Raw genomic sequence first — 72,089 nt, 5'->3', positions numbered from 1 at the left:
CCCAGAGACCAGGTAAGGCCTCACAGCATCGGCGGGAATCTCGAGCGGCAGAGCGGGGCTATAAAAGGCCCCAGAGACCAGGTAAGGCCTCACAGCATCGGCGGGAATCTCGAGCGGCAGAGCGGGGCTATAAAAGGCTCCAGAGACCAGGTAAGGCCTCACAGCATCGGCGGGAATCTCAAGCGGCAGAGCGGGGCTATAAAAGGCTCCAGAGACCAGGTAAGGCCTCACAGCATCGGCGGGAATCTCGAGCGGCAGAGCGGGGCTATAAAAGGCCCCAGAGACCAGGTAAGGTTTACCAGTCTCCGAACTCGGAACTCGGAGTGAAGGAAAGAGGTAAAAATGAATCCAAGTGTGACGTCACCAGAAAGCGGGTAAGTGATTGGTTGGTAAGTATTTCTCTCTTTTTTAAGCTTAAACTCTGTGGTTTATAGTTTCTAAGGTGCGATATTCATCATCTAGAATCGGGGCAGAGGGTATTTAAAAATAATTTTAATAAATTGAATTAATTACATAGAATGGGAGATCAGATGTTGTGTTACTGCTGCAATATGTGGGAGCTGGTGAACACCATTGATGCTCACGGTGATCACATTTGCAGTAAGTGTTGGCTGCTCGAGGAATTCCGGCTCCGTGTTGAAGAGCTGGAGTCCGAGCTTCAAACACTGAGACACATCAGGGAGGGGGAGAGTTACCTGGACTCTGTGTATCAGGAGGTAGTCACACCAATTAGATTAATTAATTCAGATGTAGTCCGTGGCCAGGGTCAGGATGGTGTGACTAGAAGTGAGGCAGGTACGGGGATCCAGGAGGTAGTGTTGGAGGAGCCGCAGCCCTTGCTCTTGTCCAACAGGTTTGAGGCTCTTACTCCCTGTGGGGATGGGAACAGGGACTGCGGGGAGGATGAGCAACCTGGCCACAGCACCGTGGAGCGGGGGGCCATTCAAATGGGGGGAGTTAAAAGAAATGTTGTAGTGGTAGGGGATAGTATCGTTAGGGGGATAGATAGAGTTCTTTGCAGCTGAGAGCGAGAGTCCCGATGGCTGTGTTGCCTGCCCGGTGCCAGGGTTAAGGACATCTCCTCTGGGCTGGAGAGAAACTTGGAGTGGGAGGGGGAGGATCCAGTTGTCGTGGTCCATGTTGGTACCAACGACATAGATAGGACAAGGAAGGAGGTTCTGCTGAGGGAGTTTGAGCAGCTTGGGGCCAAATTAAAAAGCAGAACCACAAGGGTAATAATCTCTGGATTACTACCTGAGCCACGTGCAAATTTGGCTAGGGTAAATAAAATTAGAGAGTTAAATGAGTGGCTCAAAGACTGGTGTGGGAGAAATGGGTTTTGCTTCCTGGGACACTGGCATCAGTACTGGGACAGGAGAGAGCTGTTCCGTTGGGACGGACTTCACTTGGCCAGTGCTGGGACTAGAATCCTGGCGAATCGAATAACTAGGGCTGTAGAGAGGGCTTTAAACTAATTAGTGGGGGGGAGGTTTTAAGAGAGCGAAAAATAAAAATGACAGTGGAGAAGGCAATAGGGCAAGGTAGCAGTGGAGGAATTAAAAACCAGAGCGTGTCAGGAAGGGACAGAATGAATAATGATAAAGGTAAAGTAGTAAAAGGGGTAAAAGCAGGAATAAATTGTCAGAAACATATTTGAAAGTTCTTTATCTGAATGCACGCAGCATTTGTAACAAAATTGACGAGTTGACGGTGCAAATAACTACACATGGGTATGATCTGGTGGGCATTACGGAAACATGGCTGCAAGATAATCATGACTGGGAACTAAACATACAAGGGTATTTGACAATTAGGAAGGACAGACAGGAAGGAAAGGGAGGTGGGGTTGCTATGTTAATCAAGGATGGAATCACTGCAATAGTCAGAAATGATATTGGGTCAAAGGATCAGGATAGTGAAACAGTTTGGGTGGAGATAAGGAATAATAAGGGGAAAAAGTCACTTGTGGGCGTAGTCTATAGGCCTCCTAACAGTTGCAACTCTGTTGGTCGGAGGATAAATCAGGAAATAGTTGGGGCTTGTAATAAGGGAACAGCTATAATCATGGGGGATTTTAACTTTCATATTGACTGGACTAATCAAATTGGGCAGGGCAGCATTGAGGAAGAGTTCCTAGAGTGTATTAGGGACGGGTTCCCTGAGCAGTATGTAACTGAACCAACCAGGGGGCAGGCAATCTTAGATGTGGTCCTGTGTAATGAGACAGGATTAATAAAAAATGTCCTAGTAAAGGATCCCCTTGGAATGAGTGACCATAATATGGTTGAATTCCAAATTCTGTTTGAGGGTGAGAGAGTTGGATCTCAAACCAGCGTACTAAGCTTAAATAAAGGAGACTATGAAGGTATGAGAGTAGAATTGACTAAAGTGGACTGGGAAAACAGATTCAACTGTAAGACGGTACAAGAGCAGTGGTCTACATTTAAGGAGACATTTCACATCTTTCAAGATAAATATATTCCACTGAGGAAAAAGGGGAGTAAAAGAAAAGACAGCCATCCGTGGCTTAGTAAAGTAATAAAGGATAGTATCCGACTGAAAACAAGGGCATATAAATTAGCCAAATCTAGTGGGAGGATAGAAGATTGGGAAACATTTAAAAGCCAGCAAACAATAACTAAAAGATTAATTAAGAAAGGGAAGATAGATTATGAAAGTAAACCAGCAAAAAATATAAAAACAGATAGCAAGAGTTTCTACAGCTATATAAAAAGAAAAAGGGTGGCTAAAGTGAACGTTGGTCCCTTCGAGGATGGGACCGGGAAAGTAGTGGTGGGTAACATGGAGATGGCAAAGATGCTGAACAAATATTTTGTATCAGTCTTTACAGTAGAGGACACTAAAAATATCCCAACACTGGACAAACAGGGGACAATGGGGGGGGGGGGGGGGGGGCGGAGGAGCTAAACACGATTAAAATCACTAAGGAGATGGTACTCAGTAAAATAATGGGACTTAAGGCGGATAAATCCCCCGGACCTGATGGCCTACATCCTAGGGTCTTGAGATAAGTGGCGGTAGGGATTGTGGATGCATTGGTGATTATTTTCCAGAACTCCCTGGACTCAGGAAAGGTCCCGGCAGATTGGAAAACTTCTAATGTAACACCCTTATTTAAGAAGGGAAGTAGACAAAAAGCTGGAAACTATAGACCAGTTAGCCTAACATCTGTGGTTGGCAAAATGTTGGAGTCCATTATTAAGGAAACAGTATCAGAGCATTTGAATAAACATAATTTAATAGGACAGAGTGAGCATGGTTTTATGAAGGGGAAGTCATGTTTGACAAATTTGCTCGAATTCTTTGAGGATGTAGTATACAGGGTGGATAAAGGGGAACCAGTGGATGTAGTGTATTTGGACTTCCAAAAAGGCATTTGACAAGGTTCCACACAAAAAATTACTGATCAAGATAAAAAATCACGGGATTGGGGGTAATATACTGGCATGGGTGGAAGATTGGCTATCTAACAGAAAACAGAGAGTTGGGATAAATGGTTCGTTCTCGGGCTGGCAATCAGTAACTAGTGGTGTTCCGCAGGGGTCAGTGCTGGGACCCCAACTCTTTACAATCTATATTAACGATTTGGAGGAAGGGACCGAGTGCAACATATCCACGTTTGCCAACGATACAAAGATGGGAGGGAAAGCAGTGAGTGAGGAGGACATAAAAAACCTGCAAAAGGACATAGACAGGCTAAGTGAGTGGGCAGAGATTTGGCAGATGGAATATAATGTTGGAAAGTGTGAGGTTATGCACTTTGGCAGGAAAAATCAAAGAGCAAGTTATTATCTAAATGGAGAGAAACTGCAAAGTGCTACAGTACAAAGGGATCTGGGGGTCCTGGTACATGAAACACAAAAAGTTAGTATGCCGATGCAGCAGGTGATCAGGAAGGCCAAATGGAATCTTGGCTTTTATTGCAAGGGGGATGGAGTATAAAAACAGGGAAGTCTTGCTGCAGTTATACAGGGTATTGGTGAGGCCACACCTGGAATACTGCATGCAGTTTTGGTTTCCATATTTAAGAAAAGATATACTTGCTCTCGAGGTGGTTCAGAGAAGGTTCACTCGGTTGATTCCAGAGATGAGGGGGTTGACGTATGAGGAAAGGTTGAGTAGGTTGGGACTCTGCTCATTGGAGTTCAGAAGAATGAGAGGCGATCTTATCGAAACATATAAGATTGTGAGGGGGCTTGATCGGGTGGATACGGTGAGGATGTTTCCACTGATGGGTGAGACTAGAACTAGGGGGCATAATCTTAGAATAAGGGGCTGCCCTTTCAAAACTGAGATGAGGAGAAACTTCTTCACTCAGAGGGTAGTAAATCTATGGAATTTGCTACCCCAGAGAGCTGTGGAAGCTGCAACATTAAATAAATTTAAAATGGAGATAGACATTTTCCTAGCAGATAAGGGAATTAGGGGTTACGGGGAGAGGGCAGGGAAGTGGACGTGAGTCTAGATTCAGATCAGCCATGATCCTATTGAATGGCGGAGCAGGCCCGAGGGGCCGTATGGCCTACTCCTGCTCCTATTTCTTATGTCCTTATGTTCTTATGTTTACGGGATGGTTTCCTGGACCAATATGTCGAGGAACCAACCAGAGATCAGGCCATCTTAGACTGGGTATTATGTAACGAGAAAGGATTAATTAGCAATCTTGTTGTACGAGGCCCCTTGGGTCGGAGTGATCATAATATGATCAAATTCTTAATTAAGATGGAGAATGAAATTGTTGACTCACAGACTAGGGTCCTAAATTTAAATAAAGGAAACTACAATGGTCTGAGGAACGAGTTGGGTAGCATTGATTGGGGAATGTCACTCAAAGGGTTGACGGTGGATAGGCAATGGCAAACATTCAAAGACCGCATGGATGAACTACAGAATTTGTTCATCCCAGTTTGGCATAAAAATAAAACAAAAAAGGTGACTCAACCGTGGCTAACAAGGGAAATTAGGGATAGCATAAGATCCAAGGAGAGGACATATAAATTGGCCAGAAAAAGCAGTAAACCTGAGGATTGGGAGCAGCTTAGGATTCAACAAAGGAGTACAAAGGGATTAATTAAGAAGGGGAAAATAGAATATGAGAGTAAGCTTGCAGGGAACATAAAAACTGACTGTAAAAGCTTTTATTGATATGTGAAGAGAAAAAGAACATAAGAACATAAGAAGTAGGAGCAGAAGTAGACCATACGGCCCCTCGGGCCTGCTCCGCCATTCAATAGGATTGTGGCTGATCCGAACCTTAGCCCTGCCGAGGACGCCTGGCCGGCGAACTGGCAAGATTTGGAGGCCAAAGTCACCACTCGCTTAGGACGCTGGACAGGACTGCTCCGAGTGTTGTCCTACAGGGGTCGAGCGCTGGTCATAAACCAGCTGGTGGCCGCCATGTTGTGGTACCGGTTGGTCACTTTGATCCCTCCCCCTGCGTTTGTCACCAAGATGCAGAAGAAGCTCATCGACTTCTTCTGGGACAAAAGGAAGCACTGGGTCTCTGCCGCGGTTCTGAGTCTCCCGCTTAGGGAGGGCGGACAGGCACTGGTGTGCCTTCGCACCCAGGCTGCGACTTTCCATCTTCAGACGCTGCAGAGATACCTGTACGTCGAGAATCCTCCGAGATGGTGTGCGCTGGCGACGTCTTTTTTCCGCCAGCTGCACGGCCTCAATTACGACAGGCAGCTCCTGTTTGTGAAAGTGGGCGGCACGCGTGCCAGCCTGCAGGAGCTGCCTGTCTTTTACCAGGAACTGCTATGGGTTTGGAACTATGTCGCTTCCAGGCGGAGCTCTCCCCCGTCAGGAATGGCGGCTGTCCTTCGGGAGCCGCTGCTCAGGAATCCGCACCTCCACGACCGCGGGTTCAGGCGGCTGGCGGAGGGCAGGGCTGTGCCTGGCAAGGTGACCAGAGTCGGGGACCTGCTCGATGGTGGAGGAGCGGGCTTGATGGCGCCGGAGGAGTTGGCGCGGCGCATGTCTTGGGCCAACGTCCAGCTCGCGGTCAAAGCCATCGAGTCGATGAAAGCGACACTGCGCCCCGGCGCCACAAGGTGTATCGAGGCGGCTCAAACACGTGGGGCAATCCCGTCCGAGCTTTCCCCCGTTCGGACGGAATTCCTCATCGGCGCCCGGCCCCGAAACTCCCCTCGGGAACCGGCGCCTCACAACTTGAGCCGTCTCGAGGAAATACCCTCCGTGCCTTTTCATTCCACACGGAGGTGTTTCCTGTACGGGCTGCTCCTGCACACTCTCCACTTTGCCATCTTCGTCTGCCGTCCGGACACACCTTGGCGTGCCATCTTGCCTTCCGGCGGAGGCGGAGGTCCCCAATGGAGGGCTCTCTATGCGGGAGTCCTCCCTTGTTCTATTGGGGACTTGGCCTGGAGGGTGTTGCATGGAGCAGTCCCGTGCAATATATTTTTTAATAGGTTCACGGACTCCCAGGCCGCCTGTTTTTTCTGCGGCCTGGAGGAGTCCGTTTTTCATATATATATGGAGTGTGAGAGGTTGCAGCCCCTCTTCCATTACTTGAAGGGGCTGCTCCTTGATTTTTGGTTGCACTTCAGTCCCACGCTCTTGATCTACGGTCACCCGGTGCGGAGGGGAGCGGGCAGGTTGGAGGACCTCCTCGTGGGTCTGCTCCTGGGCCTGGTTAAAAAAGCCATCAATTGGTCCAGGCAGCGGGCGGTCGAGGGGGTCGTCCAGCCGGATTGCCTGCCTCTCTTCCGCGGCCATGTTCGTGCCCGGGTGGCCCTGGAGATGGAGCACGCGGTGTCCGCCGGCACGCTCGAGTATTTCTGCGACCGGTGGGCGCCGCGGGGACTGGAGTGCATAATTGATTTGGCCAACCAAATTTTAATTTGATTTGTTAAGGTTTATTTAAAGTTTTATTAGTTACAGTCTATTTGTTTATGTTTGGTTCAACCAAAAGAGTGCCCCTCTGGATCCTTTGGATTGGTGGGAGTCTTACTTATAAGAGCTGGGTTTTACTCATAAGGACTGGGTCGGTGATGAATGATGGTTGCCCTGTGTTAATATTATGTTCTGTTCTTACTTAATAAAAGTCTTGAGTTTTAAGCCTTAACCTCTTGGATTCAGACCATTGTTCGGCACTTCAATTTTATTAAGTAACAACTTTTGGAAGATGGATCGATTATTGAAACCAGAGCGTTTGGATATCGATCCCCATTCGGCAGATGCGTCGAAGAAATTTACGCATTGGCTTCGATGTTTTGAACACTTCATCGCATCATTCACTGATCCGACGGTTAACAAGTTGAGTCTTTTAACCAACTTGGTAAGTCATCAAACTTACTTCATAATTGAAGATATTACTACTTATGAAGAGGCCCTGGCAGCCCTTAAAGCCCAGTACCTTAAGTCGGTCAACGAAGTATACGCCAGGTATCTTTTGTCTACTCGCAGGCAATTACCCAAGGAATCTCTGGACGATTTCCTGCAGGACCTTAAGGCTTTGGCAAAGGATTGCAACTACAAGGCTGTCTCTGCCATAGTGTATCAGGAAGAAGCCATCCGTGATTTTTTCATATCTGGTCTCCGATCTAATTATATTAGACAGAGACTTCTCGAGAATGACTCGTTAGTTTTAAAAACGGTCATCGCTACTGCTCGATCATTCGAGGTAGCCCAGAAGAATTTAGAAGTGTATGCATCAGCCCATGCGTCTCTTTCAGCCTCGTGTGCTCCGAGTATGGAGGCATCCATAACACCAAAGGAGCCTCCACTTAATCCTATTGTTGCGGCTGTACCCCATGGGTCTAAGTGTTATTTTTGTGGCCAATCTAAACATCCCAGGCAAAGATGCCCAGCCAAAGAGGCTACCTGTTTTAAATGTAAGAAACAGGGACATTTTAGTAAAGTGTGTAAGGGTAATCCTGTACCCGATGTTTTCTCTGCTGTTGCCTCGGTTACGGTTGACCAGCCCATACCGAGTTCCTTGTTGAAATCTATGATGGACATCAAGATTAATGGTCGTCCTACTGGGTGTTTGATAGACTGTGGCAGTACTGAAAGTTTTATACACCCCAACCTTGTTAACTCCTGTTCATTGAAGGTGTATCCTACGCGAAGTGAAATCGTGATGGCGTCTAAGTCCCTTACTTCGGAGGTAACTGGATATTGTAAAGTCACATTGACCGTTAAGGATACGGAGTATAAGGTCTTTAAACTCCTCATATTACCTCAGTTGTGTGTGAACTTAATTTTAGGCTTGGACTTCCAGTGTCAGCATGAGAGCATCACCCTTAAGTATGGTGGATCCCAGCCTCCGCTCACAGTCTGCGGCCTTTCTACTTTAAAAATAAGTCCGCCTTCTTTGTTCATGAACCTTGCTCCTAATTGTAGACCTATAGCGACTAAGAGTCAACGGTATAGTTCAGAAGATAAAAAATTTATAAAAGAGGAAGTGGAAAGGCTTCAACGGGAGGGAATCATCGAACACAGTAATAGCCCGTGGCATGCCCAGGTGGTGGTGGTGGTTAAAACTAATGAAAAGAAAAGACTTGTGGTCGATTATAGCCAGACTATAAACTTGTATACCCAATTAGACGCCTATCCTTTGCCTCGTATTTCTGAGATGGTGAACCAGATAGCTCAGTACCGCGTGTTCTCCACCATTGATTTAAAGTCTGCCTACCATCAACTCCCCATTAAAATAGAAGACCGACCTTATACGGCCTTTGAAGCTAATGGGCACCTGTACCAATTCCTTAGGGTGCCCTTTGGAGTGACAAATGGGGTATCCATCTTCCAACGGGAGATGGATCATATGGTGGATGAATACGCGTTGGAAGCAACATTCCCGTACCTGGACAATGTTACTATCTGTGGCCGCGACCAACGGGAGCATGATCAAAATCTCACGAAGTTCCTAGAGACTGCAAAGAGGTTAAACCTGACCTACAACGAAAACAAGTGTACCTTCAATACTACACGTTTGTGTATTCTTGGTTGCGTTGTGGAGAATGGGGTAATTGGGCCGGATCCTGAAAGATTACACTGTAGGAGTCTACGTACTCCTAGCAAAAAACACTGAACTCGGAGAGGTTCAACAGAAAAGGTTTAATTGTTGAGGTTGCATGTTGAACACAAAAATGGCGTCAGAGACTACACCAAGTCCGACTGTCTTTCATCAGTCCACAGCTTTGACTGCTCCTCCCCCGCTCTGGGCTTAACTATGTTGCAGATCGAGTTTCTTAAAGGTGTGATCCTTCTTAAAGGCATGACGCCTGATTTATAGTCTACGGACCAAAAAGCAGATTGTGTCCTTTCTGTGATCGGTACACCACACAGCTCCCCCTAGAATCCGCTTGTAGGGAGTGTACGAACCGGCATGGCGGCTTGATGGCACGGCTGGAACGGCTCTTGGCGGTTGGTGTCGGGAGCGGGGCGGTCGGACGCGTCGGGCTCTTAGGCAGTCTGCCCCGCGGTGGGGGTTGGCCCACTTGAACGGGTTCGTCGGGCTCCAGGTGCGCCAGCTTGAGCCGGTCGACCGACACCTTGTCAGTTCTGCCGCCCACTTTGAGGAGGAAGAACTTGTTCCCCGTCTGGAGTACCTTGTAGGGTCCGTCGTATGGGGGCCGTAGAGGTCCTCGGTGGGCGTCATGGCGCATGAAAACAAATTTGGCCATGTGCAGGCTAGGTGGTACGTGGGTTGCTGGTTCGTCGTGCCGGCCGGTGGGTACTGGAGCAAACTGTTGTGCTCGGTTGGCGAAAGCGCGGCGTTGCTGGTCAGCCGACCAGGGGGTCGTGGCGGTGGGCAGGAACTCTCCGGGTACGCGCAGCGGCTGGCCGTACACGAGTTCCGCCGCCGAGGCTTGCAGGTCTTCCTTGACCGCGGAGCATAGGCCAAGTAGCACCCACGGGAGGCGGTCGATCCAAGCCTCGTCCTCGAGGCTGGCGCGGAGGGACGCCTTCATGGACCTGTGGAATCGCTCACACAGTCCGTTGGCTTGGGGGTGGTAAGCCGTGGTGCGGTGAACGGCCACCCCGAGGTTTCGGGTGATGGCGGCCCACAGATCAGAGGTGAACTGCGGGCCTCTATCCGACGTCATGTCGGAGGGGACGCCGAACCGAGCGACCCAGGTACCGATGAACGCCCTCGCGATGTCGGCGGTGGTGGTGGACGTCAGTGGAATGGCCTCGGGCCAGCGGGTGGTACAGTCCACGATTGTCAGCCGGTGCGTGTGACCTTGTGATGGCGGCAGGGGGCCGACGAGGTCGATGTGGACGTGGTCAAACCTTCTTTCTGGCACGGTGAACTCCTCGAGTGGGGCTTTGACGTGCTGGTGGATTTTGGCACGCTGGCAAGCTATGCAGGATCTGGACCAGACGCGCACATCTTTGCGCAGGCCGCGCCAGACAAATCAGTTGGCCACCAGCCTAATGGAAGCGCGGGTGCCGGGGTGTGAGAGGCCGTGGACGATGTCGAACACCCGTTTTCGCCAGGACACCGGGACTATGGGGCGGGGTTGCGCCAAGGAGGTGTCGCATTTGACTGTGATGGCGGACGGGCCGCAGGCGACGTCGGTCAGTCGCAGCCCTCGTCGGTCAGTCGCAGCCCTGGGAGGGTTGTGGGCGCGGAGAGCAGATCGGGGTCGGTGCGTTGCTCCACTGCCAGTTGAGCATAGTCCACTGCCAGGTGGGTGCCGTGGACGGCGGGGCAGGATAGGCTGTCGGCCACCATGTTGTCTCGACCGGAGACGTGCCGGATGTCCGTGGTGAATTCGGACACCGCGGCGAGCTGGCGTTGTTGCCTGGCTGACCACGGGTCCGCAGATTTTGCCATCGCGAATGTCAGGGGTTTGTGGGCAACAAACGCGGTGAAGGGGCGGCCCTCCAGAAGAAATCTAAAATGGCGGACTGCCAGGTACAGTGCGAGGAGCTCGCGGTCAAAGGCGCTGTATTTGGCCTCCGGGGGGCGCAGTTGGCGGCTGAAAAAGGCCAGCGGTTGCCAGGCCCCGTCGACCCACTGTTCGTACACGGCGCCGACTGCGTGGTCGGAGGCGTCCGTGGTGAGGGCCACCCTGGCGTTGGGCTGTGGGTGAGCAAGCATGGTGGCGTCGGCGAGCGCCTTTTTGGTCGAGTCGAAAGCAGTCAACATGTCCGCCGACCACTTGATCGCTATTCTGTCTTTCTTACCCCGGAGGGCTTCGTATAGGGGCCGCATGAGGGAGGCCGCTCCGGGAATGAAGCGGTTGTAAAAGTTGATCATCCCCAAGAACTCCTGTAGGCCTTTGATGGTGGTGGGCCGGGGGAACTGCTGGACGGCTTGCACCTTGGCGGGCAGGGGAATGGCTCTGTCCTGCGTGATGTGGTGGCCGAGGAATTCGATCCTGCTGAGGCCGAATTGGCACTTGGCTGGGCTGATGATGAGCCCGTGCTCACTGACCGCTGGAACAGGGTGCGGAGCTGCTCGATGTGTTCCTGCTTGGAGGAACTAGCTACCAGGATGTCATCCAGGTAGACAAAGAGGAACTTCAGGTCCCGGAGGACCGAGTCCATGAGCCGCTGGAAGGCCTGGGCCGCGTTTTTGAGGCCGAAGGGCATTCGGAGGAACTCTAATAACCCAAAGGGGTGATTATGGCCGTCTTGGGAACGTCCGTGGGGTGGACTTGCACCTGATGGTAACCGCGCACCAGGTCGACTTTGGAGAAGACTGAGCGGCCGGCCAGTCTAGCCAAGAAGTCTTGAATGTGCGGTATGGGGTACCGATCCGGCGTGGTGGCGTAGTTTAGGCGCTGGTAGTCCCCGCAGGGGCGCCATCCCCCATCGGGTTTGGTGACTATGTGGAGTGGGGAGGCCCAGGGGCTGTTGGAGCGGCGGATGATGCCGAGCGGTTCCATTGTGGCGAACTCGGCCCGCGCGATCTCCAGCTTGGCCGGGTCCAGCCTGCGGGCGTGGGCATACACCGGTGGGCCTGTGGTGGGGATGAAGTGTTCTACCCCATGCTTAGCAACTTTCGCGGAGAAGGTCGGGTTGGTGAGGGCTGGGAACTCAGCCAGGAGTGCTGAGTAGTCGTCCGTTGAGCGGGCGCGGCACTGCCACGCCATTTCGGCGGGTTGGGAGGGGGCCATGGCGCCCGGTATAGGTGACATGGTGTTCATGTCCACGAAGCGGCGCCGAGGCATGTCGACCAACAGGCCGTGGGCGCACAGGAAATCCGCACTGAGGAGCGGGGAGAGCACCTTGGCGGTGATAAACTCCCAGTGGTAGCGGCGGCCTGCGAGGTCGATGGTGACAGTGCGGGTGCCGTACGTCTGGATGTCGGTGCCGTTGGCGGCAGCCAGCGCAGGGCCGTGGCCGCCTCGCTGGATCTCGAGGGCGGACGCGGGGATGATGCTGCGCTGCGTTCCCGTGTCGCATAGGAAACGGCGTCCGGAGGCGCTGTCCGTAACGTACAGCAGCACGCCTGCTTGCCCCACGGCCATCGTGTAGGCTGGTGTGGGGGTGGTTGGAAACGTGCAGGGATGGCTGCAGCGGCGTGCCCGTGCGCCGAACCGGGTATGGAAGTAGCAGTAGCCCTGGGTCGGAGGACGTGGGGGCCTCGTGGCCGAGCTGTGTGGCCGCGCGATAGAGAGTGGAGCGCGCGCCGACACTGCGGAGGCCAGGTCGGGGGTGACGGCGTGGTTGGAACCGGCGGACAGGAGCTTATCGACTTCGTCGGCCAGGGCCTCGAGGTCCGTGAGGCTGGATGCCACAATCGCCGGGCGGATGCTGGGAGGTAGTTGGCGGATAAAGAGCGTGTGGAAGAGGGAGCCGGGCGGTTTCTCGTCGGTCAGAGCAAGCATGTGTGAGAGCAAGTCTGACGGCGTGGAGTCACCGAGGCCCGGGAGGCCGAGGAGGTGGCAGTTGCGCAAAAATTGGGAGGCTGTGAATTTTTTAAGGAGCGCGGCCTTGAGATGTGCGTACTTGCCTTCCTCCGAAGGGTTTTGTAGTGTTGTCCAGACTTTCGTGATTGTGGAGCTGCCCAGGGAGGTGAGGAGGTAGTCGTACATCATTGCATCGGCGGTGATGCTGCGGAGTCGGAATTGCGATTCGGCTTGAAGGAACCAGGTGGTGGCTAGGTTCTCCCAGAACTCCGGCAGCTTCACAGAAACTGCGTTTGTGTCAGCCATGGTTACGCTTAGGAGTCGTCCTGAGCATCGGGGTCACCAATGTAGGAGTCTACGTACTCCTAGCAAAAAATACTGAACTCGGAGAGGTTCAACAGAAAAGGTTTAATTGTTGAGATTGCATGTTGAACACAAAAATGGCGTCAGAGACTACACCAAGTCCGACTGCCTTTCATCAGTCCACAGCTTCGACTGCTCCTCCCCCGCTCTGGGCTTAACTATGTTGCAGATCGAGTTTCTTAAAGGTGTGATCCTTCTTGAAGGCATGACGCCTGATTTATAGTCTACGGACCGAAAAGCGGATTGTGTCCTTTCTGTGATCGGTACGCCACAACGCCCACTTAAGGAATTACCTTTACCTCACACTGTAAAAGCTTTAAGAAGGTGTCTGGGATTCTTCTCGTACTATGCCCAGTGGGTGGCTAACTACTCAGATAAAGTCCGACCTCTTATTAAGTCGACGTCTTTTCCGCTGTCGGCGGAAGCTCAGGAGGCTTTTTTTAATATCAAACGGGACATTGAGAAGGCAGTGGTATGTGCCGTGGATGAGAAGATCCCTTTTCAAGTGGAAAGTGATGCATCTGATTTTGCGTTGGCAGCAACTCTTAACCAAGCTGGTAGACCAGTAGCTTTCTTCTCTCGTACATTGCAAGGACCAGAAGTTCGACATTCTTCAGTATAAAAGGAGGCACAGGCAATTATTGAAGCAGTCAGGTATTGGAGGCATTATCTCGCTGGCCGACGTTTTACGCTCATTACTGGCCAGCGATCTGTGGCCTTTATGTTCAATACTAAGCAGAGAGGCAAGATCAAAAATGATAAGATTTTAAGATGGCGAATAGAACTGTCAACATATGACTATGATATTCAGTACAGGCCTGGAGTATTCAATGAGCCATCGGATGCTTTGTCACGAGGAGTATGTGCTAGTCTGGGTATAGATAAGCTTCAAAGTCTCCACGACGCACTCTGCCACCCTGGGGTTACCAGAATGAACCACTTCATTAAGTCTCACAATCTACACTACTCTATTGAGGAGGTCCGGACAATGACCAGAACCTGTCGTGTTTGTGCTGAATGCAAACCCCGCTTCTATAAGCTGTCCGAGCCAGCTCATCTTATTAAAGCAACTCGACCATTTGAGCGTTTGAGTCTCGATTTTAAAGGTCCCCTTCCATCGAGCGACCGTAATGTCTATTTTCTTAATATTATAGACGAGTACTCTCGGTTCCCTTTTGTTATCCCCTGTCCGGATGTGACCAGTGCTGTTGTAATTAAATGCCTCTGCCAACTGTTTTCTTTGTTTGGCATGCCTAACTATATATATAGTGATAGGGGTTCTGCCTTTATGAGCGAAGAATTGCGACAGTTTTTGCTATCGAAAGGGATTGCAACGAGTAGAACTACCAGCTATAACCCTCGTGGTAATGGGCAGGTCGAGAAAGAAAATGCGACAGTGTGGAAGGCTATCGTACTGTCTCTGAAGTCGCGAGGCCTGCCGACCTCTCGCTGGCAGGATGTCCTGCCAGACGTGCTGCATTCCATAAGGTCTCTTTTGTGTACAGCGACGAATGCCACCCCTCATGAAAGGATGTTTAGCTTTCCAAGAAAAGCTACCAATGGAGTATCGTTACCCACATGGTTGACGACCACGGGCCCTGTGCTGTTGCGCAGACATGTGAGAGGCCACAAGACTGATCCACTGGTGGAGGAAGTACAACTCCTCCATGCTAATCCCCAGTATGCGTACATTCAATATCTGGATGGGCGAGAGGATACGGTCTCTATTAAAGATCTTGCACCTGCTGGAGCTCAAAAAGAGTTTGACTCTGAGAGTAGTTTTTAATCATGGTATTGGACCTTTAGAGACACAAACTCTCAGTGTGGAAAACACTGATCATTCTGGGACTTTGAATGAACCGGAGTTAGTACCCTGGGAGGAGCCTCAGCAAGAGTTACGTCATTCCCAGAGGACTATTAGACCTCCTGACAGACTGAATCTATAGCAGGGGGTGAATGTGATGAAATAACTGTGTTCTGGCATTTGTATTGGCTGTTGTGTTGTACTTGTTAATGTCTGGAATGTTTTACAGGTGTAATCACTAATGCTCTTCCCTAGCCCGGCCCCTCTGGATTGGTGTGAGTCTTACTCATAAGGGCTGGGTCGGTGATGAATGATGGTTGCCCTGTGTTAATATTATGTTATGTCCTTACTTAATAAAAGCCTTAACCTCTTGGATTCAGACCGTTGTTTGGCACTTCAGTAAGGGTAAACCGGGAGAGCTTCTTCTCCCCTCTGATATAAAGGGTTGACGTCCGCCTTATTCCCTATCAATCACTCAGAGTCCTGCGAGGCCTCCCGCCTGATCCATTACACCAAACGCCAGACCATCTCCTCCCGGGAGATCCAGACCGCCGTCCGCCTCCTGCTGCCCGGGGGAACTGGCCAAGCACGCCGTCTCGGAGGGGATGAAAGCAGTCACCAAATACACCAGCTGCAAATAAAGCCTCTCGTTCCTCCCACCTTAAAAACTCAACCCAAAGGCTCTTTTCAGAGCCACTCACGAGATCCAGAAGGGACTATTTATTTTCATTTGACTAATGACATTTGAAATATGGACAGCATAAAGAATGAAACTCTTTTAAAAAATGTTTTATCATCCTTTCTTTATTTAACCCTCACTTTCATTTTTTTGTCGTATGTTCAGATTTTGCTGGTGTGTTTTCGTAATACAGTATATCGTTAATTTAAAATAGATTGAAATTTAACAAATATATAACAAAATGATGCATTGTCACTGCCCTGTTTTGTACAAAGCACTCATTTATAAGCGGGTCGCTGAAAAGCTCAAATGAAATTAAATCTGTCAATTCAGGAACCAGTAATTTTAAAGGATCAATTTGCCATAATTCAAATTTAATAATGAATTATTCAGTCTCACAGATGCCATTTTAATGATTATTCAGTCCCACAGACGCTATAATTTTAATTAAAATGATTATTCAATCCCACAGATGACAATCTTTAGCAGTAATGATTATTATTTAGTCTCACAAATGCCATAGTTTTAATTATTCAGTCCCAGATACCATAATTTTAACGATTATTATTCAATCCCACAGATGCAATAATTTAAACAATAATGATTATTATTCAATCCACATGCAATAATTTAAACAATAATGATTATTATTCAATCCCACAGATGCAATGATTTTAATAACTGGCTAATATTCAGTCCCACAGATGCAATAATTTTAACAATAATGATTATTATTCAGTCCCACAGATGCAATGATTTTAATAACTGGTTAATATTCAGTCCCACAGATGCAATAATTTAAACAATAATGATTATTATTCAGTCCCACAGATGCAATGTTTTTAATAACTGGTTAATATCCAGTCCCACAGATGCAATAATTTTAACAATAATGATTATTATTCAGTCCTACAGATGCAATGATTGTAATAACTGGTTAATATTCAGTCCCACAGAGGGCCATCACTTTAACAATAACCAGTCTGATTAACAGACGAGCTCTTATTCTATAAGCCGCCTTTTTCGTTGGTGTCCGAGGTTGGAGCGGATTGAAAAACGCGCCAATCAGAGGCGGAGATTTGCCGTGTTTTCAGCCAATCAGAAGGCGCGGCTGGGCGGGGCCGGCGGCTGCTATAAAAGCCGCAGCCCGGAGCGGGGAGGAGCAGTTGGAGAACAGAGTAAGAGAGGAGTCCGCCCCCCGGGAGAAGGACAGCCCGGAGTGGGGAGGAGTAGTTGGAGACCAGAGTTAGAGAGGAGTCCGCCCGCCCGGGGAGAAGGACAGCCCGGAGTGGGGAGGAGTAGTTGGAGACCAGAGTTAGAGAGGAGTCCGCCCGCCCGGGGAGAAGGGACAGCAGTCGGCCGGCACCTTGGGCAACAAGGGCTCGCGGGTGGGCGGGGCTATGACCTCACCCGCGCGCTGAGGCGGTTGAAAGGCCGATCAGGAGCCACGTGACCCCGGAGCTGGCGGCGGCCTTTTAACAGTGGGTGGGGCCCCGAGTCGTTTCGGGCTGCGATTGGTGAGCGCAGCTGTCAATCTACGAGTCGCAGCCAATAGAAGAGATGGACTCCGTGAGGGACTTTAAGCGCGGGCTGCGTGCCCGCAGTGCGCATGCTCGGTGCTGCTCGCAGTCCCCGGATGAGGCTCCGGTTTGTGGAAGGAGATAAAATGGCGGCGGGACTGAGGAGCGGCGGATGGTGCGGTGAGTGTAGATCAGAGAATCTCCGGCATTTACAGCAGCGCCGGCCTCTCTCGGGTAATCTCTGGGGGGGAGGAGGATCAATTTTTGGTCACTCTTATGCTGGTTTCTGAAACTCTCTCAATCCTCAGGCTTACTATTATTCTTTGCAACATTATAAGCTTCTGTCAATCTAATGCTATCCTTACCTTCTTTAGTTAGCCATGGTTGGATCACTTCCCGTGGAGTTTTTGTTTCTCAATGGAATGTATTTTAGTTGAGAATTATGAAATATTTCTTTACATGCTAGCCACTGCTTATCTACCGCCATACCTTTTAATCTATTTTTCCAATCTACCTCAGCCAACTCGCCCCTCACACCTATGTAATTGGCTTTATTTAAGTTTAAGACACTAGTTTCGGACTTAGGCAAGTCACTCTCTCAAAATTAATGTGAAGTTCTAACATATTATGATCACTCTGCCCCACTGGATCCTTTACTATGAGCTTGCTAATTAACCCTGTCTTATTACACAATACAAGTTCTAACATTGTTGGTTCCATGACATTTTGTTCCAGGAAAATGTCCCGAATGGATTCCATGAACTGGTCCTGCAGACTCTTGCTCCACAGCCCTGTAGGTTACGGCTCATCAAGTGTACACCCAAGTACTTTTTTAATGTGCTGAGGGTCTCTGCCTCTACCACCCTTTCAGGCAGTGAGTTCCAGACCCCTATCACCTTCTGGGTGAAAAAAATTACATCTGCTCTGCACCCTCTAGTGGATGGACTGGGGAGAAAGGTCTTTACTAGCCGAGGCATAGAATATAAGAGCTGGGAGGTAATGCGTGAACTGTATAAAACACTAGTTAGGCCTCTGCTAGAATACTGCGTGCAGTTCTGGTCAACACATTACAGGAAGGGTGTGATTGCACCAGAGGGTGCAGAGGAGATTTACGGGGATTTTGCCTGGGCTGGGGAATTTTTGCTATGTGGAACGATTGGATAGGCTGGGGTTGTTTTCTTTGGAACAGAGAAGGCCAAGGGGAGACTCGATTGAGGTGTATCAAATTATTAGGGGCCTAGATTGAGTGGATAGGAAGGACCTATTTCCCTTAGTGGAGAGGTCAATAGCCAGGGGGCATAGATTTAAAGCAGATGGTCCAAGGATTAGAGGGGTTTTGAGGTGAGTTTTTTACACCGAGGGTGGTGGAGGTCTGGAACTCACTGCCTGAAAGGGTGGTAGAGACAGAGACACTCATCACGTTTAAAAACTGCTTGGATATGCACTTGAAGTGCCGTAAGCTACCAGGCTATGGACCAAGTGCTGGAAAGTGGGATTAGAGGGGATAGATCTTTGTCAGCCGACTCGGACAAGATGGGCCGAATGGCGGCCTTCTGTGCAGTAAGTTTCTATGATTGTGTAACCCGGGGAGGATGGGCCCAGTGAGATCAGGCAGTGTGTAACCCGGGGAGGATGGGCCCAGTGAGATCAGACAGTGTGTAACCCGGGGAGGATGGGCCCAGTGAGATCAGACAGTGTGTAACCCGGGGAGGATGGGCCCAGTGAGATCAGACAGTGTGTAACCTGGGGAGGATGGGCCCAGTGAGATCAGACAGTGTGTAACCCGGGGAGGATGGGCCCAGTGAGACCAGGCAGTGTGTAACCCGGGGAGGATGGGCCCAGTGAGATCAGTCAGTGTGTTACCTGGGAAAGATTGCCCCAGCTTCGGTTTGCCTAAAGCACAGGGAAATTGTACATTTCTATCCAGAACCTTGGTGATTTGCTGGAAGCCCAGGCGGGCATGGCGGGGATCTGAGAAAAGGGACAACATCAGACCGAAGTACTTGGACCCAAACTTTTATTTTTATGAAGCAGAAGAAATGTCTATTATATTACTTCACACTGTTGATATTGTTATTTTCTGTCCTGCCATAATTAGATTTCCTGGTGAAAGACTGAGTGATTGAGAGGTTCACAGCTGAGAGTAAACTGGGATTGTAGACTGAGGAACGACAGCAGGTGAACCAACACAGGATTGTGAGCACCAACCGGAGAGAACTCTTCCGATTCAGAGATCGATTGGGGAAAAAGGTCAGAGAGAGTCCCATTGACTCAGATACACACTGGTCCTGGAGATGGACTGGGGAGAAAGGTCAGAGAGAGTCCCATTGACTCAGATATTGAAATAAAAAGTAGATTTGCCTTTCTAAATCTAGGCTTTATTAACTTTAAAAATCCAGTAGCAGATCTTTCAACACCCAGTCCCAACCAAGGCTGTAGAGAACTGAATTTAAGATGGCCACCACAAATCACATGACATCAACTACCAATGAGTTTACAGCATATATCTCAAGGCAGGAAACAAACAACCAATTACAATACTTCTTACTAAACATGAAGAATAATCACCACATTCACCCCTCCTTTTAAAATATACTCCAACCTAAATAACCTTTACAATTTACAATTAATTATTTACAACTAAAACAATACAAATATAATATTTCAACAATTTTAAAACATTACTATCAATTTAAAAGTCCATTTTCAGTCGGTCGACCGGATATCTTGTTCGTGTCGACCTTCTTAACCCTGGTGAAATTCCTTGCCCTCCCACACCAGGAGACACAGAAGTATCTTCTGCAGGAAGGCTATCCATATCCCGATTATCAACGGTTTCCGGATTGGAAATCCCATCAGGAGGTAAACGGGGACGGTCATGAACATCCATCGAAGGCTGACTAATAGAAGTATAATTATCTGCAATAGGATTGGAAATATTTGTAGTATCTGTAACGACATCCACATTATCTGAATCATGACTATTGTTAATATCCTCGGAAGAGGGCTGGCCACCACAAGGAGCCAAGTCTTTAATTGAAACAGTACTTTCTTTCCCATCTTGGAATCGAATATGAGCATATTGGGAATTTGCCTCCAACAGCTCCACCTCCTCCACTAAAGGATCATATTTTGGCAATCTAACATGGCGTCGAAGCAGCACAGGTCCCTGCATAGTAAGCCATGAAGGTACCGAATATCCCGTAGTAGATCTCCGCGGATAGTTGAAGAGCCTTTCATGGGGGGTCACATTAGTAGCTGTTGAAAGCAATGATCTAATGGAATGCAGGGCATCAGGCAGTACCATTTCCCACTGTGTATTCTTGAGGTTCTGGGATGTCAAAGCCAACATAACTGCCTTCCAGATCACCCCATTGTATCGTTCGCACTGTCCATTACCCTGGGGATTATACGGGGTAGTTCTACTGGTAGAGATTCCCCGACTCTGAAGGTATTCCTTCAACTGGGAAGACATAAAAGAACTTCCCTGATCCGAATGGATATACGCAGGCATCCCAAAGATGACAAAAAGTTGAGTCAGACATTTGATAACTGTAGCAGCTGATACATCTGCGCAAGGAAAAGCAAAAGGGAACCTTGAAAACTCATCCACAACAGTAAATATATATCGATTTTGAGTCGTTGAAGGAAGAGGCCCCTTAAAATCGACGCTCAAACGTTCAAAAGGAGAAGTAGCCTTTATAAGATGAGCTCGTTGAGGCTTAAAGAAATTCGGTTTACACCGAGCACAGATAGAACATGATGAAGTCATCTGCTTGACGTCTTCAACTGAAAAGGGCAAATTCTTACTGCGTACGAAGTGTATCATCCGCGTAACCCCAGGATGGCATAAGGCATTGTGAAGATTAATAAGCGTATCTCCGTGAATCACAGAACAATAAGCCCTCGACAGCGCATCAGCAGCAACATTATCCTTCCCCGGACGATAAACTGTATCAAAATGGTAACATGCCAACTCAATCCTCCACCTCATTATTTTATCATTCTTAATCTTTCCAAAATGTTTGACATCAAACATAAAGGACACAGACTTTTGATCAGTTCCCAACGTAAAATGTCGCCCCGATAAATAATGCCTCCATTTACGCAGTGCTTCTACTATTGCATACGCCTCTTTATTGAGGAATGCCTTTTTTCGCTATTGTTCAAGGTACGTGAGAAAAAGGCCACAGGTCTTCCATTTTGGTTCAGCGTAGCCCCAATTGCAAAATCAGAAGCATCCGTCTCAATCACAAAAGGAACCTGCTCCTCAATAGAATGCACAACTGCTCCAAGGATATCCTTTTTAAAATTATCAAAACACGTCCTGGCCTCCCATGATAGAGGATATGTCGTAACCCGAATAAGAGGCCGGATCTTCTGTGAAAAATTTGCAATCCAATTAGAATAGTAAGAAAACAGTCCAACAACTCGTTGCAAAGCCTTAGAATTAGTAGGACAAGGTAAATCAATCAATGGTCGCAGATGTTCTGGGTCTGGTTTAATCTTGTTTCCCGAGATAATGTACCCCAGTAGATTTACCTCAGTGGTCGAAAAGGTACACTTCTCTTTATTGAAAGTTAAACCAACTTTTTCCGCAGCTTGAAGGAATCTTTCTAAATTAGAATCATGCTCCACCCTTGATTTGCCACACACCGTGATGTCATCTAAGTATGAAAAGGTGTCAGAGAGAGAGAGAGAGAGAGTTATCACTTAGAAAAGCATCCATTGCCCGTTGAAAACAAGCAACACCATTAGTAACACCAAATGGTATTCGGCAAAACTGATACAGCTTTCCGCCAGCCTCAACGGCCGTATATGGTTGATCCCTCTTAACAATAGGAATCTGATGAGCACTCTTTAAATCAATAGTGCTAAAAACCTTATACTGAGATACTTTGTTGATAAGCTCATCAATCTTAGGCAAAGGGTACGTATCTAATTGAGTATACCTATTAATGGTTTGGGAGTAGTCTATCACCATTCGTTTCTTATGTCTCTCGTTAGTGGTGACAACTACCTGTGCCCGCCAAGACGAACAACTAGGTTCAATGATTCCTTCCAATAAAAGACGTTGAACTTCAGAATTAATCAATTCTCTATCCTGACTGCTATACCTTCTTGACTTGGTAGCAATTGGCTTACAATCTGGCATCAAATTGGAAAAAAGTGATAATGGAGAAATGGAAGGTGTTAATCCACAAATAGATAAAGGTGGCTTAGTCCCTCCAAACGAAAGACTGAGAGACTCGTGTAATTGAAGCACATCATGACCAATCAAAATATCCGCACAGAGATTAGGCAGAACAGATAGGCGTATATCAGTATACATATGACCTAGAAGAATCAATTTCACAAGGCAACAACCAGCTACTTGTGAAGTGAGAGTCGTCTGAGCCATACACACCTGATAAGTAACAGGCGAAATTTTCAAACGCTTCTCCTTCGCAAACTGAAGACTTATAGATACGGGCAGTACCGAGAGTTTTATAAGGGCCTTCACTTCTAACCCATTAACTTGGGCCGTAACTATAGCTTTGTTTAGGCCATGAGCAAATGCAGCAGAAATTGATGCAATAAACGCCCTATCTAAAGGCTGAATAGTCGCAGAGGAGGTAATTGAACCTGATGATTTACAAACACGTGCATAATGACCTCTCTTGCCGCATTTACTACACACAGCCTCCCGAGCAGGACACTTCAGACGAGGGTGCCGGACGTTCCCACAAAAATAACACTTCTAAATCCAAGAGGCAACAGCCACCGAAGTAGAAACTGTTTCAGAATCTAGTAAACCACTCCTATTAAGTCCACATAATTCCTTTTCATTTGGAACTGCCGAAACCACAGTTGCAGGCCGATTAAAAAGAGCATAAGAATCCGAACTTCTCTGAGCCACATCCAATGTAGAGGCTTGCTCGAAAGCACTCTTACGATCCAAAGTCTTATTTTCTAACAACCGCTGACTAATTGATCTAGACAGTAATCCATTAAAAGCATCCCGTACCGATTCTTCCTTATATTCTTCTGCTGTCACGGCCTTATAATTACAGTTAGCACTAAGGCGCCGAAGTGCTTGTAAATAAGTATCCAAAGATTCTCCCACCTGCTGCCTACGGGCAGATAGAAGGTGACGTGCAAATACCTCATTCTTTGGTTTAACAAAAATCTTTTCCAATGTAGAAATAGCCAATGCGTAAGTTTCACAGTCCAAAATATACTTATACACATCCGGAGCAATGTAGTTGATCAGCATATTCAGCTTATTTAGAGACTCTTGATCCAACGCACCCAAAAAGTTTTTTAATGTACGATACCAGTGTTTCCATTTATCATCCACTCCTGCAGAATTAGGGTCAGCATTGAATCGTTCCGGTTGAAGATATCGCTCCATTCTAACTTAAAGTTAATAAATTGAAATAAAGAGTAGATTTGCCTTTCTAAATCTAGGCTTTATTAACTTTAAAAATCCAGTAGCAGATCTTTCAACACCCAGTCCCAACCAAGGCTGTAGAGAACTGAATTTAAGATGGCCACCACAAATCACATGACATCAACTACCAATGAGTTTACAGCATATATCTCAAGGCAGGAAACAAACAACCAATTACAATACTTCTTACTAAACATAAAGAATAATCACCACAGATACACACTGGTCCTGGAGATGGACTGGGGAGAAAGTTCAGAGAGAGCCCCATTGACTCAGATACTCACTGGTCCTGGAGATGGACTGGGGAGAAAGGTCAGAGAGTCCCATTGACTCAGATACACACTGGTCCTGGAGATGGACTGGGGAGAAAGGTCAGAGAGAGTCCCATTGACTCAGATACACACTGGTCCTGGAGATGGACTGGGGAGAAAGTTCAGAGAGAGTCCCATTGACTCAGATGATGTCCCCACACTATTACTGCAGATTTGGTTTCCCCAATCTATACATAGCTTAAAATCCCCCATGACTACTATATTACCCTTGCTACATGCACCTCTAGTTCCCTGAATTATACGCCGCCCTACATTACAACTACAGTTTGGGGCCTATAAACACCTCCAACCAATGTTTTCTGCCCCTTGCTGTTTCTTGGCTCCACCCAAACTGATTTTTTAACTTTATTTTCGGAGCTAAGATCATTTCTCTCTCATGTCTTTATCCCATCCTTTATCGACATGAGACCAAAACTGTGCGCGGTACTCCGGGTGTTGTCTCACCAAAGCCCTGTCCAATTGTAGCAAGACTTCCTCACTGTTGTATCCCAACCCCTTGTAATAAAGGCCAACATGCCATCCGCCTGCCCAATTGCTCGCGGTACCTGCATGCTAACTTTGTTTCCTGTACGAGAACACCTAAATCTCTCTGAACACCAACATTTAATAATTTTTCACCATTTAAAAAAGGTTCTGTTTTTCTGTTCTTCCTACTAAAGTGAATACGCACACATTTCCCCACATTATATTCCATCTGTCACCTTACTGCCCGCACACTTAGACTGCCCATATCCCTTTGCAGGCTCTGTGTCCCCATAGCTTACTGTCCCACCTAGCTTTGTATCAGCAGCAAACTTGGATCCATTGCACTCGGTCCCTTCATCTAAGTCAGTAATATAGATTGTAAATAGCAGAGGCCCCAGCACTGATCCTTGTGGCACCCCACTAGCCTGCCAAGCTGAAAATGTCCTGTTTATCCCTACTCTCTGTTTTCTGTCAGTTAACCAATCCTCTATCAATGCTAATAGTCATAATGGCACAGAAGGAGGCCATTCGGCCCATCGAGTCCGTGCCGGCTCTCTGTGGAGCAATCCAGTCAGTCCCATTCCCCCGCTCTATCCCCGTAGCCCTGCAAGTTTATTTCCCTCAAGTGCCTATCCAGTCTCCCCTTGAAAACATCGAGTGTCTCCGCTTCCACCACTTCCATCGGCAGCGAGTTCCCGGTCCTCACCACTCGCTGCGTAAAAAGGTTTTTATTCTCATCCCCCCTGTATCTCTTGTCCAAAACCTTAAATCTGTGTCCCCTAGTCCTCGTACCATCCATTAGTGGGAACAGCCTTTCCCTGTAGTCTATCCAAACCCGTCATAATCTTGTTCACCTCGATCAAATCACCCCTCAACCTCCTTTGCTCTAATGAAAACAAATCCAGCTTCTCCAACCTGTCCTTGTAGCTAATATATTCCCCTCAACCCCATGAGTCCTTATCTTGCACAGCAACCTTTTATGTGGCACCTTATCAAATGCCTTTTGGCAATCCAAATATTTGACATCCACCAGTTCCCCATTATCTATCCAGCTAGTTGCATCCTCAAAAAACACTAATAGCATGATTTCTCTTTCATAAAACCATGTTGACTCCGCCTGATCATATGATTTTCTAAGTGCCCTCTTACCCCTCCCTTAATAATGGATTCCAGCATTTTCCTGACGCCAGGCTCACTGGCCTGTAGTTCCCTGCTTTCTCTCTTCCCCCTTTCTAGAATAGCGGGGTTACTTTTTCTACCTTCTAATCCGCTGGGACTGTTCCAGAATCTAGGGAATTTTGGAAGATCACAACCAATGCATCCACTCTCTCTTCAGCCACCTCTTGTAGAGCCCTAGGATGTCGGCCGTCAGGTCCTGGGGATTTGTCGGTTTTTAGTCCCATTAGTTTCTCAAGTACTTTTTTTCTCGAAGGAACTTAAAGTAATTGATGTCAGTCCTTTCATTAGTCCCTTGGTTCCCTGCTATTTTTGGTACGCTATTTGTGTTTTCTACTGTGAAGACAGATACAAAATATTTGTTTAAAGTCTCTGCCATTTCCTCATTTCCCATTATAATTTCTCCTGTCTCAGCCTCTAAGGGACCAATGCTTACTTTTTGCTACTCTTCATGTTTACTTACTTTCAGAAGCTCCTACAATTTTTAAATGTTTCTTGCTGGTGTACTCAGTCGATTTTTCTCCCTTTTTTATCAATTTTTGGTCATCGTTTGCTGGTTAACAGAATTAAACTTCCCAATGCAATTTCACATGCTAAAGGTCTGCTTCTGTAAATAGCATTCAGGTACATTTATCATTTATTACTCGCTCAGGAACAAAGTTCGAGGTTGATACTATAGAAACTTGGGACCAGGCAGCACAGAATGAGGCCATTGGGCACAACGTGCCTGTACCGGCTCTTTGAAAGAGCAGACCAATGTGTCCCACTCCCCTGCTCTGTGCCCAGAGCACTGCTAATGTTCTCCCCTTCGTGTGTTTCACTAATTCAGGTTTAAAAGTTACTATTGTCTCTGCTCCCATCACTCATTCAGACATTGCATTCCAGATCATAACACGATGCCTAAAAACAATCTTATCTTACCTCCCCTCTGGCATTTTGTCAATTACGTTAAATCCGTCTCCTCTGTTTACCGACCCTTCTGTCAGTGGGTACAGTTGCTCCTTATTTACTCTATGGAAACACCTTCATGATTTTGAACACCTCTATTAAATCTCCCAATTAACATTTTTCTGCTCTAAGGAGAACCTGCGAGGAGTTGGCAGCAGCAGCGAGGAGGCATAAATACAGCGGGAGGCCGAGGACAGCGCGGACCTGCGAGGAGTCGGCAGCAGCAGCGAGGAGGCATAAATACAGCGGGAGGCCGAGGACAGCGCGGACCTGCGAGGAGTCGGCAGCAGCAGCGAGGAGGCATAAATACAGCCGGAGGCCGAGGACAGCGCGGACCTGCGAGGAGTCGGCAGCAGCAGCGAGGAGGCATAAATACAGCGGGAGGCCGAGGACAGCGCGGACCTTCAAGGAGTCGGCAGCAGTGAGGAGACAGCTACAAGTCCAGCGAATTCCAAAAGTACAGCAAAATCGAGGAGAGACGTCACAGGACTGCAGGAAAGAGTGAGAGCGGGAGCAGTCAAACTGCAAAACCGCTAAAGTGACGTCGCAACCAGGGAAGGAGCTGATTGGGAAGTAGGACCTGGTGAGTATTTCTACAGTCCAGTCGTTAAAGTGAAAGTAAGGTCTCTAGTTTAGCATAAGTAGTGTTTAAAGGGAAGTAAGGTCCCGAGTGTATTTAATATTCTTTAAAGGGAGTAAATTAAGGGTAGGACATGGCAGGGCAGCTCGGCAGTGTGGAGTGCTCCTCCTGTGCTATGTGGGAAGTCGGGGACACTTTCGGTGTCCAGGGCGAACATGTGTGCAGGAAGTGTCTCCAGCTGCAGCAACTCGAAATCCACGTTTCTGAGCTGGAGCTGCGGCTGGAGTCACTGTGGAGCATCCGCGAAGCTGAGATCTTCATAGCTTGTCTAACGAGGTGGTCAGACGGAATGGGTGACCGCCAGACAGAGTAAAAGAACTAGGAAGGTAGTGCAGGGTCCATCTCCCTCGCCAACAGATTTTCCGTTTTGGATACTGCTGGGGGAGATGCTTTCTGAGGGGAATGCAGCAAGAGCCAAGTCCGTGGCACTACGAGTGGCTCAGCTGCACAGGAGGGGAGGAAAAAGAGTGGGAGAGCAATAGTGATGGGGGATTCTATCGTAAGGGGAACAGATAGACATTTCTGTGGCTGCAGATGTGACTCCAGGATGGTATGTTGCCTCCCTGGTGCCAGGGTCAGGGATGTCACTGAACGGCTGCAGGGCATTCTGAAGGGGGAGGGCGAACAGTCAGAGGTCGTGGTTCACATTGGTACCAAGGACATAGATAGAAAGCGGGATGAGGTCCTGCAACAAGAATTTAGGGAGCTAGGTAGCAGATTAAAAAGCAGGACCTCAAAGGTTGTAATCTCTGGATTGCTCCCGGTGCCATGTGCTAGTGAGTATAGGAATAGGTGGATAGAGCAGATGAATGTGTGGCTGAAGAGTTGGTGCAGGAGGGAGGGCTTTAGTTTCCTGGATCACTGGCTCTGCTTCTGGGGAAGGTGGGACCTGTACAAGTCGGACGGTTTGCACCTGAACCGGAACGGGACCAACATCCTTGCAGGGAGGTTTGCTGGTACTGTTGGGAGTTTAAACTAACTTGGCAGGGGGATGGGATACAGAGTGGAGCTACAGTAGAGGGTGATGCACAGCCAAATATAGAGGAAAAAACAGGTCAGCCTGCAAGGCAGAGCAAATATGTAACGGCACAAGGGAGCATGGCAAGGCTGGATGGCATTTATTTTAATGCAAGGAGTCTTGCGAGTAAGGCAGATGAATTCAAGGTGTTGATGAACACATGGGAGTATGATATTGTTATCACAGAGACATGGTTGAGGGAGGGGCAGGACTGGCAGCTCAGTATTCCAGGGTATAGAATCTTCAGGCAAGACAGGGGTGTAAAAGAGGAGGGGGTGTCGCAATATTAATCAAGGAGTCAATTACTGCTGTAAGGAGAGATGATATCTTAGCAGGTTCTCAATGATTTATCTCCAGAAGGTTCCTGAACACCGGCGCCAGACTGATTCGCCTGTAGTTCATTGGTTTACCACACGCTCCGTTTTTAAACGAGGGGGTAACATTTGCAAATCCCCAGTCCTGTGGCACCACTCCCCTATCCAAGGAGGATTCAAAGATTGTGGCCAGAGCCTTCCTTCTCTCAGTAACCCAGGATGCATCCCATCCAGACCATGACACTTCCACTTTGAGCGCTGTCAACTGTTTCACTACATCCTCTTGGTCTATTTATATCCTGTCCAATTTCACTACCACCCTCTCCTTCACTGTAACATTGGCAGCATCCTCTTCTTTAGTGAAGGCAGATGCAAAGTACTCATTCAGTACCTCAGCCATGCCCACTGCATCCACCAGAATCACAGAAATCACAGAAACCCCACAGTGCAGATGGAGGCCATTTCGGCCCATCGAGTCTGCACTGACACATATCCCACCCGATCCCCGTAACCCCGACACCAACACATATCCCACCTTATCTCCGTAACCCCACGTATTTAATCCCCCTAACACTAAGGGTCAATTTATCATAGCCAATCAACCTAACCCGCACATCTTTGGACTGTGGGAGGAAACCGGAGCACCCGGGGAAAACCCACGCAAACACGGGGAGAATGTGCAAACTCCACACAGACAGTCACCCGAGGCCGGATTCGAACCCGGGTCCCTGGCGCTGTGAGGCAACAGTGCTAACCACTATGCCACGTGAAGATTCCCCTTTTGCTCCTTAATCATCGCACCTTTCCGTTGACTCTCCTTTGAGGCTTTACATGTTTAAGAAAGATTTTAATGTTCCCTATTCTATTCCCACTAATCTTTCCTCAGTTTTTCCGTGCCCCTCTTAGTTTGTTTTTGATTTCTCCTCTGTACTTTCTGTATTCAGCTTGATTCCCTACGGTGCTGTTGTTGTTGTCGTGTGTTTATTATACCAGAGTCTGCGTGTGTCAAACAGCAGAAAACTCCATCTTACAAGGTCTCAAATTGGGTTATAACTTAATGCCGGCGAATAACATCAACTTAAGTTTGGAGAAATTACTGATCCGGGACTGAATCGCTTTCACATTTCCCCAGTGGGGAAAGGGAAGGACGCTGACTGAGAGTTTGTTAGACACACAGCGGGACACGTGCACACGTGGAGAATTATAATTGTAAAACAGCAGTCGACCAGTTATGTATTTAAGAGGTTTCCAGATATTGTAAGACCCCTAAAGATATTGCGTCACCAATCTGCTTAAACTGACACCACTGTTAATATTAGTGGAGCAGTGGTGAATGTCCTCCCCTCCTACAGTGCTCGTTAGTCAAGTGCTGACACCATGAGCCATGTCCTCGGCTTTATTACAGGAGGAATAGCGAATAACAGCAAGTGATGTTAAACTGTTATAACAGACTGGTTAGGCCTCAGCTGGAGTATGGTTTGCAATTCTGGGCACCGCACTTTAGGGAGGATATCAAGGCCTTGGAGATGGTGCAGAAGAGATTTGAGAGAATTGTACTAAGGATCAGGGACTTCAGTTCTGGGGAGAGACTGGTTTGTTCCCTTTAGAGCAGAGTTGGTTAAACGAAGATTTTATAGAGCTGTTGAAACTCATGATTGGTTTTGATGAGTAAATAAGGAGAAACTGTTTCCATTGGCAGAAGGGGTCAGTAACCAGACGACGCAGATTTAAAGTGAGTGGAAAAAGAGCCACAGGCGAGGTGAGGAAACATTGTGTTACACAGCGAGTTAGTGTGATCTGGAATGCATTGCCCGAAAGGGTGGTGAGGTAACATTGTGTTACACAGCGAGTTAGTGAGATCTGGAATGCATTGCCCGAAAGGGTGGTGAGGTAACATTGTGTTACACAGCGAGTTAGTGAGATCTGGAATGCATTGCCCGAAAGGGTGGTGAGGTAACATTGTGTTACACAGCGAGTTAGTGTGATCTGGAATGCATTGTCCGAAAGGGTGGTGAGGTAACATTGTGTTACACAGCGAGTTAGTGAGATCTGGAATGCATTGTCCGAAAGGGTGGTGAGGTAACATTGTGTTACACAGTGAGTTAGTGTGATCTGGAATGCATTGTCCGAAAGGGTGGTGAGGTAACATTGTGTTACACAGCGAGTTAGTGAGATCTGGAATGCATTGTCCGAAAGGGTGGTGAGGTAACATTGTGTTACACAGCGAGTTAGTGTGATCTGGAATGCATTGTCCGAAAGGGTGGTGAGGTAACATTGTGTTACACAGCGAGTTAGTGAGATCTGGAATGCATTGTCCGAAAGGGTGGTGAGGTAACATTGTGTTACACAGCGAGTTCGTGTGATCTGGAATGCATTGTCCGAAAGGGTGGTGAGGTAACATTGTGTTACACAGCGAGTTAGTGAGATCTGGAATGCATTGTCCGAAAGGGTGGTGAGGTAACATTGTGTTACACAGTGAGTTAGTGAGATCTGGAATGCATTGTCCGAAAGGGTGGTGAGGTAACATTGTGTTACACAGCGAGTTAGTGTGATCTGGAATGCATTGTCCGAAAGGGTGGTGCGGCAACATTGTGTTACACAGCGAGTTAGTGTGATCTGGAATGCATTGTCCGAAAGGGTGGTGCGGCAACATTGTGTTACACAGCGAGTTAGTGAGATCTGGAATGCATTGTCCGAAAGGGTGGTGAGGTAACATTGTGTTACACAGCGAGTTAGTGAGATCTGGAATGCATTGTCCGAAAGGGTGGTGAGGGAACATTGTTACACAGCGAGTTAGTGTGATCTGGAATGCATTGCCCGAAAGGGTGGTGAGGTAACATTGTGTTACACAGCGAGTTAGTGAGATCTGGAATGCATTGTCCGAAAGGGTGGTGAGGTAACATTGTGTTACACAGTGAGTTAGTGTGATCTGGAATGCATTGCCCGAAAGGGTGGTGAGGTAACATTGTTACACAGCGAGTTAGTGTGATCTGGAATGCATTGCCCGAAAGGGTGGTGAGGTAACATTGTGTTACACAGCGAGTTAGTGAGATCTGGAATGCATTGCCCGAAAGGGTGGTGAGGTAACATTGTGTTACACAGCGAGTTAGTGTGATCTGGAATGCATTGCCCGAAAGGGTGGTGAGGTAACATTGTGTTACACAGCGAGTTAGTGTGATCTGGAATGCATTGTCCGAAAGGGTGGTGAGGTAACATTGTGTTACACAGCGAGTTAGTGAGATCTGGAATGCATTGTCCGAAAGGGTGGTGAGGTAACATTGTGTTACACAGTGAGTTAGTGTGATCTGGAATGCATTGTCCGAAAGGGTGGTGAGGTAACATTGTGTTACACAGCGAGTTAGTGAGATCTGGAATGCATTGTCCGAAAGGGTGGTGAGGTAACATTGTGTTACACAGCGAGTTAGTGTGATCTGGAATGCATTGTCCGAAAGGGTGGTGAGGTAACATTGTGTTACACAGCGAGTTAGTGAGATCTGGAATGCATTGTCCGAAAGGGTGGTGAGGTAACATTGTGTTACACAGCGAGTTCGTGTGATCTGGAATGCATTGTCCGAAAGGGTGGTGAGGTAACATTGTGTTACACAGCGAGTTAGTGAGATCTGGAATGCATTGTCCGAAAGGGTGGTGAGGTAACATTGTGTTACACAGTGAGTTAGTGAGATCTGGAATGCATTGTCCGAAAGGGTGGTGAGGTAACATTGTGTTACACAGCGAGTTAGTGTGATCTGGAATGCATTGTCCGAAAGGGTGGTGCGGCAACATTGTGTTACACAGCGAGTTAGTGTGATCTGGAATGCATTGTCCGAAAGGGTGGTGCGGCAACATTGTGTTACACAGCGAGTTAGTGAGATCTGGAATGCATTGTCCGAAAGGGTGGTGAGGTAACATTGTGTTACACAGCGAGTTAGTGAGATCTGGAATGCATTGTCCGAAAGGGTGGTGAGGTAACATTGTGTTACACAGCGAGTTAGTGTGATCTGGAATGCATTGCCCGAAAGGGTGGTGAGGTAACATTGTGTTACACAGCGAGTTAGTGAGATCTGGAATGCATTGCCCGAAAGGGTGGTGAGGTAACATTGTGTTACACAGTGAGTTAGTGAGATCTGGAATGGATTGTCCGAAAGGGTGGTGAGGTAACATTGTGTTACACAGCGAGTTAGTGTGATCTGGAATGCATTGCCCGAAAGGGTGGTGAGGTAACATTGTGTTACACAGCGAGTTAGTGTGATCTGGAATGCATTGTCCGAAAGGGTGGTGAGGTAACATTGTGTTACACAGCGAGTTAGTGTGATCTGGAATGCATTGCCCGAAAGGGTGGTGAGGTAACATTGTGTTACACAGCGAGTTAGTGTGATCTGGAATGCATTGTCCGAAAGGGTGGTGAGGTAACATTGTGTTACACAGCGAGTTAGTGTGATCTGGAATGCATTGTCCGAAAGGGTGGTGAGGTAACATTGTGTTACACAGCGAGTTAGTGTGATCTGGAATGCATTGTCCGAAAGGGCGGTGAGGTAACATTGTGTTACACAGTGAGTTAGTGTGATCTGGAATGCATTGCCCGAAAGGGTGGTGAGGTAACATTGTGTTACACAGCGAGTTAGTGTGATCTGGAATGCATTGTCCGAAAGGGTGGTGAGGTAACATTGTGTTACACAGCGAGTTAGTGTGATCTGGAATGCATTGCCCGAAAGGGTGGTGAGGTAACATTGTGTTACACAGCGAGTTAGTGTGATCTGGAATGCATTGTCCGAAAGGGTGGTGAGGTAACATTGTGTTACACAGCGAGTTAGTGTGATCTGGAATGCATTGTCCGAAAGGGTGGTGAGGTAACATTGTGTTACACAGCGAGTTAGTGTGATCTGGAATGCATTGTCCGAAAGGGTGGTGAGGTAACATTGTGTTACACAGTGAGTTAGTGAGATCTGGAATGCATTGTCCGAAAGGGTGGTGAGGTAACATTGTGTTACACAGCGAGTTAGTGTGATCTGGAATGCATTGCCCGAAAGGGTGGTGAGGTAACATTGTGTTACACAGCGAGTTAGTGTGATCTGGAATGCATTGTCCGAAAGGGTGGTGAGGTAACATTGTGTTACACAGCGAGTTAGTGAGATCTGGAATGCATTGTCCGAAAGGGTGGTGAGGTAACATTGTGTTACACAGCGAGTTAGTGTGATCTGGAATGCATTGTCCGAAAGGGTGGTGAGGTAACATTGTGTTACACAGCGAGTTAGTGTGATCTGGAATGCATTGCCCGAAAGGGTGGTGAGGTAACATTGTGTTACACAGCGAGTTAGTGAGATCTGGAATGCATTGTCCGAAAGGGTGGTGAGGTAACATTGTGTTACACAGCGAGTTAGTGAGATCTGGAATGCATTGTCCGAGAGGGTGGTGAGGTAACATTGTGTTACACAGTGAGTTAGTGTGATCTGGAATGCATTGTCCGAAAGGGTGGTGAGGTAACATTGTGTTACACAGCGAGTTAGTGTGATCTGGAATGTATTGTCCGAAAGGGTGGTGAGGTAACATTGTGTTACACAGCGAGTTAGTGTGATCTGGAATGCATTGTCCGAAAGGGTGGTGAGGTAACATTGTGTTACACAGCGAGTTAGTGAGATCTGGAATGCATTGCCCGAAAGGGTGGTGAGGTAACATTGTGTTACACAGCGAGTTAGTGTGATCTGGAATGCATTGTCCGAAAGGGTGGTGAGGTAACATTGTGTTACACAGCGAGTTAGTGAGATCTGGAATGCATTGTCCGAAAGGGTGGTGAGGTAACATTGTGTTACACAGCGAGATAGTGAGATCTGGAATGCATTGTCCGAAAGGGTGGTGAGGTAACATTGTGTTACACAGTGAGTTAGTGTGATCTGGAATGCATTGTCCGAAAGGGTGGTGAGGTAACATTGTGTTACACAGCGAGTTAGTGTGATCTGGAATGCATTGTCCGAAAGGGTGGTGAGGTAACATTGTGTTACACAGCGAGTCAGTGAGATCTGGAATGCATTGCCCGAAAGGGTGGTGAGGTAACATTGTGTTACACAGTGAGTTAGTGTGATCTGGAATGCATTGTCCGAAAGGGTGGTGAGGTAACATTGTGTTACACAGCGAGTCAGTGAGATCTGGAATGCATTGCCCGAAAGGGTGGTGAGGTAACATTGTGTTACACAGTGAGTTAGTGAGATCTGGAATGCATTGTCCGAAAGGGTGGTGAGGTAACATTGTGTTACACAGCGAGTTAGTGAGATCTGGAATGCATTGCCCGAAAGGGTGGTGAGGTAACATTGTGTTACACAGCGAGTTAGTGTGATCTGGAATGCATTGTCCGAAAGGGTGGTGAGGTAACATTGTGTTACACAGCGAGTTAGTGTGATCTGGAATGCATTGTCCGAAAGGGTGGTGAGGTAACATTGTGTTACACAGCGAGTTAGTGAGATCTGGAATGCATTGTCCGAAAGGGTGGTGAGGTAACATTGTGTTACACAGTGAGTTAGTGTGATCTGGAATGCATTGTCCGAAAGGGTGGTGAGGTAACATTGTGTTGCACAGCGAGTTAGTGAGATCTGGAATGCATTGTCCGAAAGGGTGGTGAGGTAACATTGTGTTACACAGCGAGTTAGTGTGATCTGGAATGCATTGTCCGAAAGGGTGGTGAGGTAACATTGTGTTACACAGCGAGTTAGTGTGATCTGGAATGCATTGTCCGAAAGGGCGGTGAGGTAACATTGTGTTACACAGCGAGTTAGTGAGATCTGGAATGCATTGTCCGAAAGGGTGCTGAGGTAACATTGTGTTACACAGCGAGTTAGTGAGATCTGGAATGCATTGTCCGAAAGGGTGGTGAGGTAACATTGTGTTACACAGCGAGTTAGTGTGATCTGGAATGCATTGTCCGAAAGGGTGGTGAGGTAACATTGTGTTACGCAGCGAGTTAGTGAGATCTGGAATGCATTGTCCGAAAGGGTGGTGAGGTAACATTGTGTTACACAGCGAGTTAGTGTGACCTGGAATGCATTGTCCGAAAGGGTGGTGAGGTAACATTGTGTTACACAGCGAGTTAGTGAGATCTGGAATGCATTGTCCGAAAGGGTGGTGAGGTAACATTGTGTTACACAGGGAGTTAGTGAGATCTGGAATGCATTGTCCGAAAGGGTGGTGAGGTAACATTGTGTTACACAGCGAGTTAGTGAGATCTGGAATGTATTGTCCGAAAGGGTGGTGAGGTAACATTGTGTTACACAGCGAGTTAGTGTGATCTGGAATGCATTGTCCGAAAGGGTGGTGAGGTAACATTGTGTTACACAGCGAGTTAGTGAGATCTGGAATGCATTGTCCGAAAGGGTGATGAGGTAACATTGTGTTACACAGTGAGTTAGTGAGATCTGGAATGCATTGTCCGAAAGGGTGGTGAGGTAACATTGTGTTACACAGCGAGTTAGTGAGATCTGGAATGCATTGTCCGAAAGGGTGGTGAGGTAACATTGTGTTACACAGCGAGTTAGTGAGATCTGGAATGCATTGTCCGAAAGGGTGGTGAGGTAACATTGTGTTACACAGCGAGTTAGTGTGATCTGGAATGCATTGCCCGAAAGGGTGGTGAGGTAACATTGTGTTACACAGCGAGTTAGTGAGATCTGGAATGCATTGTCCGAAAGGGTGGTGAGGTAACATTGTGTTACACAGCGAGTTAGTGAGATCTGGAATGCATTGCCCGAAAGGGTGGTGAGGTAACATTGTGTTACACAGCGAGTTAGTGAGATCTGGAATGCATTGTCCGAAAGGGTGGTGAGGTAACATTGTGTTACACAGCGAGTTAGTGAGATCTGGAATGCATTGCCCGAAAGGGTGGTGAGGTAACATTGTGTTACACAGCGAGTTAGTGAGATCTGGAATGCATTGTCCGAAAGGGTGGTGAGGTAACATTGTGTTACACAGCGAGTTAGTGTGATCTGGAATGCATTGTCCGAAAGGGTGGTGAGGTAACATTGTGTTACACAGCGAGTTAGTGTGATCTGGAATGTATTGTCCGAAAGGGTGGTGAGGTAACATTGTGTTACACAGCGAGTTAGTGTGATCTGGAATGCATTGTCCGAAAGGGTGGTGAGGTAACATTGTGTTACACAGCGAGTTAGTGTGATCTGGAATGTATTGTCCGAAAGGGTGGTGAGGTAACATTGTGTTACACAGCGAGTTAGTGAGATCTGGAATGCATTGCCCGAAAGGGTGGTGAGGTAACATTGTGTTACACAGCGAGTTAGTGTGATCTGGAATGCATTGTCCGAAAGGGTGGTGAGGTAACATTGTGTTACACAGCGAGTTAGTGTGATCTGGAATGCATTGTCTGAAAGGGTGGTGAGGTAACATTGTGTTACACAGCGAGTTAGTGTGATCTGGAATGGATTGTCCGAGAGGGTGGTGAGGTAACATTGTGTTACACAGCGAGTTAGTGAGATCTGGAATGCATTGTCCGAAAGGGTGGTGAGGTAACATTGTGTTACACAGCGAGTTAGTGAGATCTGGAATGCATTGCCCGAAAGGGTGGTGAGGTAACATTGTGTTACACAGCGAGTTAGTGAGATCTGGAATGCATTGTCCGAAAGGGTGGTGAGGTAACATTGTGTTACACAGTGAGTTAGTGAGATCTGGAATGCATTGTCCGAAAGGGTGGTGAGGTAACATTGTGTTACACAGCGAGTTAGTGTGATCTGGAATGCATTGTCCGAGAGGGTGGTGAGGTAACATTGTGTTACACAGCGAGTTAGTGAGATCTGGAATGCATTGCCCGAAAGGGTGGTGAGGTAACATTGTGTTACACAGCGAGTTAGTGTGATCTGGAATGCATTGTCCGAAAGGGTGGTGAGGTAACATTGTGTTACACAGCGAGTTAGTGTGATCTGGAATGCATTGTCCGAAAGGGTGGTGAGGTAACATTGTGTTACACAGAGAGTTAGTGTGATCTGGAATGCATTGTCCGAAAGGGTGGTGAGGTAACATTGTGTTACACAGCGAGTTCGTGAGATCTGGAATGCATTGCCCGAAAGGGTGGAGGAAGCAGATTCTGTTGTAACATTGAAAAGGGAATTGGATAAATACTTGAAGGGAAAACTTTTACAGGGCTATGGGGAAAGAGGGGGGCAGTGGTAATAATGGGATCGCTCTTCCAAAGAGTCAGCACCGGTGTGATGGGCTGAATGACCTCCTGTGCTGTATCATATTATGGGTCTATGATGTAGCCTCGCCCAGTCAATGGAGGTGCCTGATGGGCTGAATGACCTCCTGTGCTGTATCATATTATGGGTCTATGATGTAGCCTCGCCCAGTCAATGGAGGTGCCTGATGGGCTGAATGACCTTCTGTGCTGTGTCATATTATGGGTCTATGATGCAGCCTCGCCTCGTCAATGGAGGTGCCTGATAGGCTGAATGACCTCCTGTGCTGTATCATATTATGGGTCTATGATGCAGCCTCGCCCAGTCAATGGAGGTGCCTGATGGGCTGAATGACCTCCTTCTGTGCTGTATCATATTATGGGTCTATGATGCAGCCTCGCCTCGTCAATGGAGGTGCCTGATGGGCTGAATGACCTCCTGTGCGGTATCATATTATGGGTCTATGATGCAGCCTCGCCCAGTCAATGGAGGTGCCTGATGGGCTGAATGACCTCCTGTGCTGTATCATATTATGGGTCTATGATGCAGCCTCACCCAGTCAATGGAGGTGCCTGATGGGCTGAATGACCTCCTGTGCTGTATCATATTATGGGTCTATGATGCAGCCTCGCCTCGTCAATGGAGGTGCCTGATGAGGCGATCTCGGCACCGAGATTTCAATCCACCAGCAAATCCCAAGAAGCAGATATTGAAACAATCCAATCTGCCTCCGGCGCTACAGTAATCGGTTACTATGCACCAGAAGCAGCATCATCGGTTCAATATTGGCCTACAATATAGGTGTTGATAGAAAGACAAAAGTTAACCCATTGCTGGAGATTTGCGATCTGCGATCAGGGAGCTAGGACAGGAAGCACATGAGGATCAGTTTTATGGGATGGACAGTGGAGGCCATGACATGGAAAAGAATGCCAGATGAGACTATATCGAATGCTGTGGGAAGGTGAATGATGGACAAGGAAGGGTTACACACCATGGTCACAGTCACAGAGATTGGAGTTTGTGACAGTTCGGGGCAGATTAGATTTACATCGAAACTGCAGCAGAGAAACAGTCCATTCGGCTCTAGTGGTCTATGCTGTGTTTATACTCCACGGGAGCCTCCTCCCACTCTCATTACATCTTGACACCGTGTCCACATAGACGTTCGAGGGCGTTAGACTCGCGACACCAATATTAAATAACATTCAGAACGCCGGAGAACCCACCCTCCTGGAGTGGATTGAGCGAGTTTGTCGCACTCCCCTCACTTCAGAAAGAAATGAGCTCATTCACGTTGGACCTAAAAAGGATCGATCAGAGAATGTTCTAAATGGTTAGAAGTTAGGAACTGTGGATGGGCAGAGAGAACGAGGGGTCCACGTAACCTTAACCGCAGAGCGAGGCCGTTCAGGGGTGATGTTAGAAGTTAGGAACTGTGGATGGGCAGAGAGAACGAGGGGTCCACGTAACCTTAACCGCAGAGCGAGGCCGTTCAGGGGTGATGTTAGAAGTTAGGAACTGTGGATGGGCAGAGAGAACGAGGGGTCCACGTAACCTTAACCGCAGAGCGAGGCCGTTCAGGGGTGATGTTAGAAGTTAGGAACTGTGGATGGGCAGAGAGAACGAGGGGTCCACGTAACCTTAACCGCAGAGCGAGGCCGTTCAGGGGTGATGTTAGAAGTTAGGAACTGTGGATGGGCAGAGAGAACGAGGGGTCCACGTAACCTTAACCACAGAGCGAGGCCGTTCAGGGGTGATGTTAGAAGTTAGGAACTGTGGATGGGCAGAGAGAACGAGGGGTCCACGTAACCTTAACCACAGAGCGAGGCCGTTCAAGGGTGATGTTAGGAACTGTGGATGGGCAGAGAGAACGAGGGGTCCACGTAACCTTAACCGCAGAGCGAGGCCGTTCAGGGGTGATGTTAGAAGTTAGGAACTGTGGATGGGCAGAGAGAACGAGGGGTCCACGTAACCTTAACCGCAGAGCGAGGCCGTTCAGGGGTGATGTTAGAAGTTAGGAACTGTGGATGGGCAGAGAGAACGAGGGGTCCACGTAACCTTAACCACAGAGCGAGGCCGTTCAGGGGTGATGTTAGAAGTTAGGAACTGTGGATGGGCAGAGAGAACGAGGGGTCCACGTAACCTTAACCACAGAGCGAGGCCGTTCAAGGGTGATGTTAGGAACTGTGGATGGGCAGAGAGAACGAGGGGTCCACGTAACCTTAACCGCAGAGCGAGGCCGTTCAGGGGTGATGTTAGAAGTTAGGAACTGTGGATGGGCAGAGAGAACGAGGGGTCCACGTAACCTTAACCGCAGAGCGAGGCCGTTCAGGGGTGATGTTACAAAGCATTTCTTCAGACACAGTGTAGTGGAAATCTAGAACACTCGCCCTCAAGAAGCTGTTGAGGTTCGGTCAATTGAAAATGACAAACTGCCATTGATAGATTTGTGTTAGGCAATGGTATTTAGGGTTATGGAACCAAGGCGGGGAGATGGAGTTAAGATACAGCTCAGCCATGATCGAATTGAATGGAGGAACAAGCTGGAACAAATGAGTGGCCTACTCCTGTTCCGATGTTCCTGTGCCTCTATTTATAAAGCCAATGCTCCCATATACGTTTTTAAAAGCCTTATCGTCCTGTCCTACCACCGTCAAAGATTTCTGTATCTATACCCCCAAGTTTTACTGTTCCTGCAACCCCTTTAAATTGTACCAGTTGGTTTAAATTGCATCGCCTCATTCTTCCTTCCAAAATGCAGCATTTCACACTTCTCTGCATTAAATTTCACCGGCCATGTGTCTGCCCATTTCACCAGTGTCTCTATTTCCTCCTGAAGTCTTCTGCTGTCCTCCTCACGGTTTACGACTTTTCCGAGATTTGTGTCATCGACAAACTTTTAAACTATGCCCTGTATACCTAAGTCCATGTCACTGAAATAAATCAAAGAGCAGTGGTCCTAATCCCGCCCCCTGGGGACACTGTAAACTTCCCTCCAGTGTGAACAATATCGGTTCACAACTACTGTCTGTTTTCTGTCCCTTCACCAATTTAGTATCCACGCTGCCACTGCTCCTTTAATATCATTGGCTCCAATTTTGTTCACCAGTCTATTATGAGGTACTTTATCAAAGGCCTTCTGAAAGTCCAGAAACAGAACATCAACTGCACTACCTTCATCAACCCTCTCCTATTTCATCCATTGGCTCATTCAAGTCAGCCAGGTTTGATTTGCCTTTAAATAAAATCCATTTTGTCTGTCGCTAATAAACCCATGTTCTTCCAAGTGACGGTTAATTGTGTTTCGGAAATAACACCGATGTTAAGCTGAGTCGCCTGTAGTTATTTGGTTCATCGCGCTCTCCTTTTTTGAACAGGGAAGTAACGTTTGCAGCCCTCCCGTCCTCTGGCACCTTTCCCATATCTAAGGATTGGAAGATTGTGGCAGAGCGGGTGACATTTCTACTTTGAGCCCTGCCAACCAATTTAGTACATCGTCCTAATCGATTTATATCCTGTCCAATTTCTCTACCACCTCCTCCTCTACTGTACGATTGGCAGCATCCTCTCCTTTAGTGAATACAGAGGCAAAGTGTTAATTTAGTACCTCAGCCATGTCCTCTGCTTCCACAAGATTGCCTTTTTGGTCAGTAATCGGCCCCACCTTTCCTTGGGCTATTCTGTCACGCTTTATATGTTTATAAAAGGCATTAGTGTTCCCTATTATGTTACCACTAATCATTTCTCATACATTCTCCTTGCCCCTCTGTTGCTGTTGTGTGTTTATTACACTAGTGGCAGCGTTAGTGAAACAGCAAAGTACTGAATTTTACAAAGACTCAAACTGGTACTGAATTAACAATCGCTTTTACATTTCCACAGTGGGGAAAGGAAAGGCTGCTGATTGATAGTTATAATGCACGGGCACACACACAAATGGAGAATTATGATTGTAAAACAGCAGTCAAATCCACCAGTTGTATATTCATGGTGTTTTCTGAGATCCCAGAGGTTGGGTGATTGGGCAGAAGCGTGGCAGATGCAATATAACGTGGATAAATGCGAGGTTATCCACTTTGGTGTCAAAAACAGAAAGGCAGACTGTTATCTGAATGGCAATAGATTGGGAGAAGGGGAAGTGCAACGAGACCTGGGTGTCCTTGTGCACCAGTCGCTGAAGGTAAAGCATGCAGGTGTAGCAGGCGGTGAAGAAGGCAAATGGTATGTTGGCCTTCATAGCAAAAGGGTTTGAGTACAGGAGCAAGGATGTCCTGCTGCAGTTGTACAGGGCCTTGGTGAGACCACACCTTGAGTACTGTGTGCAGTTTTGGTCGCCTTATCTGAGGAAGGATGTTCTTACCATGGAAGGAGTTCAGCGAAGATTCACAAGGCTGATCCCTGGGATGGCAGGAATGACGTATGAGGAGAGATTGGGTCGATTGGGCTTATACTCGCTGGAGTTCAGAAGAATGAGCGGGGATCTCATCGAAACTTATAAAATTCTGACAGGTCTGGACAAATTAGATGCAGGTAGAATGTTCCTGATGGTCGGAGAGTCCAGAACCAGGGGTCACAGTCTAAGGATAAGGGGTAAGCCATTTAGGACAGAGATGAGGAAGAATTTCTTCACCCAGAGAGTGGTGAACCTGTGGAATTCTCTACCACAGAAGGCGGTTGAGGCCAAGTCTTTAAATATATTCAAGAAGGAGTTAGATATATTTCTTGGAGCAAAAGGGATCAAGGGATATGGGGAGAAGGCAGGGACCGGGTACTGAATTTGGATGATCAGCCATGATCTCATTGAATGGCGGAGCAGGATCGAGGGGCCGAATGGCCAACTCCTGCTCCTATCTTCTATGTTTCTATGTAAACGGAGCAAGCTTGGGGTTTGATGTGGTAGAAGGCGAACGAGATGAGAACGGAAATAATCTAGAGTAAGAAAAGGCCCGAAAATTAAACAGTCTGGAACAGAACATCAATTCGTCTTCTCTTATCATGGAGAAATCAAATATTTGACACACTGTGTGTTTGAAACAAAGCTTATTTATTCACTGAAATAACAACAGAAAATGCTGGAAATACTCAGCAGGCCAGGCAGCATCCGTGGAGAGAGAAACAGAGTTAACGTTTCAGGTCTGGGACCCTTCATCAGAACTGGAAAAAGCTGGAGATGTAACAGATATTACTAAGGTAAGAGGCAGGAAAGTTATCCTGGGTGGATCTGAAACAGGAAGGGTGGAAGTTCAGTTGGAATCCACGTGGAATAAGTTGGAACCGGAGACAGGTGCTGAGGAAAGAGATGTGGTTGTGAAACCGAGTCTTGGAAAATGTTGCAAATGGGGATGGCAAAATCATACAGCATGAAAAATGGGAGTAAGGGTTAAAGTCTGAAATTGTTGAACTCAATGTTGAGTCCAGAAGGCTGTAAAGCGCCTAATCGAAAGATGAGGTGCTGTTCCTCGAGCTTTATTTATTCACTATTTAAACAGAATATTAATCTCCAGCGCAGATACAGGGGTTATTAAGATCAGCAGAAACAAACCATGACTACTAGAATGAACATGGTTCAGTCCTCAATCTGATCACAGTAAATCATGTTCCATTCACTAATGGTCTTTTACCCAGCATTCCCCGCGGTGGACCACGTGCCGCACCCAGACTACAAGAGCCCAGCGCGCAGGCGCGGGAGGGGCCGGTATATTGAGCATGCGCAGTGCGTTACTGGAGATGGAGAGGAGCTGAAGCCGGGAGGGCGATGGTGCAGCGGGTAAAACTCGCGACGGAGGGAGTAATAGACCGGTAGGTGGGTGGGGAGGCTTCATAAACAACTCGTGCAGGAGGCAAGCCCCCAATAATAAGCTGAAGATCCCGTGTTTGCAGTTGTGGGGATTTCTTCCCCTTACAGGTCCAGGTTAACGGCAGCCATCTTTGTAAAGGAGGACGGAAAGTTTCAGTGCGACGTCACCCTATGCCTGAGACAAAGAGCCATCTTTGTAAAGGAGAGCGGAAAGTTCCAGTGCGACGTCACCCTATGCCTGAGATAAAGAGCCTTGTGTCCAATGCGGGGAATAAAGGCCTACAGCCTCCCCTGGCCCCGGACCCTGAACAAGGGACTGGAGAAACTCGCTGCCCTGAGGATCAGACAATCAGCCGGCTCTGGTCCCGCCCCTCGGGCTCTCCGATTGGTTGGAGGACCCGCCGCCCGCTCGCTGCTCCAGCCCTGCCCACTGGGTGCCGCTAGTCCCGCCCCTCAGGCTCCCCGATTGGAGGACCCGCCGCCGGCTCGCTCCTCCAGCCCCGCCCCGCTCGCTCCCTATTGGTGGGAAGCTCCCGTCAATCAGGCCGCGGGCCCGGGTGACGTGTCCCCAAGGAGATCACGTGCACCATCCAAGTGCCGCCGCTCGGTCCGGGGCCTCGCGGACTCTGAGGTTTTTCTATTTATCGGAGCAGAGAAAACTCACTTCGCGTCACTGATCGCGACTCTGGACCCAACACCAAGGCCTTTCCCCGGAATGGCCCTGCGCCGACTCCGTCCGGCAGGATCAGAGTGCGCAGGCGCAGCTCCGAGTGGGGGAGGGGGGTTGGTCTCCTCTGGGCATGCGCGGTCATTACCCTTTGTGACCGGGAGGGGTCGCTGTGCCGGACTCGGCCCAAACCGCCGCTCCATGTGCACATGCGCGGACTCTCGGCTGTCAATCAACCAACCGCCAGAAGAGGTCGCTGGTGAGACCAGTGAAGAAAGAAAGACTTGCATTTATATAGCGCCTTTCACCACCACCGGACGTCCCAAAGTACTTTACAGCCAATGAAGTACTTTTGAAGTGTAGTCACTGTTGTAATGTAGGAAATGTGGCAGTCAGTTAGCGCACAGCAAGCACCCACAAACAGCAATGTGATAATGACCAGATAATCTATCATTTTTTATGTTGATTGAGGGATAAACATTGGCTCGGACACTGGGGATAATTCCCCTGCTCTTTCCCACATTACAACAGTGACTACTTCATTGTAGTACTTCATTGGCTGTAAAGCACTTTAGGATATCTGGTGGCACTATATAAATGCAAGTCTTTCTTTCCTGAAATAATGCCATGGGATCTTTTACATCCACCTGAGAGAGCAAACAGGGCCTCAATTTAACATCTCATCCGAAAGACGGCACCTCTGACAGTGCCACACTCCCTCAGCACTGCACTGGAGTGTCAGCCTGGATTTTTGTGCTCAAGTCTCTGGAGTGGGACTATGAACCCACAACTTTCTGACTCAGAGACGAGAGTGCTGCCCACTGAGCCACTGGCTGACACTAAAGAGCAAGCAGTTCTGACAAATTGTCATCGACCTGAAACGTTAACTCTGTTTCTCGCTCCACAGATGCTGCCTGACCTGCTGAGTATTTCCAGCATTTTCTGTTTTTAGTAAAGAAACGAGGGAGTGATTGCTGACGGGAAGAATGTTGGGTCGTCCTGCACATGCGCACCTCCCTGGCGGCTGAGGCGAAACACCGACTCGCCCCCACCTGAGCCGCTCACGCGTACCAGATGTTGCGGCTCCGCATGCACGCCCGATGTTCCAACCGCAGGGTTTTGTGTGCTGAGCATGCGTGTTGCGGACCGATCGGGACGGGCGATTGTCGAGCAGGAGGGAGAGCGCGGGGGCCATGAGCACATGTGCGGGACTCAGAGTCAACAGAGCACTTTCTGCAGAGCCGGGGCCTTGTGGGTATTACAGCCACCATTACTGCTGATCCTTTCAACAACCTGTGCAACAGCTGGGGCCTGAAAATCAGCTTCACTGCCCCTAGGTTCAGAAAGGGGAAAATTAAACAACAGTTTGCCTCTGATCCTTTTCTGATCTCAATTTACAGGGTTATAGAAGTGGAGCAGTTACAGACGGGAAGCTCAGACCAAACATCACGTCAAGATCTGACAGAGTCGCTGGATTCATCAGGACCTGAATATCATCGGCCTTTGCACATGGAAGGAGAGAGCAGGGATCGCAACGCAGACAAACCGCACACGTGTTCAATGTGTGGACGCGGATTCAGCCGATCGCCTGACCTGGTGAGACACGTGCACCGTCACACCAGGGAGAAACCGGGTAAAGGTGGGGACAGCGGGAAGGGCTTCAGTTCCCCGTCTGCATTGGAAGTTCAACGGCGCAGTCACACCAGGGACAGTCTGTTCACCTGCTCCGTGTGTGGAAAGGGATTTGTTTGTTCATCCCACCTGCCAACACACCAGGGAGTTCACACTGATGGGAGACCATTTCAGTGTCCTGACTGTGGGAAAAGCCTTAAAAGCCCCTGGGAACTAAAGCTACACCAACTTGTCCACACTGATGAGAGACCCTTTCAATGTTCTGACTGTGGGAAGAGCTTTAAAAGCGCTCGGTATCTGAAGGGACACCAGCTTGTTCACACTGATGAGAGACCATTTCAGTGTCCTAACTGTGGGAAGATCTTTAAAAGCCCCGGGGAACTAAAGCAACACCAACTTGTTCACACTGATGAGAGACCCTTTAAATGTTCTGACTGTGGGAAGAGCTTTAAAAGCTCCGGGGAGCTGAAGGGACACCAGCGACTTCACACTGGGGAGAGACTCATGCAATGTTCTGAGTGTGGGAATAGTTTTAAAAGCTTCGGGGCGCTCAAGAAACACCAACACCTACACACTGGGGAGAGGCCGTTCACCTGCTCCGTGTGTGGGAAGGGATTCACTGTGTCATCCAACCTGCTGGCACATCAACGAGTTCACACTGGGGAGAGGCTGTTCACCTGCTTCGTGTGTGGGAAGGGATTCACTGTGTCATCCAACCTGCTGGCACATCAACGAGTTCACACTGGGGAGAGGCGGTTCACCTGCTCCATGTGTGGGAAGGGATTCACTGTGTCATCCAACCTGCTGGCACATCAACGAGTTCACACTGGGGAGAGACCGTTCACCTGCTCTGTGTGTGGGAAGGGATTCACTCGGTCATCCCACCTGCTGACACATCAGCAAGTTCACACTGATGCGAGGCCCTTTAAATGTTCTGACTGTGGGATGAGCTTTAAAAGCTCCAAGGAGCTGAAGAGACACCAGCGAGTTCACACTGGGGAGAGGCCGTTCACCTGCTCAGTGTGTGGGAAGGGATTCACTCGGTCATCCAACCGGCTGACACATCAGCGAGTTCACACTGATGAGAGGCCCTTTAAATGTTCTGACTGTGGGAAGAGCTTTAAAAGCTCCAGGGAGCTGAAGAGACACCGGTGAGTTCACACTGGGGAGAGGCCGTTCACCTGCTCAGTGTGTGGGAAGGGATTCACTCAGTTATCCAGCCTGCTGGTACACCGGCGAGTTCACACTGACGAGAGGCCCTTTAAATGTTCTGACTGTGGGAAGAGCTTTAAAAGCTCCGGGGATCTGAAGAGACACCAATACCTACACACTGGGGAGAGGCTGTTCACCTGCTCCGTGTGTGGGAAGGGATTCGCTCTGTCCTCGAACCTGCTGGTACACCAGCGAGTTCACACTGACGAGAGGCCCTTTAAATGTTCTGACTGTGGGAAGAGTTTTAAAAGCTCCCGGGAGCTCAAGAGTCACCAACACCTACACACTGGGGAGAGGCCGTTCACCTGCTCCGTGTGTGGTAAGGGATTCATTAATTCATCCTACCTGCTGTTACATCAGCGAGTTCACACTGGGGAGAGACCGTTCACCTGCTCCGTGTGTGGGAAGGGATTCACTCGGTCATCCAACCTGCTGACACACCAGCGACTTCACACTGATCATAGAATCTAACAGCACAGAAGGAGGTGATTCGGCCCATCGTGTCTTTGAAAGAGCTGTCCAATTTAGTCCCACACCCCAGCTTTATCCCCAGAACTCTGCAAACTAGTCCTCTTCAAGGACTCGTCCAATTACTGTTTGAAAGTTCCTGTGGAACCTGATTCCAGCATCCTTTCAGATGGTGCGTTCCAGATCTGAACAACCCTCTATGAAAACAATTCTCCTCATTTCCCCTCTAGTTCTTTTAGTAACTATTTTAAATCTGTGACCTTTGGTTACCGACCCACTTGCCAGAGTGAACAGTTTCTCCCTACTTGCTCGATCAAATCCCCTCATCATTTTGAACACCTCTATTAAGTCTCCCCTTAACCTTCTCTGCTCTAAGGGGAACAATCCCAGCTTCTCCAGTCTCTCCACATAACTGAAGTCCCTCATCCCTGGTACCATCCTGGTCGACCTCCTCTGCACCCTCTCCAAGGCCTTGACATCCTTCCTAAAGTGTGGTGCCCAGAACTGTACACAAGACTCCAGCTGAGGCCAAAACCCTGCAGCTGTACAAAACCCTGGTTAGACCACACCTGGAGCACTGTGAGCAGTTCTGGGCATCACACCTTAGGAAGGATATATTGGCCTTGGAGGGAGTGCAGCGTAGGTTTACCAGAATGATACCTGGACTTCAAGGGTTAAGTTACGAGGAGGGATTACACAAATTAGGGTTGTATTCCCTGGAATTTAGAAAGTTAAGGGGTCATCTGATCGAAGTTTTCAGGATATTAAGGGGAACAGATAGGGTAGATAGAGAGAAACTATTTCCGCTGGTTGGGGATTCTAGGACTGGGGGCATAGTCTAAAAATTAGAGCCAGACCTTTCAGGAGTGAAATTAGGAAACACTTCTACACACAAAGGGTGGTAGAAGTTTGGAACTCTCTTCCGCAAACAGCAATTGATGCTCGATCAATTGTTAATTTTCAATCTGAGATTGATAGGTTTTTGTTAACCAAAGGTATTAAGGGATATGAGCCAAAGGTGGGTGTTTGGAGTTAGGTCACAGACCAGCCATGATCTCGTTGAATGGCGGAACAGGCTCGAGGGGCTGAATGGCCTCCTCCTGTCCTATGTTCCTAACTAGTGATTTGTAAAGGTTTAGTGTAACTTCCTTGTTTTTGTATTCAATGGTGTGGAGATGCCGGAGTTGAACTGGGGTGGACAAATGTAAGAAGTCACACAACACCAGGTTGTAGTCCAACAGTTTTATTTGAAATCACAAGCTTTCGGAGCGCTGCTCCTTCGTCAGGTGAAGTGGAGATGTGCTGCCTTCCTTTAGGAATTTATGTTAGTTTTCCAGTTAATTCAGGGATTTGAGTAATTTGGGTCGATTTCCATTGTGTGCCGCCACCTAGTGGATATTTGGTACCTAGCAAGTGCAGTAAAGCACCGTAAAGCACAGTAAAGTGCGGTAAACTACTGTGTATCACAGACCTGCAGCCACACATGGTCTGGGAAGCTATAAGAACATAAGAAATAGGAGCAGGAGTAGGCCAATCGGCCCCTCGAGCCTGCTCCACCATTCAATAAGATCATGGCTGATCTGATCCTAACCTCAAATCTTCTATCACTCTCCATCCACCCGAACCCATGTGATCTCCCGGGAGAGGCGAAAAACCAGATAAAAAACCCAATGGCCAATTTGGGAGAAAAAAATCTGGGAAATTCCTCTCCGATCCATCTAGGCGATCGAAATTCGTCCAGGAGATCACTCTGTCCCTATATTTTCTACAGTACTTACCTTCTGTAAAGGCGATCTCCACCCCAGCCAGGAACAGGAATAAAACCATCTCCTGAAATCTAACACAGAATTAGAACACAGTAGGAGCAGAACCAGGCTACACGGCCCCTGGGCCCACTCCACTACCCACAGGGCCATGACCATTCCGAACCTAGACTCATGTCCAATTTCCTGCCCGCTCCCCGTAACCCTTAATTCCCTTTACTTCTAGGAAACTATCTATTTCTGTTTTAAATTTATTTAATGATGTAGCTTCCACAGCTTTCTGGGGCAGTAAATTCCACAAACCTACCACCCTCTGAGTGAAGAAGTTTCTCCTCATCTCAGTTTTGAAAGAGCAGCCCCTTATTCTAAGATTATGCCCCCTAGTTCTAGTTTCACCCATCATTGGGAACATCCTCACTGCATCCACCCGATCAAGCCCCTTCACAATCTTATATGTTTCAATAAGATCGCCTCTCATTCTTCTGAACTCCAATGAGTAGAGTCCCAATCTACTCAACGTCTCCTCACATGACCACCCCCTCATCCCCGGGATTAACCGAGTGAACCTTCTTTGTACTGACTCGAGCGCAAGTATGTCTTTTCTTAAGTATGGACACCAAAACTGTATGCAGTATTCCAGGTGCGGTCTCACCAATACCTTGTACAACTGCAGCAATACCTCCCTGTTTTTATATTCCATCCCCCTAGCAATAAAAGCCAACATTCCATTGGCCTTCTTGATCACTTGCTGCACCTGCATACTAACTTTTTGAGTTTCGTGCACCAGGACCCCCAGGTCCCTTTGTATTCTTGTCACGCTCCAGCCTTGGACACTATTTGTCTGTAAGGACTTGAGAATGTTATAGATGATTAGTGTACACTATATTTTGCAGAAAATGTTTAGTTTGTAACTTTTCTCTGTAAGCAAACTTACACAGCTAACCGTGAAGTGCTCGCTCTCTGTCTAGCTGGTTAACTTGTAGCTGTATTTTGATGCACTATGTACAGGGCTAATTTAAAGAGAATGCCTTTCAGTTTGCTAAATGTATATTCACAGTAAGCTGTGTTTCCACGTGTTTTGGTAAGTTACATGCCAAATGTACTGTGTTGCTCAGGCGTACCTAAATTTGTGTATGTATATCAGTTATGTGCTTGTGTACTAATGTGTGCTTCCATTTCTGTGTTGTATTTCAGTTTCACAATAAGAATCTTTCAGTAAAGTTTACAAGAAAAGCCAAGCCTTGTGATTTTTATGGGAAGATATCAAGTTGTTAGCTACCTGTCTAGCTCTGCATAGGAACGCGCTGCAAGGGCAGAATAGGAGAGAGGCATAAAGACACAGCTTATATAGTCAGAGAATAATGCCAGATGATTACAGGTAATCTTTCTAACTGCCATTTATCACACCTCGGCAGAGAGATAATCACAGCGATCAAAGGTGTGAATGGTGTCCAAACAGGTTAGTCAGGAAAACATTACATCAAAGAACAATGAGGTGGGGTCACAAGGGGTGAAATGTTGCAGATGCTGGGGTCTGCTGGAAATCACAGCAGGTCCGGCCGCATCTGTGTAGAGAGAACAAGCCAATGACGACTCGACTCTGGGTGACCCTACGTCAGGTGGGGTTACATGTAGCGTGACATGAACCCAAGATCGCGGTTGAGGCCGTCCTCATGAGTGCGGAACTTGGCTATCAGTTGCTGCTCGACGATTTTGCGTTGTCGTGTGTCTCGAAGGCCGCCTTGGAGAATGCTTACCCGAAGATCGGAGGTTGAATGTCCTTGACTGCTGAAGTGTTCCCCGACTGGGAGGGAACACTCCTGCCTGGCGATTGTTGCGCGGTGTCCGTTCATCCGTTGTCGCAGTGTCTGCATGGTCTCGCCGATGTACCATGCTCCGGGGCATCCTTTCTCCAGTCCCTTGTTCAGGGCCCGGGGCCCGGGGAGGCTGTGGGCCTTTATTCCCCGCATTGGACACAAGGCTCTTTGTCTCACAACACACTGACTCAGGTTTTAATAGAGACTTTTTAAATTCATCAATAAAAGCAGATAAATCTCGTGGAACAAAATATTTAATATTTGGGAGTAAAAATACTGTTATTTTTCCTCTGTGGAATTTGTTAGTTTCCGACAATAACAACGATTTGTATTTATAGAACATATTTAATGTAGTAAAATGTCCCAACGTGCTTCACGGGAGCGTTATAAAACAAAATTTGACACCAGGTACAAACCAAGCATATTCCCATAAGGAGGAAAGATGGGGCGACCAAAGCTCAAGCTCCCTGGATGACAAAGGATGTAGACGTTAGAATAAAACAGAAAAAGGAGGTTTATGACAAATGTCAGGTACAGAATGCAGTCAAAAACCAGAATAGAGAGAGTGGGGGGAAATTGAAAAAGGATATATGAAAGAAAGACTTGCATTTATATAGCACCTTTCACAACCACCAGACATCTCAAAGCTCTTCACAGCCAATGAAGTACTTTTGAAGTGGAGTCATTGTTGTAATGTGGGAAACACGGCAGCCAATTTGTGCTCAGCAAGCTCCCACAAACAGCATTGTGATAATAACCAGGTAATCTGTTTTTGTTATGTTGGTTGGGGGATAAATATTGGGCAGGACACCGGGGATAACTCCCCTACTCTTCTTCAAAAGAGTGCCATGGGATCTTTTACATCCACCTGAGAGCAGACGGGGCCTCAGTTTAAAGTCTCATCAGAAACAGTGCAGCACTCCCTCAGCACTGCACTGGAGTGTCAGCCTAGCTTTATGTGCTCAAGTCCCTGGAGTGGGACTAGAACTCACAACCTTCTGACTCAGAGAGCAAGTGTGCTGCCCACTGAGCCCCAGCTGACACAAGGGAGAGAATACAAGAAAAGATTAGTGGGTAATGTAAAAGGGAACCCAAAAATCTTTTACAAACATATGAAAAGTAAAAGGATAGTTAAAGGAATGGTGGGGCCGATTAGGGACCAAATAGGAACTCATCATACGGAGGCAGAGGGCGTGGCTGAGGTACTGAATGAGTACTTAGCATCTGTCTTCACAAAAGAAGAGGATGAAGTTAATGTCACAGTAGAGGAGGGGGGGGGGGGGAGTAGAGAAATTGGATAAAAATGGATAGAAAGGAGGTGCTAAATAGGTTGTCATCACTCAAAGTTAACAAGTCACCCAGTCCAGGTGGATGCATCCTAGATTGCAGAGGGAAGCTAGGGTGGAGATAGCAGAAGCTCCGACCACAATCTTTCAATCTCCCTCAGATATATGGGAGTGGTGACAGAGGACTGGAGGATTGCAAATGTTACACCCTGTTTAAAAAAAGGGGAGAGGGATAAACCTGGTAACTACAGGCCAATCAGTCTCATGTCAGTGGTGTAGGTGGGCATCCTTTACCTGGTTTACGGTAATTTACCTGGTCAGGCAGCCTTTGCCACTGCACTGTGACCAATTCCAATCAGCAGTTTTGAATCGCTAAACCCCCCCTCCAGTTCTGACTTGAGGAACTGATAATTAATGATATATTAAAAACGGACAAATGGTCTGGATGCAAGAAAGTGACTGATGTGCTATCAATTCCTCATAAAAGACAGAGAGTTAATTAATAGGCTTTTATTAGCAAAGAACAGAGCATGCCTCTCGTGGTTGCCTGGTATCCAAAAGGGCAGGGGGCTGCAGAGCAGTCACCTTTATACCCGGGCATGTGGGTGGAGCCAGGGGCGGAGTCAGCTGAGGCATGCATAGGCACAACAGTGTGCAACAACAACAACAACAATAATAACAAACAGTGGTTTACCACATTCACCCCTTGTTTAAAATTGAGTCCGGCGGGGTGAAGTGTACTAAAAGGTCGTGTAACCTAAAAGTTCGTGTAATTAAGTCTATCAGGTGGCCTTGTATGCCGTCCTGATCGTCGTAGCAGCGGCGGTGATGGTGCAGCATCCAACGCCGAACCTGGCGTCCCGTTGAGAGGTTGTGTAGTCAATGGCGGGTCCTGGGGATGCGGCATGCCGTCTACAGAGGTCGGGGTGTGGGTAGTGGTGGGTGGCGATGGTGGTGTCTCAGGGGCACCCGAAGGTGCGAGGTCTCGTGTGGAGACTGTGTCCTCCCGCCCGTCCGGGTACGCTACGTAAGCGTACTGGGGGTAGGCGTGGGTAGTGGTGGGTGGCGAAGGAAGTGTTTCGGGAACACCCGAAGGTGCGAGGTCTCGTATGGAGACTGTGTCCTCCCGCCCGTCCGGGTACACCACGTAAGCATACTGAGGGTTGGCGTGGAGGAGGCTCACCCTCTCGACCAGGGGGTCCGTCTTATGGGACCTCACGTGCTTCCGCAGTAGGACGGGTCCTGGAGAAGTCAGCCATGTCGGTAACGAGACCCCCGACGTGGACTTCCTGGGGAAGGAGAACATTCTCTCATGAGGGGTGGCATTGGTGGCTGTACAGAGCAGTGACTGAATGGAATGGAGCGCCGCAGGGAGGACCTCCTGCCAGCGAGAGGTCGGAAGGCCCTTAGATTTCAAGTTTAAAAGGACTGCCTTCCAGACCGTCGCATTCTCTCTTTCCACCTGGCCATTCCCCCGGGGGTTGTAGCTGGTGATCCTGCTTGTAGCAATACCTCTTGCGAGCAGGTACTGATGAAGTTCGTCGCTCATGAAGGATGAGCCCCTGTCGCTATGAATATAGCTAGGGAAACCGAACAATGCGAAGAGGTCATTCAGACATTTAATGACCGTGGTACTGGTCATGTCTGAGCAAGGGATGGCAAACGGGAAACGGGAGTACTCGTCAATTATATTGAGGAAGTACACATTGCAGTCAGAGGAGGGGAGGGGCCCTTTAAAATCGCCGCTCAGCCGCTCGAAGGGGCGCGTGGCTTTGATCAGGCTCGCTCTGTCTGGCCTATAAAAATGCGGTTTGCACTCGGCACAGATTTGGCAGTTCCTGGTCAAGGTCCTGACCTCCTCAATGGAGTAGGGCAGGTTACGGGATTTGATGAAATGGAAAAACCTGGTGACGCCTGGGTGGCAGAGGTCATTGTGGAGGGTCTTCAGTCTATCAACCTGCGCGTTGGTGCATGTACCTCGTGATAGGGCATCTGGGGGCTCATTGAGTTTCCCGGGCCGGTACAAGATATCGTAATTGTAGGTGGAGAGTTCGATTCTCCACCTCAAGATCTTGTCATTCTTGATTTTGCCCCTCTGCTTATTATTAAACATAAAAGCTACTGACCGCTGGTCAGTGAGCAGGGTAAATCGTTTTCCGGCCAGGTAATGCCTCCAATGTCGCACGGCTTCCACAATGGCCTGGGCCTCCTTTTCGACAGAGGAGTGTCGAATCTCGGGGCCCTGGAGGGTCCTTGAGAAAAAGGCCACGGGTCTCCCCGCCTGGTTAAGGGTTGCAGCTAGGGCAAAGTCGGATGCGTCGCTCTCCACTTGGAAAAGGATGGACTCATCCACTGCGTGCATTGTGGCCTTCGCAATATCTCTTTTTATGAGAGTGAAGGCTGCACATGCCTCTGCTGTCAGGGGGAAGGAGGCGGACTTGATGAGGGGTCTGGCTTTGTCCGCATAGTTGGGCACCCACTGAGCATAGTACGAGAAAAACCCTAGGCATCTCTTCAGTGCTTTTTGGCAGTGGGGGAGGGGGAGCTCCATAAGGGGGCGCATTCTGTCGGGGTCAGGGCCGATGACTCCGTTCTCCACTACGCAGCCAAGAATGGCAAGGCGCGTGGTACGAAACATACATTTGTCCTTGTTGTATGTTAGATTCAGCCGCTGGGCTGTACAGAGGAATTTCTCTAGGTTAACATCATGGTCCTGCTGGTCGTGGCCGCAGATGGTGACGTTGTCTAGATAGGGGAAAGTGGCCTGGAGCGCGTTCTGGTCAACCATCCGGTCCATCTCCCGTTGGAAGACTGAAACCCCGTTGGTGACGCCGAAGGGAACTCTGAGGAAGTGGTAGAGACGACCGTCAGCTTCAAAAGCTGTGTACTGGCGGTCCTCAGCCCTGATGGGGAGCTGGTGGTATGTCGACTTCAGAACAATTGTCGAGAACACCCGGTATTGTGCTATCTGATTGACCATGTCAGATATGCGGGGGAGTGGGTATGCATCTAACTGGGTGTAGCGATTGATCGTCTGGCTGTAGTCAATAACTAGGCGCTGTTTTCCGCCAGTCTTCACTACCACCACTTGTGCTCGCCATGGGCTGGTGTTGCTCTCAATAATCCCTTCCTTCAGGAGTCTCGCTACCTCGGATTTAATGAAGCTCCTATCCCCGGCACTGTAACGCCTGCTTTTGGTAGTGATGGGCTTACAGTCGCGGGTGAGGTTAGCGAACAAGGAGGGGGGGGGACTTTAAGGGTGGAGAGGCTGCAAATGGTGCACGGCGGGCGATTTAAAAGCTGCTGGCTGCAGACTGTGAGTGGGGGGAGGGGTCCGTCGTATGCTAATGTGACACTTTTAAGGTGGCACTGAAAATCCAACCCCAGTAGAACGGCAGCGCAGAGATGGGGCAGGACCAGAAGTTTAAAATCTTTGTATTCTGTGCCCCGTACTGAAAGGGTCAGTACACAGTAGCCACCGACGTCTGCTGACTGGGCTTTGGAAGCCATAGAGATCCGATGGCGCATCGGCAGGACCGGGAGAGAGTAACTGCGCACCGTGTCGGGGTGGATAAAGCTCTCCATGCTCCCGCTGTCAAAAAGGCAGGTAGTGGCGCGGCCGTTTACCGTAATGTCCATCATGGACCTGGACAGTTGATGAGGGAGAGATTGGTCCAGTGTCACGGAGGCCAGCGTATGGTCAAGCGAGTCGATGTGGTCGTCAGATGAGGCGATGGTTGAGTCCGGGTCCCCCGTGATTGAAGTTGGAGGCGTCCAAGATGGCGGACAAAATGGCGGCGCCCATGATCCCGATCCCCACGCGGCTGGGGGAGCACAAGATGGCGGACAAGATGGCTGCCCCCACGGTTCGCACGCGGCGCTGCTGGCGTTAGCGGTTTTACCTTTGCAGGCGCTGACATAGTGTCCTTTCTTCCCGCAGCCGGAGCAGGTAGCGTTTTTCGCCGGGCAGCGTGCTCTGGGGTGTTTTGCCTGGCCACAAAAATAACATTTCTGTGCCTTGGACATCGCTGCAGCAGTTGGAGGTGGCGGTCCCATGACCCAAGGTTGCGGCGTCCACGGTGCGGAGCGGTTAGGGGAGAAAGCGTCCATATTCCTGTGGGCCGCGTCGAGCGAGAGGGACACTGCCTTTTTCAGGTCTATTTCTCCCTTCTCCAACAGTCTCTGCCGGGAGTAGTCGGACCTTAGACCCGCAACGAAAGCATCTCGGATCAGTCCCTCCGTGTGTGCTGCGGCTGATACTTCTTTGCAATCGCAGCCTCGGCCGGGTATCCGTAGTGCCCGTAGGAAAGCCTCCACCGATTCCCCGGGCTGCTGTCTGCGGGATCTTAAGAGGTGCCTGGCATAGACCGTATTTACCGGGCGTGCGTATTGCCCTTTTAGCAGATTGATAGCCGCCGCGTAGGTCGTCGCGTCCTGGATTAGTGTATAAACTTGGTGGCTCACCTTTGAGGCCAGGATTTTCAGCTTGTTTTCGTCTAGGGTCACAGTTGAGGCTTCCAGGTAAGCCTCGAAGCAACGCAGCCATTGAGCGAATTTGGTAGCCGAACCCGCTTCTTGGGGGGTCTAGGTCCAGGCATGTTGGTCTGAGGGCTCGCAGCAGCGCCTGCTGCTCAGCGTTTCGCGCCGTCGGTTGATGCAGCTCCTGCTGTTCAGCATTTGGACCCGACATTTTGTTTTGCTAATAAAATTGATGCGCTATCAATTCCTCATAAAAGACAGAGTTAATTAATAGGCTTTTATTAGCAAAGAACAGAGCATGCCTCTCGTGGTTGCCTGGTATCCAAAAGGGCAGGGGGCTGCAGAGCAGTCACCTTTATACCCGGGCATGTGGGTGGAGCCAGGGGCGGAGTCAGCTGAGGCATGCATAGGCACAACAGTGTGCAACAACAACAATAACAAACAGTGGTTTACCACAGTGACATTTTATTAAAACTAAAGAAACTACACCACACGATCAAAGTAATCACGGTAAAATTGCTTAACAGGGGAAGGCAGATGGCAAAAATGAGGGATAAATGGCTACAATGTTAACCTTACAATCTTAGCAACATTTCCCTTAAATTACCACCCCTTTACTTCTCACTAGATTGTCTTGCGAGTGGGTCAAAACCTTGTTCACCTGCAGTCCAAAGAGTAAGAGACAAAAAAGGGGGCAGAGGACTTCCTGGGCTTAATCTTTATACCCTGGGAGTCCCTGTTGTTTTTGCGCCGAAAAGGTCCCTGCGCAATTTTGCGCCGAAAAGTCCGAATACACAAGAGAAGGGCTTTTAACTTCCTCCATTCATACATGGAGACATCACGTAGTAGTCAATTTCAGTGAATGGATGTGTGTAAACAACCCATTGTGCTTGCTGTCCGATGATTGGCTGATTCAAACGGGCTACTCCCCAGTGTAAACACGCAGCTTGTAGGTTACCGGACCCGCCCAATACCACAGGGTGACTGACAGCTCAGGCTCCATTCAAACTTACTACAGGGCAGCGCTGAGCTTTTCATATGCTAACAGCCTGTCTGTCCTTTTCTGCTGCCTTTTAAAATTCTGTTTCCATGAGGTCTGTTCAGCCATTTTTATGCCCTGGGCAATTTAAACAGTCCAAAACTCAAGAGTACATCTTTTAATAAAATGTACAATCTTAAAGTGTGCGATTTTCACAAAGTTCTTTGATTCCAGTGTCCAAATGCTGCCTAGCTTACGAGCTTTTTAACGCAGCCTTTTGCGGTTCTGGGTATGTTTTAAAACATTGTCCAACCCAGAGACAATTTAAATCACACAAGTCTTCGTCTACGATGTGGATTAATATTTCCGAATCTTCGGGGGCTGAGGGGATTTTGCGACCCCTACAGTGGTGGGTGAACGACTAGAGACCATTGCCAAGGACAAAATTAATTCTCACTTGGAGAAGCATGGATTAATAAGGGGCAGCCAGGATGGATTTGTTAAAGGTAAATCGTGTCTGATTAACCTGATTGAGTTCGCTGATGAAGTAACAGAGGGTTGATGAAGGTAGTGCAGCAGATGTTGTATATATGGACTTTCAAAAGGCATTTGATAAAGTACCACATAAGAGACTTACTCTGAAAATAGAAGCAGAGGGAATTAAAGGGCCGATGGTAATTTGGGTATATAATTGGCTAAGGGAGAGGAGGCAGTGAGCAGTGCTGAGGGATGTTTTTCTGACTGGAGGGAAGTATGCAGTGGGCTCCCCCAGGGGTCAGAATTAGGACCATTGCTTTTCCTGTTATATATAAATGACCTGGACTTGGGTATAGGTGAACAATTTCAAAGTTTACGGATGATACTATTTACTATGTTGCCAAGTTTTGTGAGTGTAGTAGTAGCAGACTTCAGAAGGACAGAGACAGACTGTGAAATGAGCAGACACAAGGCAGATGACATTAAATGAGGATAAGTGTGAAGTGATGCACTTTGGGAGAAACAACAGGGAGAGGCCGTATAATCTAAATGGGACTATTTTGAGGGGGTGCAAGAGCAGAGGGACCTGGGGGCCCATATTCACAAGTCTTTGAAAGTGCCACGGCAAGTTGGTGAGGCGGTTCAGAAAGCGTATGGGATACTTGGCTTTGTAAATCGGGCCATTGAATACAAAAACAAGGAAGTTACACTAAACCTTTACAAATCACTAGTTAGGAACATAGGACAGGAGGAGGCCATTCAGCCCCTCGAGCCTGTTCCGCCATTCAATGAGATCATGGCTGATCTGTGACCTAACTCCATACACCCGCCTTTGGCCCATATCCCTTAATACCTTTGGTTAACAAAAACCTATCAATCTCAGATTTAAAATTAACAATTGACCGAGCATCAATTGCTGTTTGCGGAAGAGAGTTCCAAACTTCTACCACCCTTTGTGTGTAGAAGTGTTTCCTAATTTCACTCCTGAAAGGTCTGGCTCTAATTTTTACTCTGTCCCCAGTCCTAGAATCCCCAACCAGCGGAAATAGTTTCTCTCTATCTACCCTATCTGTTCCCCTTAATATCCTGAAAACTTCGATCAGATCACCCCTTAACTTTCTAAATTCCAGGGAATACAACCCTAATTTGTGTAATCTCTCCTCGTAACTTAACCCTTGAAGTCCAGGTATCATTCTGGTAAACCTACGCTGCACTCCCTCCAAGGCCAATATATCCTTCCTAAGGTGTGATGCCCAGAACTGCTCACAGTGCTCCAGGTGTGGTCTAACCAGGGTTTTGTACAGCTGCAGGGTTTTGGCCTCAGCTGGAGTCTTGTGTACAGTTCTGGGCACCACACTTTAGGAAGGATGTCAAGGCCTTGGAGAGGGTGCAGAGGAGGTCGACCAGGATGGTACCAGGGATGAGGGACTTCAGTTATGTGGAGAGACTGGAGAAGCTGGGATTGTTCCCCTGAGAGCAGAGAAGGTTAAGAGAAGACCTAATAGAGGTGTTCAAAATGATGAGGGGTTTTGATCGAGCAAGTAGGGAGAAACTGTTCACTCTGGCAAGTGGGTTGGTAACCAAAGGTCACAGATTTAAAATAGTTACTAAAAGAACTATAGGTGAAATGAGGAGAATTGTTTTCATACAGAGGGTTGTTCAGATCTGGAACGCACCATCTGAAAGGATGCTGAATCAGGTTCCACAGGAACTTTCAAACAGTAATTGGACGAGTCCTTGAAGAGGACTAGTTTGCAGAGTTCTGGGGATAAAGCTGGGGTTTGGGACTAAATTGGACAGCTCTTTCAAAGACACGATGGGCACAGACACGATGGGCCGAATCACCTCCTTCTGTGCTGTTAGATTCTGTGATCAGTGTGAAGTCGCTGGTGTGTCAGCAGGTTGGATGACTGAGTGAATCCCTTCCCACACACGGAGCAGGTGAACGGCCCCTCCCCAGTGTGAACTCGCTGATGTACCAACAGGCGGGATGACTGAGTGAATCCCTTCCCACACACGGAGCAGGTGAACAGTCACTCCCCAGTGTGAACTCGCTGATGTACCAGCAGGTCGGATGACTGAGTGAATCCCTTCCCACACACGGAGCAGATGAACGGTCTCTCCCCAGTGTGTAGGTGTTGGTGTCTCTTGAGCTCCCGGGAGCTTTTAAAGCTCTTCCCACAGTCAGAACATTTAAAGGGCCTCTCGTCAGTGTGAACTCGCTTGTGTACCTTCAGCTCCCCGGAGCTTATAAAGCTCTTCCCACAGTCAGAACATTTAAAGGGCCTCTCGTCAGTGTGAACTTGCTGGTGTACCAGCAGGTTGGAGGGCCGAGCGAATCCCTTCCCACACACGGAGCAGGTGAACAGCCTCTCCCCAGTGTGTAGGTATTGGTGTCCCTTCAGCACCCCGGAGCTTTTAAAGCTCTTCCCACAGTCAGAACATTTAAAGGGCCTCTTGTCAGTGTGAACTCGCTGATGTGTCAGCAGGTTGGATGACTGAGCGAATCCCTTCCCACACACGGAGCAGGTGAACTGTCCCTCCCCAGTGTGGACTCGCTGATGTACCAGCAGGTTGGAGGGCCGAGCGAATCCCTTCCCACACACGGAGCAGGTGAACAGCGTCTCCCCAGTGTGTAGGTATTGGTGTCCCTTCAGCTCCCCGGAGCTTTTAAAGCTCTTCCCACAGTCAGAACATTTAAAGGGCCTCTCGTCAGTGTGAACTCGCTGGTGTACCAGCAGGTAGGATGACTGAGCGAATCCCTTCCCACACACGGAGCAGATGAACGGCCTCTCCCCAGTGTGTAGGAGCCAGTGTCCCTTCAGATACTGAGCGCTTTTAAAGCTCTTCCCACAGTCAGAACATTGAAATGGTCTCTCATCAGTGTGGACAAGTTGGTGTAGCTTTAGTTCCTTGGGGCTTTTAAAGCTCTTCCCACAGTCAGAACATTGAAATGGTCTCTCCTCAGTGTGAACTCCCTGGTGTGTTTGCAGGTGGGATGAACAAACAAATCCCTTTCCACACACGGAGCAGGTGAACAGACTGTCCCTGGTGTGACAGCGCCGTTGAACTTTCAATGCAGACGGGGAACTGAAGCCCTTCCCGCCGTCCCCACCTTTACCCGGTTTCTCCCTGGTGTGACGGAGCACGTGTCTCACCAGGTCAGGCGATCGGCTGAATCCGAGTCCACACACCGAACACGTGTGCGGTTTCTCTGCGTTGCGATCCCTGCTCTCTCCTTCCATGTGCAAAGGCCGATGATATTCAGGTCCTGATGAATCCAGCGACTCTTGTCAGATCTTGACGTGATGTTTGGTCTGAGCTTCTCGCCTGTAACTGCTCCACTTCTATAACCCTGTAAATTGAGATCAGAAAAGGATCAGAGGCAAACTGTTGTTTACTTTTCCCCTTTCCGAACCTAGGGGCAGTGAAGCTGATTTTCAGGCCCCAGCTGCTGCACAGGTTGGTTGAAAGGATCAGCAGTAATGGCGGCTGTAATACCAACAAGCCCCCGGCTCTGCAGAAAGTGCTCTGTTGACTCTGAGTCCCGCGCATGTGCTCATGGCCCCCGCGCTCTCCCTCCTGCTCTACAATCGCCCATCCCGATCAGTCCGCAACACCCATGCTCAGCACACAAAACCCCGCGGTTGGAACATCGGGCGTGCATGCGGAGCCGCAACATCTGGTACGCGTGCGCGGCTCAGGTGGGGGCGAGTCGGTGTTTCGCCTCAGCCGCCAGGGAGGTGCGCATGCGCAGGACGACCCAACATTCTTCCCGTCAGCAATCACTCCCTCGTTTCTTTAATAAAAACAGAAAATGCTGGAAATACTCAGCAGGTCAGGCAGCATCTGTGGAGAGAGAAACGGAGTTAACGTTTCAGGTCGATGACCATTCGTCAGAACTGCTTGCTCTTTAGTGTCAGCCAGTGGCTCAGTGGGCAGCACTCTCGTCTCTGAGTCAGAAAGTTGTGGGTTCATAGTCCCACTCCAGAGACTTGAGCACAAAAATCCAGGCTGACACTCCAGTGCAGTGCTGAGGGAGTGCGGCACTGTCGGAGGTGCCGTCTTTCGGATGAGATGTTAAATTGAGGCCCTGGTTGCTCTCTCAGGTGGATGTAAAAGATCCCATGGCATTATTTCAGGAAAGAAAGACTTGCATTTATATAGTGCCACCAGATATCCTAAAGTGCTTTACAGCCAATGAAGTACTACAATGAAGTAGTCACCGTTGTAATGTGGGAAAGAGCAGGGGAATTATCCCCAGTGTCCGAGCCAATGTTTATCCCTCAATCAACATTAAAAAATGATAGATTATCTGGTCATTATCACATTGCTGTTTGTGGGATCTTGCTGTGCGCTAATTGACTGGCGCATTTCCTACATTACAACAGTGACTACACTTCAAAAGTACTTCATTGGCTGTAAAGTACTTTGGGACGTCCGGTGTGGTGAAAGGCGCTATATAAATGCAAGTCTTTCTTCCTTCACTGGTCTCACCAGCGACCTCTTCTGGCGGTTGGTTGATTGACAGCCGAGAGACCGCGCATGCGCACAGGGAGCGGCGGTTTGGGCCGAGTCCGGCACAGCGACCCCTCCCGGTCACCAAGAGTAATGACCGCGCATGCCCAGAGGAGACCAAACCCCCCTCCCCCACTCGGAGCTGCGCATGCGCACTCGGATCCTGCCGGACGGAGTCGGCGCAGGGCCATTCCGGGGAAAGGCTTTGGTGTCGGTTCCAGAGTCGCAATCGGTGACGGGAAGTGAGTTTTCTCCGCTCCGATTGGGTGGAGAATGGCGCGAGGTGGATCGGGAGAGAATCGAGAGAAATAGAAAAACCTCAGAGTCCGCGAGGCCCCGGACCGAGCGGCGGCACTTGGACGGTGCACGTGATCTCCTCGGGGCACGTCACCCGGGCCCGCGGCCTGATTGACGGCAGCTTCCCACCAGTAGGGAGCGAGCGGGGCGGGGCTGCAGGAGCGAGCCGGCGGCGGGTCCTCCAACCAATCGGGGAGCCCGAGGGGCGGGACGAGCGGCACACAGTGGGCGGGGCTGGAGGAGCGGGCCGGCGGCGGGTCCTCCAACCAATCGGGGAGCCCGAGGGGCGGGACGAGCGGCACACAGTGGGCGGGGCTGGAGGAGCGAGCCGGCGGCGGGTCCTCCAACCAATCGGGGAGCCCGAGGGGCGGGACGAGCGGCACCCAGTGGGCGGGGCTGGAGGAGCGAACCGGCGGCGGGTCCTCCAACCTTTCGCGGAGCCCGAGGGGCGGGACGAGCGGCACACAGTGGGCGGGGCTGGAGGAGCGAGCCGGCGGCGGGTCCTCCAACCAATCGGGGAGCCCGAGGGGCGGGACTAGCGCCGGCTGATTGTCTGATCCGCGGGGCAGCGAGTTTCTCCAGTCCCTTGTTCAGGGCCCGGGGCCCGGGGAGGCTGTGGGCCTTGATTCCCCGCATTGGACACAAGGCTCTTTGTCTCACAACACACTGGCTCAGGTTTTAATAGAGACTTTTTAAATTCATCAATAAAAGCAGATAAACCTCGTGCTTCTGTGGCACAAACTTTCTAATATTTTATAGAATCATAGAATGGTTGCAGCACAGAAGGAGGCCATTCGGCCCGTCGAGCCCGTGCCAGCTCTCTGCAAGACCACTTCAGCGAGCCCCACTCCCCGCCCTTTCCCCGTAACCCTGCACATTTCTTTCCTTCAGGCACTTTTCCAATTCCCTTTTGAAAGCGGTGATTGAATCTGCCTCCACCACCCTTTCAGGCAGTGCATTCCAGATCCTAACCACTCGCTGCATAAAAAAGTTTTTCCTCATGTCGCCTTTGGTTCTTCTGCCAATCACCTTAAATCTGTGTCCTCTGGTTCTCGACCCTTCTGCCAATGGGAACAGTTTCTCTCTACTCTGTCCAGACCCCTCATGATTTTGAACACCTGTATCAAATCTCCTCTCAACCTTCTCTGCTCTGAGGAGAACCACCCCAGTTTCTCCAGTCTATCCACATAACTGAAGGCCCTCATCCCTTATCCCTGGAACTATTCTTGTAAATCTTTTCTGCACCCTCTCTCTGAGGTCTTCACATCCTTCATAAAGTGCGGTGCCCAGAATTGGACACAATACTCCAGTTGTGGCCGAACCAGTGTTTTATAAAGGTTCATCAGAACCTCCTTGCTTTTGGACTCTATGCCTCTAAAGCCCAGGATCCCGTATACTTTTTTAACCACTTTCTCAACCTGCCCTGCCACCTTCAACGATTTGTGTACACATACCCCCAGGTCTCTCTGTTCATGCACCCACTTTAGAATTGTACCCTTTAGTTTATATTGCCTCTCCTCGTTCTTCCTACCAAAATATATCAGTTCGCACTTTTCTGCGTTAAATTTCATCTCCCACGTGTCCGCCCATTCCACCAGCCTGTCTATGTCCTCTTGATGTCTGTCACTATCCTCCTCACTGTTCACTATACTTCCAAGTTTTTTGTCATCTGCATATTTTGAAACTGCCCTGTACACACAAGTCCAAGTCATTAATATATATATCAAGAAAAGCAGTGGTCCTAGTACCGACCCCTGGGGAACACCACAGTGCACCTTCCTCCAGTCCAAAAAACAACCGTTCACCACTACTCTCTGTTTTCTGTCACTTTGCCAATTTCATATCCATGCTGCCACTGTCCCTTTTATTCCATGGGCTTCAACTTTGCTGGCAAGCCTATTATGTGGCACTTTGTCGAATGCCTTTTGGAAATCCATGTACACCACGTTAACCGCATTGCCCTCATCAACCATCTCTGTTACCTCATCAAAAAACTCAATCAGAATCAGAGCGGCCGGGCCCGGCGGACGTGCGGCCAGGGACCCGGCACCAGGAAACCCAGGGTGCAGCGCCTCCCCCAGACAGGAGAAACCACAACTGGATCGACACAGCAGAGCCGCCAATCCAGAGCCGGCTTGTATCAGGGCGGGCGCTGAATGCAGAAGTCGGTCCCTGGCCGCCTGTGTAGGTCTTTTTGTTGCTTCAGTTTGAGCTGGAGTGGAGATGGAGGAGAAGCTGCTGGGTTTAACCCCCAGTACTTCTGAGCCCAGGAGAACCCAACAATTTCCAACGTGGGACTGTCAAGGGAGGTGGACTCTGGGGGAGATTACGTTGTTAGACACTGTCCCTACAATGTAAAAGAGTATTGTTTTAGGAACAAGTATTTCTGTAGAGGCTTTTAATCCAGTTTACATATACAGATTTGTTTTAATTCATTCTTGGGATGTGGGCGTCACTAGCAAGAGCAGCAAATATTGCCAATCCCCAGTTGCCTGTTGAGAAGGTGATGGTGGGCCGCCTTCTTGAACTGCTGCAGTCCGTGTGGTGAAGGTACTCCCACAATGCTGTTGTGTAAGGAGTTCCAGGATTTTCACCCAGTGATGATGTAGCAACGGCGATATATGTCCGAGTCAGGATGGTGTGTGACTTGGAGAACTTGGAGGTGAATGTGCTCCCATGCACCTTCTGCCTTTGTCCTTCTAGGTGCTGGAGGTTGCAGGTTTTGGAGGTTCTGTCAAAGTTCTGGCCGAGTTTCAGATGTATAAAGTCCATCTCCTTCACCCCCTCCCACTCACCTCTCTCTTTCTCTCTCTCTCTCTCTCTCTCTCTCCTCCCATAGAGGCCAGAGGCCCAGACCAGGTGGCAGATTCCCTTCACTGAGGGACATTAGTGAACCAGTGGGATTTTATGACAATCCGGCAGCTTTCATGGTCACTTTTTTCTAGTGCCGGCCCCACAAATAACCAGATTCGTTGAGCTCAATTTCACAACCTGCCTCTTTAGTGGGTTCTCTCTCACGCTCCCTGTTTTAAATTCATTTTGCAGGGTATTAGAAGGGGAGGATTTGCAGACGGGAAACTCAAACCAAACATCACGTCAAGATCTGACAGTCACTCGATTCATCAGGAACTGAATATCATCGGCCTTTGAATATGGAAGCAAATAGCACCGTTCACACCGGGGAGAGGCCGTTCACCTGCTCTGAGTGTGGGAAGGGATTCACTCAGTCATCCACCCTGCTGACACACCAGCGAGTTCACTCTGGGGAGAGGCCGTTCACCTGCTCTGAGTGTGGGAAGGGATTCACTAATTCATCCCACCTGCTGAATCACCAGCGAGTTCACACTGATGAGAGACCTTTTAAATGCTCGGACTGTGGGAAGTGCTTTAAAGGTTCCGGGGAACTGATACACCATCAACGTGTTCACACTGACGAGAGACCGTTCAGGTGCTCTCACTGCGGGACTGGGTTCAGGCAGTCATCTGACCTCACGGTCCACCAGCGCATTCACACTGGGGAGAGACCGTTCACCTGCTCCGTGTGTGGGAAGGGATTCACTCGCTCATCCACCCTGCTGACACACCAGCGAGTTCACACTGATGAGAGACCTTTTAACTGCTCGGACTGTGGGAAGTGCTTTAAAAGTTCCGGGGAAATGATACGCCATCAACGTTTTCACACTGGGGAGAGACCGTTCAGGTGCTCGCACTGTGGGACTGGGTTCAGGCGGTCATCTGAGCTCACTGTACACCAGCGCACTCACACTGGGGAGAGACCGTTCACCTGCTCCGTGTGTGGGAAGGGATTCATTCGCTCATCCACCCTGCTGACACACCAGCGAGTTCACTCTGATGAGAGACCTTTTAAATGCTCGGACTGTGGGAAGTGCTTTAAAGGTTCCGGGGAACTAATACACCATCAACGTGTTCACACTGACGAGAGACCGTTCAGGTGCTCTCACTGCGGGACTGGGTTCAGGCAATCATCTGACCTCACTGTCCACCAGCGCACTCACACTGGGGAGAGACCATTCACCTGCTCCGTGTGTGGGAAGGGATTCACTAATTCATCCAACCTGCTGACACACCGGCGAGTTCACTCTGAGAGACCTTTTAACTGCCCGGACTGTGGGAAGTGCTTTAAAAGTTCCGGGGAAATGATACACCATCAACGTGTTCACACTGACGAGAGACCGTTCAGATGCTCTCACTGCGGGACTGGGTTTAGGCAGTCATCTGACCTCACTGTACACCTGCGCAGTCACAGTGGGGAGAGGCCGTTCACCTGCCCTGAGTGTGGGAAGGGGTTCACTCAGTCATCCCACCTGCTGAGACACCAGCGAGTTCACACTGGGGAGAGGCCGTTCACCTGCCCTGAGTGTGGGAAGGGATTCACTCAGTCATCCAACCTGCTGACACACCAGCGAGTTCACACTGGGGAGAGGCCATTCACCTGCCCTGAGTGTGGGAAGGGATTCACTCAGTCATCCCACCTCCTGACACACCAGCGAGTTCACAAGTGACTGCAGGGGTTGGATTCTGTTGTTGCTGCTGCTGTTAATCACATCCAGGATGGAACCATGTTCATTCTGACAGGCGGGGATTGTTTCTGCTGATAATAACTCCAGGAACTGGTCTGGAGTTTAATATTCTGGATATATGTCAAATAAATCAACTTTGTTTTAAACACATTGTTGTAGATTTTTGTCTTTCCCACCTGAGTGTTTAGCATCACCTGGCTGGAGCTCAGAAAGGACAATCTGGGGGAGGATCGTACGGTGGTAACAGAACTCCAGCCTGGACACAGTCCTTCAGGGCCACACTGAGAGGGCAAACGGCACTTTGGTCTTTCTTGTCTCTCTTCACTGACAGCAAAGTTGCCGTGCGGGTTAATCTCGAGGCGTGTGAGAAACGTGTCCCAGCCGCTCTCTGCCATGGTTCAGAGCTCCGAGGCATGGAACAGAAGGCTCCTTTAGGAATGTACCAAGTGCTTTTTTTTAATGGCATTATTAACCTGTGTTGCTACTTTTAGTGGTTTGTGTATCTGTATCCCTGGATCCCTCTGCTCCTCTAGCCCATTTAGACTCTTAGGGGGAAATTTGGTGGCGCCCCCTTTGGGTCGCTAACGTCACCGGAGCTAATTTTAGCCCCCTGAAAAAGTTAGCGCCCCTGCGCATTAAATTCAGTGGTAGCGCCCCAAGCAGGAGGCGGGGTGCTACTGGAAGCGCTCCCCTCCCTCTTGAGGCACTACAAGTGAATTTCACGGCACTTCGTGTAACAGCACCACGCCCGTCGGCACATAGCACCGTGTCATAGCAGACCTCCCTCCCTGATTAAAGGGGAGGGGCCTAGCACTGTGCACACCAGGGCCCTGCTGGACCACCGGGGAGCGGCGTGTCGGATCAAGAGGAGCGCCGGGCTGAGCGATCGTGGCCGACACCCCGAAGAAGAAAGGGGTAGGGGGCAGGTGCTGGCAGTCAGCCAAAATAAAAAGTTGCCGCCCGACACCTGCCCTTTAAGTGGCGTTGCCGTGGCTGCAGGAACGACCCCTGACCCTGTCGGACATATCGTCCGGTGATAGGTCAGGGGTCGCAACCCAAGGTTGCAGCCAGGGTGCTGCGCATGGCGATGACATCATTGCCGGCGGTGCAGGGGCGCAACCAACTACTGCCGACGCTAACCTCCCACTGAATATCGCGGGAGGCACAAAGCAACCCAATTTCACCCCCTTGTCCAAGTAGTGTGTGGCCTCCTTATTCTTCCCACCAGAACACACCACCTCACACTGACCTATAGTGAAATTCATTAACACACCACCTCACACTGATCTATAGTGAAATTCATTAACACACCACCTCACACTGATCTATAGTGAAATTCATTAACACACCACCTCACACTGATCTGCAGTGAAATTCATTTGCCAATTACATACCCATTCTGAAATTTATTAATGTCTTCTTGCATTTTGTCTTCCTCAATATTAATTCTACCTCCCAATTTGGTGTTATTGACGAACTTTGAAATTGTTCTTCTGATTCCCGAGTCCAAATCGTTTATGAACAACAGTGATCCCAGCGCCGATCCCTGTGGAACACCACTTCCCACCTTTTGCCAGTCTGAGTAGCTACTCCCAACCCCTACTCTCCGTTTTCTGTTTTGTGACCAGCTTGCTATCCATAAACAGTATGTAAGATCGACAAGATGACCAAGGTCAGGCCGTGTGGAGTGAAGGGCCAGGCAGCAGAATGGATGGAAAGCTGGCTACAAAACAGAAATCAGAGGGTTGGAGTTAAGGGTAGTTTGTTGCGATATTTCCATCCATTCTGTTGCCTGGCCCTTGACTCCACACGGCCTGACCGTGGTCATCTTGTAGACCGTACATACTGCAGACACAGTGCACCAGTGGTGGAGGGGGTGGACATTGAGTCCTGTGGCAGGGGCGCTGATGAAGTGGATTTCTCTGTCCATGAGTTTTGAGTCATCGCTAGTTGCATTTTTCACTTCTTTCCACCTTTAAAAAAAACCTTGCTGCCAGTTTATTAAAGCCTTTAACAGCCGCTCGGGTGGGACACCCCAATAAATGAGGCCTTGTAAGTTTCCCTCAGAATGACAGGCCTGAACCCGAGTTAGAAAACATTTAGTAATTAAACTAGACTGGGCGGGGCCTGAGGTGCCAGTTAGTAACGGAAAATTGGTGGCTAGCACACTTCACACCAGGGCTGAGGACCCGGGGACTCGGCTTTCTGTGTCATTTATTGATTAATTTTGTTTATTGCCGAATCTCAATCAGACTGGCGGGTCATCTTGCTGTCTGATGGAGGTGAGGGTCCCCAATGGAGGGCTCTCTATGCGGGAGTCCTTCCCAGCACCATTGGGGATCTGGGGTGGAGACTGTTGCAGGGAGCTGTCGTGTGCAACAGTTTAAGCTCCTTTCCGGACTCCAAGGCCAGATGTGATTTCTGTGGCCTAGAGGATTCCACGGGCCGTGTATATATTCAGTGTGAGAGGTTACAGCCCCTGTGTAGTTCCCTGAAGGGGCTGCTCCTCAACTCTTGGTTACACTTTAGCCCCACGCTCCTAATCTTTGGCCGCCCGGTGCGGAGTGGGGGTGGGTAAGTGGGAGGATCTTCTCCTGGACCTGCACTTGGGCCTGGTGAAAACAGCAATTTGTAGGCCCAGGATGGGCGGGGCCCATGGGGGGGGTCACTCTGGCTGCCTGCCTCTCTCCCATGGTCTTGTCCCTGCCCGGGTGGCCCTGGAGAGGGAGCAGGCGGTGTCCACCGGTTCACTTGATACCTTCCTCGACTAGTGGACATGGAAGGTATCAAGATGCGATAATCGATCCTCACAATCACATTGTGATTTAATTATTAATTGTGTGTGTGTCACAAATACATTTCTTCTATTTTGATACAAAAGTTCTACTAGACATGTTAAACTACTAGTTATTTAATCCGGGCTGCAGCTGCTGAAAGGTTGACTGTACTGAGGTTTGTGGCCAGAGCTGGCAGACATGTTGTTCTGAAGTCTGATGTCTCACACCTGAGGAGTCTGTTTATGTCGTGTTGTAATGACCTTTTCTGTTGCCTGGTGTCAGAAATAGAAATCAAAGGAAGATGATGCCCCACTCTGTTAATCAACTCTTTGACACATTTCCATTTCTTAATTTACAAAGATCACAACTCCATTAGTGGACAATGGATTGCCAGTCTGCCACTTTTTAGTGAGGCTTGAAAGGATTCGCTGTGAAGCTACACCTGCCCATCTGTCTGTGTGTCACTGTGTTTGGATTGTGTTAGACAACAGTCCTAATATCTCGCCTACATCCATTACAATTTTTGAAATGTTAGATTGTACTTGGAAGAAGTTGAGTTTGAATCTGACAATTCTGAAATTGGGAGCTGTTAATAATTTCTGTTTTTCACATAACTATATAGTGATGTGATCAGTCAAAGCAAATTAACAGATGGTGCTTTTACTGAACACAACTGAATAATTCTACAAGGATGCTATCGCAGTCTTCCTCAGTATTAACTACACCCCCCAATTTAGTGTCATCAGCAAATTTTGAAGTTGTACTTCTGATTCCCAAGTCCAAATCATTCATGTAAATGGTGAACAACAGTGGTCCCAGCACCAATCCCCGTGGAACACCACTTCCCACCTTCCACCCGTCTGAGTAAATACCTTTAACTCATCCCGTCACTATAACTGGACTTGTCTCCATTCCCGTGCCGAGGGGATTGCTGCACCAGACAGGAGGGGCAACATTTGGGGACTCTCGATTCTCCACCAATTCCCATTCCCCTTCTTTCTGGTGGATAATGGAGGTGCCACTGTGTGTAATGTGCAAGTCAGTAAGAGTTGTCAGCGAGGATTAATCAGCACTTTCTAATTGGTGATGATAATCAATGGAATCTTTCAGACAATGAATTGTAGATTTTATAGCAAAGATTAATATACGATTGAAGTAAAAGGTCATAACTTTATTGTAAAATATTTCAGGAACACGCATCAGAAATTAAGGGGAAAGATCAGACAGCAGTACTTAAAGGGACACTGCAGCCCCGACAACTCAACCAGCTATATATCCAGAATATTAAAATCCAGCCCAGTTATAGGGGTTATTAACATCAGCAGAAACAAACCCCAACTGTCAGAATGAACATGGTTCAGTCCTGGATGTGATTAACAGCAGCAATAACAGCAGAATCAAACCTCTGCAGTCACTTGTGAACTTGCTGGTGTCTCAGCAGGTTGGATGACTGATTGAATCCCATCTTACACACTGAGCAGGTGAACGGCCTCTCCCCAGTGTCAACTCGCTGGTGTGTCAGCGGGTTGGATGACTGAGTGAATCTCTTCCCACACACGGAGCAGGTGAACGGCCTCACACCAGTGTGAACTCGCTGGTGTGTCAGCAGGTTGGATGACTAATTGAATCCCTTCCCACACACGGAGCAGGTGAATGGCCTCTC

The 72,089-nt window shown here is 48.8% G+C and overlaps 1 pseudogene; it reads left to right on the top strand.

Annotated features, from left to right (window-relative positions):
* Window positions 1–26,712: 26,712 nt before the first annotated feature.
* On the top strand, window positions 26,713–67,774 carry LOC147096420 (uncharacterized; annotated as a pseudogene).
* The last annotated feature ends 4,315 nt before the right edge of the window (window positions 67,775–72,089 follow it).

Source organism: Somniosus microcephalus, unplaced genomic scaffold (assembly GCF_052327205.1).
Source record: "Somniosus microcephalus isolate GS21.2 unplaced genomic scaffold, FLI_Smic_1.0 unresolved_chr1, whole genome shotgun sequence".
In the NCBI taxonomy this organism is placed as follows: Eukaryota; Metazoa; Chordata; class Chondrichthyes; order Squaliformes; family Somniosidae; genus Somniosus; species Somniosus microcephalus.
The sequence above is the reverse complement of the archived record's forward strand: the minus strand, read 5'-3'. Positions and strand labels throughout refer to the sequence as shown.